Consider the following 72,089-nt stretch of genomic DNA (forward strand, 5'->3'; position numbering starts at 1 on the left):
TATTATGATTTAATTGTGAATTTATTGATATTAATGTTTATTATGCTTATATTTATGTTTTGATAATTATTTCGAATTTATGTACTTAATCGATATTTTCATTTCAGTTAATAGCACACGTGCGTGTATATTATAGATAAAAATATCGACCGAAGGAAGAGTAAGTCGATATAGTGGGGATGAAAATCAATATTTTTCTCAAGCCACGTGGTGCACTAAATTAATTATTATTTTATTATTTGAAAGAGATGATAATGATTATGGTTATGTTTATAGATAGGAAATATTATTTAGTTCATTATTATGATACAACTCAGGTCGTGTGACAAGTTTATATATTTTATTTTAATTGATAATTTCGGGTCTGAGGTCATTAGAGGAAATAACACGTGAGTGTACCCATCCCTCGGAAAACCGACGCGGAGGTATAGTCAGAGAGGACCGGAATCTTGTAAAGTTAGGACGTGTTGCTGTCCGTTTTTATTCAGTAAAATCGTTCTGGCCCAGTTGCCATAATAAAATAATCAAAATAGGTAAAGTTTATTTAATTTGGATAATTAGTATTTTGTTATATAAAATAAAAGTACAGTTTATGTGATATTTATGATTGAAAAACTCCAAAAGTAAATTGTTGTTAGCGCCGGTTAGTCAATTGTGTCATTTTTGTCTGCCTTGGCTATCACTGGACCTTTGCTAAAGTATATCGTGATATAGAATTTACAAATAATTGTAACTGAGTTATTTCGTAATAATAAGTTGAATTTGTTCGGCGTACGTCCCATGTACATAGACGCGTCAAACAAATTCCTTGGAGGATAAGACAAGGATAGCAAGTGTGGCTCCTTGTCTTACACCAGTATTTTACATATTATTTTAAAATTATATTAGAGTATTTAATATTATTTCTCTGGATAAAATTTATTCTATAATTTGATGGTATGCAACCCAGTGTTGCCAAATATATATTGAGTACCCGCGTCTTTCTCTCCCCAAAGTAGATAATATAACATAAAGAAAATAATTATTATTATTTTATTTCTTTACAGTTTATATAAGTTATATAGAGTTTGAAAATTTGTAATTTGTACTTGAATTCCCCAGTGGATAATTAAATAACATAATTTAAATTGATTTTTGTTATTATTATTTGTGTTATGTCGGATTTGCAACAAAAGCAGGTTTTGAGCCCTGACTATAATATGCCAACGGTGTTAAAGATGACAAATTATGAGCGAGAGACTCTACCCACTTTAAAATCGGATTTATTGTAATATTAAAATATTCGGTCCTAGTCTTGCGACTAATAGACCGGGGATCGATGAAATCTTTAAATAAAAGTTAATGTGTAGGAATTTAATTTATATAATAGTAGTATATTGGAAGAAAAATTACAAACAAGATAAATTTCTGACTTACTCGGTTTACAGATTTATTTTACGTCTAATAGATAAAGTAGTGGTACGGCCCTTCTCCCTTTTCTGTGAGTTTCTCCTTTGATGACCTGTTTAAATTTACACGCACACACAACTCAGACTTTGTTTTACTAATTTGCTTATCAACTTAATTTTTTGTAACCTTTAAATTTCCAACCGCAGAGTGGCAACCTGCCTACCCTGATTTATTACTATTTATTTTAATTATGGTTTTCTTTAAAATATCAGGTGGCTACCAGCCGACTCTGATTTTCTTCTATTTATTATGCAACCGTCCACTTTGGACAGAAATTAACGACTGACTTTTTTAGTTAACATTTCGGAGTCTCACAGAAAATGAAAAGGCGTTTCTTAACTATTTGTTCGGGGGAAAATCAGGTCCAATAGAAAAACATCTTGGCCTTGACTTTCTTCCCATTCGTTTTAAGGCCCAATGTTTCGGGGGTCGCACCATCCCCTCCGCATTAGTCTTAGGCGTGTTCTTTTGCCCTTCCTTTAAATTAGCTTTTACTTAACTTACTATTTGTTTAGCTATTTATTTAACTATCTATTATTTATTTATTTACTTATTCACTTATTTATTTACCTAATTATTTCATTAATTATTCATTCATTTGGATATTTATTCAATCATTTCGATCCTTATTTATTTATTTAGTTATTTAGCTATGTATTGATTTACTTATTTATTTAGTTATCTATTTATCTATTTATTAATTTATTTATTTATCTATTTATTTATTTAATTATTTTATTGGATTTTTTTTCAAGTATTGTTTGTCTCTTATTCTTATTTTTTCTTTTGGTTCCTTTTAGTTTTAAATTAAAGCTGTGTTTAAATAAAATGTTTAAATAAAAATATTAAGATAAAATGTTAAAATAAAAATATTTCCGTTACTTCCCAAAAGTGATCTGGAAAGTTTCACCTTTGGGTCGGAGCACTCCCAAGCAGCGGAAACATAAATTTTCCATTTTATTACCACTTTTATGAGTTTTCGTAGAAAAACTCTCAAAAGTGATGTTCGGCCTTATCGCGGGAGTTATGCAGCTGTCCCCTTTAGAGGACCCCTGCACAGCCCCCACAATCGGTTTCCTCATAACGAAATACTAAAAATAAATTCTCTTTAAATTATTTTTGTTTCTTCTTGAAATATTTTAACTTAACCTTTTTTTATTAAATTGTCTAACTTTAATTTTTATCTTTTGTAAAATGAGGATGGTCCGACATAACACCCCCGCCGTTAGACGGATGTATGAGTGAAAGACCACTTGAACGAATACGACAATCTTAATCATTAGATAATTATTTAGGCTTAATCTACCCAAGTAAGTCAGCAAAAAAAATTTGGTTAATATTAGTGTAGAAAAGGGTTATAAGATTGGCTTCTCTGACCATAGTTAGTTGACGAACACTCCTCCTTTCTTCTCCACTTGTTGACTGGCTGCAGGTAGCTCTGGGTATAGGTCGTTACCGGTTAGCGGTGCTGTGGAGTCATCACCCTTTTCAATGTCTGATAATCGCACCTGGATGTCCGGTGTTGGTTTTGCCAGATATAGCAACAGATGAGTGAACGAGTCCCAAAATGCAGCCACAAGTTTAATTGACCACCCATAAACAGAGTGTAGAGTGTAACCGTGTACTAACGTGTCTACTAGCAATTTGAAGACTCTGATTATGATGATGATGCCAATAAACCCTGCACTGACAGTTCCAAATTTCATAAATTTTCCCCAGGTTCTATCCCAGGCGTTTTCAGCTAATTTTTGCAGAGATTCTTCATCTAAAATGTTCATGATTGATGGCTGGTTCGTATAAGAGCCTCTAGTAAATTTTTGTGCTACGGTTTCAAGTACTGATGTCTGTTCTATGGTGAACATTATCCGATTCCTCATAGTATCCAAATCTTCTTCCGTATATACTCCACTGGTGGCAAGATGTATGGGGGTTTTGTATCCCCATGTTGTTTTGGTGCTTGGCTTCAAACTCGTTGGTGCCACTGCTTCCACTGGTGCAGGCATGAACTTGTACCAAGTATGTCCCAAATGGTAATACTGTAGTAAGGGTGAGTTGCACGGTATCTCTGCTGCATGAGACGTGAGTATGTGAGTTTTTGGGGTGAGGAAGTATGTTTGATTTCTCCTCCATACGGGTATGCGGTTGTAACATTTGTCGGCATGTCGGAGTTTGACCTCCACAGGCACACACTTTACTAGGTGAACGACTTCTCCAGCAAGGACTGCCATATAACCTGGTCCTCCCATGAACCGGTAGGCAAATTCATCTGGTTGTGCTGAGGCTATCGCCAGGCTATTTCGTAAGACTTCTTTTTCTAATTTACAGCGGTGAATCATTACGTCCTTATACAATTCCTGGAGCTGGGTCCTAATGAATCTTTCAACGTATATGAACTTTGTATTAATATATAGGAACATATCCATATTATCTGGATTTATTTTAACAATACTATTTTTCTCTAACATGCCAAGATCTTTTGCTTGGACTATGAGCAACTTAGGATGTTCAGTTCTATACATTGGAAGACCACATGAGGCCTCATCTCCAGTGACTGCCAAAGAAAAACTAGTATCCCTAACACTTACAGTATAAACAATTTCATTTTTATTTTTTAATTTGTTTGCCGCTCCTTTATAGAGGACGGTATAAGTATTATCATTACAATATTTTCTTGGAAGGGGGTTCCAAAAGGTATACCCACCATCAGGATCAACACAAGAACCTGCGTCTAATTTACAAGTATATCCTGAGGGCAGATGGACCTTGTTATTTTCTACCTTGACTCGAGCCATACTAGATTGTATGGTGATCCTTACGGCCCCAGTTACAATTACGTTACTCCAGGTACCGTAAGGGTCAGAATATTGAGTCCCTTCACAATAACCATTATGATCAATTCTTCCAGCTAAGGTTAAAGTTCTCGTCGTGGTCGTGTTAGGCACTAAACCATCGATTATCGTGTTACCTATTCGAAACGTGCCATGATCGTGCGCTATCTGACACGTCTCGCGATGGACCATTTGGACGTATTCCACATAGGCGTTATCTACTATAGAATTGTGAGACGAGTGTCCACAGTAATGAATTAATCTGGTCACTTCGACCTTACATTGGACTATTTCCGTATGTTCAAATTCGTTGATTTGTAATAAAAATACGTCCACTAGGGACACGTCCACATGTTCCGTATCGACATCACATTCTTCAATATCTATAAGAGAGATAGTGGTCATGTTCAGGGTTTTAGTACCGCAGTCATTACCAATTATCCCCGCTACTGGTCGCCATATAAATAAACAAAGTAAAAACGAAATAGCCTTCATTTTATTTTTCCTGTAAGCAACAAAAATTAATATTAGTTTACGTAATCGGGGTCTGGGTCTGGGTTTGTGACCCTTCTTGATTTTAACTTTTTCTGCAATGCAGAATCAGGGACATGTGATATTTTTAATCTATTGGAATGTACTATTTTGGGTTTGTTTTTTATTTGGATTCTAACATTACCATTCGACAAAACTTGTAATACTTCGTATGGTCCGTCATAGTGATCCCCGAATTTGTGAGGTTTGGTTCCCTTTAGGATGAACACTTTATCCCCTTCTTTAAAATTTACCGGGTTGATTTTCTTGTCGTAATATAATTTTGACTTTATTTTTGCGTCGACTAAATTTTCATACGCAAGTTCCCGAACGTGAATCAACCTTTTTACTAAATCCTTAATGTAATTTTCGTATGTCGGTAAACAGTCTAGTTCATGTAACGGTTCGTTGGTTGGTACGCGAGCGACCTTCCCGAAAACGAGTTCATAAGGTGTAAATCGGGTACCCTCATGGATACAAGTATTATAGGAGAACATAGCCAACTCAAGCCATTCATCCCATTCTTTTTCCTTGCTAACATATTGTTTTAGGTACTCACCCAGCACATGGTGAGATCGCTCTAATGACCCGTTAGACTGAGGCCTAAATGCGGTAGTTTGTAATTTCTTTATTTTAAACCGTTTCGCGATCCTTTGCATAAACGTACTAATAAAATTTCTACCCTGATCCGTTAATAACGCTTTCGGTGCACCAAAGGTACAAATATAACGCTTTATGAAGGCGTCGGCGACTGTAATTGCCGTCATATTTTTTAACGGTATCGCGATGCAATATTTGGACAACTGGTCCTGAATAGTCAATATGTACTCATTCCCAGTCAATGTTACCGGCAAGGGACCCACGATGTCCATTGCAATTTTTTCAAAAACCGTTCCGGGAGTATCTGTAATTAACATAGGTTGCCGGGTTTTCACCCGAACCAATTTCTTTAATTGACATTCTAAACATTTTTGAATCCGAAGTTGTATGTCATCTTTCAAATTTTCCCAATAATAATTATGCTTTATACGATTATACGTTTTTGAAACCCCTTTACGACCTCCTATAGGCGAATTATGTGCCTCGAAAAATATACCATCACGCTCATCTACCGGAACGTATCTAATAGTGCCGAGACAGATAATGACTTTAATATTTTCCGTATCAAAAACTTCTTCTATCATAGACATTATCTCTATCCAAGGAATATTATCTATATATTTCGAGAAAGCGAACGAAATAGTCTCTATTCCCTTTTCTTTTAGTATTAATTTTAATTTTACCAGTCCCTTTCCAATATTACTTTTTACTTTTAATATGGATTCCCCTTGTGTTCCCCGAATTATTAATCCAAAATGAAATTTCCGATTGACCTTTTGCTCAATCACCACCCCTGAGCTCATGGCTCTTATCGGCGGCAATCTATGTAATTCTTTGAGTTTTTGAGAGCCCTCATCGCATGAATGTCCGCTCTCATCAAGAAAGTATACTAAATTATCTTGTCTATACTGAAACAACTCTTTTGTTACTACAACATTTGGCTTATTCGACTTGACTTTAATGTCTTTTAATTTTCCGGTATTTCCCGGTACTGAAAAATTTGATTCATTATCCGACTGTATCTCATCCTCAGAACTAGAATTACTACCTTGAGAACTGTTTGGGTCCGATAGGTTCAGCCGGTTTTCACGAGACCCCTCTACTACCCCTATGTCTTCGAACCCACATCTATCGTTCTCCGAAATATCTATTACCCCCTTTTTGGGTCTACCCCGTTTCCGTTTAGGCCGTTCATTATTTTCTCGAACTTCTATACCTTTAACTGGGGGGCTTTTTCCAGCTTTATCGAAGCTGTCAATGACTCGCTGGAGTCTAGTATCTAGAGACTCCCCGTCATTTTCTTTTTGTTTCGCTTGGGCGCGCGTTGTCACGTTTACTATTTCCGGAGGGTTTCGCGATAACGCGTCCGCATTCAAATTAATTTTTCCTGGTTTATAAACCACTTCGTATTCATACTCAGCGAGTCTCAGACGCCATTTCAATACTCTGGCATTACCATCTTTTGCGGTACGAAACCAGACTAAAGGTTTATGGTCTGTAACTACAGTGAATTTACGCCCGTATACGTACGGCCGAAAATGCTTAACTGCCTGTACTATAGCTAAAGCTTCTTTTTCGTATGTATCGTAACGTAATTCAGCTCCCCGTAGGACTCTCGAATAATATGCAACCGGTTTGTCCTTTCCGATCTCGCCCTGCGATAACACTGCACCCACGGCGATACCCGACGCGTCAGTGGTTATCAAAAATGGTCTCGAAAAATCTGGGTACTGCAAGACAGGTGCAGTACACAGTGTCCTTTTCAAACTTTCGAAAGCTTCTTGAGCCTCCGGTGACCATATAAATTCGCTATCTTTTTCCAATAGCCTCGTTAGCGGTTTTGCTATTTTAGAAAAGTTTTTAATAAACCTGCGATAATATCCGGTCAATCCCAGGAATTCTCTTATGTTTTTTTGTTTTTTAGGTATAGGAAAGTTTTGCACGGCTTCGAGTTTTGAAGGATCCGGCTTTAGGCCCTCCTTACTAATGACATGACCCAGATAATTCACCTCCGGCCGCAAAAATTCACATTTATCGGGCTGTAATTGCAAATTCGCTTTCCTTAATCTATGCATTAATTCATCTATTTTCTTCTCATGTTCCTCTAAATTTTCCGCAAATACTATGATATCATCAAGGTACACAAACATCGAGACCCCCTGCAGGCCAGTCAAAACAGTATCCATTAACCTTTGAAAGGTCGCTGGTGCATTTTTCAAACCAAAAGGCATGCGAGAGAATTCCCAATGACCTTGTGGTGTGGAAAATGCCGTTTTATGACTATCTCTTGGGTCCATCTCGATTTGGTGATACCCTGATGCCAAATCGAAAACAGAGAAGTATTTCGACCCCCCCAACTGATCAAGAATATCTGTTATATTTGGTAACGGATATGCATCCGTTATCGTCTTTTCATTTAAAGAACGAAAATCTATTACTACGCGCCATCTTTTGTTCCCGTGCGAATCGGGTTTCTTGGGGACTATCCAAACCGGACTATTGTAAGGTGATTCGGAAGGCTTAATGATACCTGTTTCGAGTCCCTCTTTAATTTGTTTATCGACTTCGGTTTTAAGACTTTGCGGTAACCGATATTGTTTAGTTGTAATCGGATTATCAAAAAGGGTTGGAATTTTATGTCTGTATCCATTACTAGAACCTAGAGGTTCTCCTGGAACATAAAAGCGATCAGAGTGTTTCTTTACTAACCGTTCTACATGATCTTTCTCGTCTTTATTTAGATAATCAAGTCTCAACAAATTTTTAATTTTACTGTATCTTTCTTCGTTCTCGCGATTTTTAGTAATTGTAAATATTCGTTTTGTGATACCAGAATTTTTAGCTATTTTATCATTGGATACTTCTTGATCAATTGGTACAGGAGATCGTACCCTCTCTATCTCCTGGACAAATAAGGTGGGGATTTTCACGGCCACCGTATTATTTACTGTATTATAGACTTGCAGATACGCACGCCCGTGATTAACGCGAACCAGACAACTACCTGCATATACCCCCTTGCAGATCTTTAACTTCGGAATGTATCCCTCTTTTATTTCGGGGTTTTTTACATTTACAAAGAAGGTTGATTCACTGCGGGGCGGTATATACATGACACCGTTTTCGATCCTATTAGATTTTTTAAACGGAAATTTCTTATCCCCGATTTCCAAGACCCGATTTTTATAGTCGATTTTTGCGCCATAGGTTGTAAAGAAATGCGAACCTACTAAACCGGCGTGTGGGATTGCCATGTTATCCGGTATTATGTGACACACCGCTTCCTTTTCAAACAATTTAATAGTGGCGCTACCGAGTGTCGGAATTGGTATATCAGCAATGCCGTGTAACTCTACGATATCATCAAAGTTTATCTTTGTATTTTTACTTAAATATTTTAATTTTATTAGGTTCGGTGAAGCACCAGAGTCTAACATCATGATTATGTCTTTATTTTTATCAGTCTTTCCTATTATTGTATATGGTAAGTCATCAAAATCGGTGTTAATTTCGAGTTTCATTACTGGGAGTCGCTGTCTGATTCCATTTGTACAACGTTTACTGGGCGTTTTTGTCGATTGTCCTGTCCCACGCCCGTTGGGAAGGACGCATTTCGGTTTCCCGAAGTATAATCCCGTGCTTTTAGCCATTTGCATGCGTCTTCATTATGATTACTCATTTGACAAAAGTTACAGTACTTTGTATTTCTATTGAAATTCGGATTTTGATTTAAGCTTCCCGGTCGGATATTATTTAATTTGCATATCTTGGCAGAATGTCCCATGTTATTACATAATTGACATTTAAGATTCGCGTATTTATTTTTATTATCGTTATTGTTTTGATATCGACAACAGTCTCTAGCTACATGACCCGGTACGTCACAGATTTGACATTTAATTTTTTTTTGTTCTGAACAGTTTTTAGCAAAATGACCGCGATTCTTACAATTGTGACAAATTACATTTTGATTTCGCCCGCTACTTATGTGATTATTAGTATTAATAGGTTTGGGTGGGAGATTCTTAATTCGGTCATTTCTATCGTTATTAAGATTTTTTCCATTACTGTCTGCAACAAATTTTACTGGTTTTTCAGGAATTTTTTTTTTATTTTCTGAGTTTCTTTCAGTGTTTGGATCATATCTTATTTCTTTGCGGGCATTTAATTTTTTTTCGATTTGAATCGCACTCTTCAGTGCTTCTTCGACCGTCGCGCATTGCGGCATACGTTGATCGATTTCATTAATTAAATTTTGGGTAAAGCATTCGGCTACCGATGCATCAGTTTCATTCTTAAACGCTGTAATTTGCTGTTCTGTTGCATCCGGGTTATTATATTCGTACCATTCTGTAATCTCTTTAGCTTTTTTGCGTAGCCTATTCACGTAGTTTATGACCGATTCATTCTTCTTTTGATAGATTCGACCAAGTTCACCTTGGAGTTGAAATAGAGATTTAATCGGAACAAAAACCTTTTTAAGTCCTTTTATTAGATCTTGTACCGTCGTGTAATCAGATTTATTTAAAGATTCTTTGACAATCGTACTTAGTTTCGTCCCGTATAATACTTTAACAAAATTTCCTTCCGCGGCGTTAGGTAACATACCTTTTGCGTCTTTGCAGCAATTTACGAAATCAATTAAATCATGGGGGTTACCGTCAAATTTGGGGACACACATAAGTGCATCATTTAATGAAACCGACTGGTTAGCGGTTAAAGACATGATTTCTAAATTTACCTGCTCAATAATCGGATCGTTATTATTATTATTATTATTGATCGTATCGGAATTCCTAGTGGTATTCGCCGTATTATTTAGAGTTTCGTCGTCGACTGCGTCAGAATTATTTATTTCCGGATGTGATTCTTTATTATCATCGGACCTTTTTATTTTTTTCGTCCTCTGAACTTTCGTCTGAAGTTAGCAAACTTTTATCGTATGTACTCACGAATCCGGAATCAGAAGGTTCCTCGAATTTAAAATTACGTTTAGTATTTTTTCGCGGTGGTAGACCGTCTGAATGCGATGCGTTGCCCGTACTTCTCAATGAGTACCGACCAGTTTCTTTATCGGACATTTAAAAACATTTCTATTAATTAATCCCTTCATTTAAAGATTTTGATCCCGGCTGAGCCCCCACAATCTGTTATGTCGGATTTGCAACAAAAGCAGGTTTTGAGCCCTGACTATAATATGCCAACGGTGTTAAAGATGACAAATTATGAGCGAGAGACTCTACCCACTTTAAAATCGGATTTATTGTAATATTAAAATATTCGGTCCTAGTCTTGCGACTAATAGACCGGGGATCGATGAAATCTTTAAATGAAAGTTAATGTGTAGGAATTTAATTTATATAATAGTAGTATATTGGAAGAAAAATTACAAACAAGATAAATTTCTGACTTACTCGGTTTACAGATTTATTTTACGTCTAATAGATAAAGTAGTGGTACGGCCCTTCTCCCTTTTCTGTGAGTTTCTCCTTTGATGACCTGTTTAAATTTACACGCACACACAACTCAGACTTTGTTTTACTAATTTGCTTATCAACTTAATTTTTTGTAACCTTTAAATTTCCAACCGCAGAGTGGCAACCTGCCTACCCTGATTTATTACTATTTATTTTAATTATGGTTTTCTTTAAAATATCAGGTGGCTACCAGCCGACTCTGATTTTCTTCTATTTATTATGCAACCGTCCACTTTGGACAGAAATTAACGACTGACTTTTTTAGTTAACATTTCGGAGTCTCACAGAAAATGAAAAGGCGTTTCTTAACTATTTGTTCGGGGGAAAATCAGGTCCAATAGAAAAACATCTTGGCCTTGACTTTCTTCCCATTCGTTTTAAGGCCCAATGTTTCGGGGGTCGCACCATCCCCTCCGCATTAGTCTTAGGCGTGTTCTTTTGCCCTTCCTTTAAATTAGCTTTTACTTAACTTACTATTTGTTTAGCTATTTATTTAACTATCTATTATTTATTTATTTACTTATTCACTTATTTATTTACCTAATTATTTCATTAATTATTCATTCATTTGGATATTTATTCAATCATTTCGATCCTTATTTATTTATTTAGTTATTTACCTATGTATTGATTTACTTATTTATTTAGTTATCTATTTATCTATTTATTGATTTATTTATTTATCTATTTATTTATTTAATTATTTTATTGGATTTTTTTTCAAGTATTGTTTGTCTCTTATTCTTATTTTTTCTTTTGGTTCCTTTTAGTTTTAAATTAAAGCTGTGTTTAAATAAAATGTTTAAATAAAAATATTAAGATAAAATGTTAAAATAAAAATATTAAGATAAAATGTTAAAATAAAAATATTTCCGTTACTTCCCAAAAGTGATCTGGAAAGTTTCACCTTTGGGTCGGAGCACTCCCAAGCAGCGGAAACATAAATTTTCCATTTTATTACCACTTTTATGAGTTTTCGTAGAAAAACTCTCAAAAGTGATGTTCGGCCTTATCGCGGGAGTTATGCAGCTGTCCCCTTTAGAGGACCCCTGCACAGCCCCCACAATCGGTTTCCTCATAACGAAATACTAAAAATAAATTCTCTTTAAATTATTTTTGTTTCTTCTTGAAATATTTTAACTTAACCTTTTTTTATTAAATTGTCTAACTTTAATTTTTATCTTTTGTAAAATGAGGATGGTCCGACATAACATTTGGTTAAATTGAGCATATTATTGTTTAATAAAAATTTATTAGAAGGAATTAATAATGGTAAACAATATTTGGGTATTGTAATAATTCGTTGACTTTTTTTTTTTCATTATATTTGAATTGAATATTTTAGTAATAAAAATCCAGTGATAGTCAGTATTTGTTTGTTTATTTCCTGGATATATTTAATAATACTATTAATTATTATTTTTTTTTTCATTATATATTTATTTGGTTGTCATTCCGTTTGGTGCATACATTCTTGCTCGAGATTTTGTCCCATGCTCTCTCCCCTGATATGTTATTGTTTTTGTCCGTTTTGTGAAAACGGGCTGGCGCCCTTGTGCACTTACCCAGCCTGAGGAGCTGGTCCAGGCACACCTTTAATTTATTAATAATTATTTATTATTTTTGGTTGTAATTTAATTTTAGTTATAACAAACGATGCTGGGTTTGTTTCACGTCTCCGTCGTGAAAATAAAAACGTGGTAAAAAAAAAAATTTTTTTTCTCGTAATTCGCCAATATTTTCGAGTCTACTTGATCAAATGATCTGAAATTTTCAGAAAAGTTGATGGCTTACAAACTCTTTCGATTGCTGCCTTAAACATCCAAATCGATTCATTAGTTAAAAAGTTATAGACCATTCACACACACACACACATGGACATGTTTCTGAAAATAGTCAGAATAGCTTCCTAAGACGTTAAAACGTCGGCATCTGATGAAAACTCGATTTTCGAAAATCGGGGTGAAAACAACAACTTTTCAAAATTTTTGAAAATCATCGATTTTCTAAGCAGGAAGTTAAAAAGGCTCTTACTTTTTTGAAATACAGTGGACTCTCGATAACTCGAACTTCAAAGGGAGTGATAAAAACTTCGAGTTAACGAGTTTTCGACTTAACAAGATGTTCGCAATTTGCAAGTAGATTAGACCAAAAATTAAGAAAACAATTGATTTCTGTTATATAAAGCATAAAGTAATAAAGCAGGTTGTTAATTTTCGTTTAGCACTCATGATGTCTAGATACGAACTGATTAACAGTCAACAACTTTGAAAGAAAATAACTTAGAGAGAAAATTTACATTACAAATAAGAATATAAGAAGCATTGAACATTCCATAGGAATTTAGATTTGATTGCTATAAGCTTGGACAGTTCGAAGAAAAACGTCTTAAGATTTTACTAACTTCGACTTATAGAGTTTCACTTTTAAAATTCGAGTTATAGAGTATAAATATGCCTTATCGATACTGGAATGGAAACGATACTAAGTTTGAGCTACAGAGTCTAAATAATTCGAGATATCGCGTATTTAAGAGTTGAGTGGAAGGGAATACAAATTTTTTTCGAGTTACTGAGGATTTCGACTTAACAAGGTTCGAGTTATCGAGAGACTACTGTATTTGCTGGAATTGGAATTGTATTCACAGTATATATTTATTATTATAAGACTACATAGAATGTAATTAAATAATAAAAATTTTATATTTTATAAGGTGAAAAAAAATATGGTCAGCGATACTGCAATACCACATAATTACATGTTTGCTATAAGACTTAACAAAGTATAGTTGCTACGTGGTATTGCAGTATCATTACTGACGGACATTATCTTTTAATATAATTAATGAATAGTAAAATATATTATATTTTAATACATGAGTCATTCTCAGTTAAGACGTAAATCGCTTATTGATAAAACGCAGCACGATAAAAAATTTGAAAATTTAATTAAATTTTAGAATGTTTCGATCAAAAAAATCATTCCAAATGTTTCTACAAGAAAGTCAGTCAATTTATTGATTTTATCTTGTTTCATAAGGAACCAAGGGAGATACCCAATCCAGGGGAGAGACTTGATAAACAGAGTGCCATGTTCTGTAAAAAAAACATAATAATCGAGTTTTTTCAATGAACTATATTGTGAAGATATTTATACGTTAAAGTAAATAACAATATTCGACCTTTAAACTATAAAAAAAACAGTAAAAAAAAATTCTAGTTCGAAGTTTTCATATCTCCCCTGGATATCGTGTCTTTTCCCTGGCATGCACAAGACAGGGGAGATACACACAGGGGAGATACTTTTTAGCAACAAAAACAGAAGTAATGACAAATGTATTTATTGTACGAAATCAACCAAGAAAACTTAGAATCTATACACAACAAGAAGTGAATATACAGATGAATGAAAATTTTTAGATAAATATTTTTAAAATAAAACATACAAGGAGAGAGACTCCATTCACTCAATCTCAACTGTATCTACAGAGTGTCAGTAATGAAATTGTAACGGGGTAAAAATTAATGAATTCAAATAATTTAAATTTAAATTGTCCTTGAATTCCCCGTGGTTAGTTAATTATCAAAAATCGATTAACCCCGTGATCTAGTTTATCAACTGGTCCCCGGAAGCGCCAATTTTGAAGGCTCGTCCTCCCACCCTAATTAGAAGTTAATGAGAGTGGGAAAACTCACCGAAATTGCTGAGGGGTCGCGGACTTAGATAATTTTAGGGAGTGCACGGGGTGATTGAAGACAGAGGCGGACGGACCAGCCAACGAAGCTGACAAGGAACAGCACATCAATTATACAGGTAAATATATAAGCTCTGGAGAGGTTAGAGTGAAACCTTCCAGAAGCTATCGTCATATTAATAAATTTAAAATTCTTGTATCCGGCAGGAAGCCGATACAATTAAGGAGAGATAATTAATTTGTACTGAATTGTCAACAGATAAAAGAAAAATTTATTGGAGAATTGGAAGGAACCGGAACGAGGAGATCGGCAGAGAGAGACTGGGTGAAGTTAAGAACGCCACGAGATTGGAAAGAAAGGAGGTAAATAAATTGTCGGCGGTTAGCCACTATTTATTAATAATTAAATTTCATAATTATTAAGTAATTATTATACGTGGACAGCCGCCATTTCCGGGTCGTTCCTCATAAAAAAAAAAAAAAAAAAAATTCGGCAGAAGCCAGAATTCCTATGTTAATTTACAACGCGGTCCGTCGGAATAAAATTCTCGGCAGAGAAGCCAGAATTTTAATCAATATAATTATAAATTAAGGAAAATTTTCTCGGCAGGAAGCCACAAATTAGAATCGTTATTAAGTCGTTGCTATATGATAATGTAGTCGATATTAATTAACAAGAAAATTATAGTAGCTAGTAAGACTGAAAATTTCATTCCGTAATCAAGTGCTGTAAAAAAGTGATAAGAAATTTTAAGAATTAATGATTTAACTTTGAGTAAACCATTGATGTCAGTAAATTAATAAAATTGTTAAAAGAAATTAAAATTGAATGCGAAGAAAGAAAGACTCGAATCAGAGAGAGATAGACTGAGACGCGCGAAGTAGAGAAGGATAGCGTTAGTTACTCGAGTCAGAAAATCTATCACTTGATGGAAATTTTTACAGGGAAATTTTTGTGAATTAAAGTAAATGGGTATATAAAAGAGAAAATTAGAAATAGCTAAAATAAAATTTTAGGGAGAAATTTTCGAAGAAAAATTAAAGCGTGTGTATGAGAAAGTTCAGTGGACAATAATTGAGAATTTAAATTGTGTGTGTGTGTGTGTGTGTGTGTGTGTGTGTGTGTGTGTGTTTGTAAGAAATATAATAAATTCCAGGGGAATTTTAATTAATTAATTCAAAATAATTAGATCCAGGGGATCTGGCAAGTTGCCGAGTTTGTATTAATATAGATCCAGGGGATCAGGCCGGTGGCCATTATAAATAAAGTCCAGTTACCTGCGGTTCCTCTCGTACTGAACAGGATTACTATCGCAACGACGAGTCATCAGTATGGTAAAACTAACCTGTCTAACGACGGTCTAAACCCAACTCACGTTTTCTGTTAGCGGGTGAACAATCCGACGCTTGGCCAATTTTGCTTCGCAATGATAGGAAGAGCCGATCTCGAAGGATCAAAAAGCAGCGTCACTATGAACGCTTGGCCACCACAAGCCAGTTATCCCTGTGGTAACTTTTCTGACACCTCTTCCTGAAACTCTTCAAGCCAGAAGGATCGATAGGCCGTACTTCTGCAGTCTCTATGCATACTTAACGTCGAGATTAAGCCAGCATTTGCCTTTTTGCTCTACGCGAGGTTTGTCCTCGCTTAGCTGGCATTAGGACACTTTCGTTATTATTTGACAGATGTACTGCCCCAGTCAAACTTCCCGCCTGGCAGTGTACTCAAATCGGATCACGCGGGAGTATAAATTGATAATTATAACCGTTTGACGAGTTACAATCATCACTCTAACAAGTTTGGTTCTAGAACACAGAAATCACAGGGATTATTAGTCCACAATGACACTTGTTCCGTTTAATCAAGTAAGTAAAAAAACGATGAAAGTAGTGGTATTTCAAAGTTAATATTGCTATCGTCCACTTATGCTACACCTCTCATGTCTCTTCATAGTGCCAGACTAGAGTCAAGCTTAACAGAGTTTTCTTACCCCGCTAATTTTTTTAAGTTCGTTCCCTTGGTTGTGGTTTTACTAGGCGGTAGATAGGGACGAAGGAAGTCTCATAAATCCATTCATGCGCGTCACTAATTACATAACAAGGCATTTGGTTATAAATCTCTTTATTTGTCAACAGCACTCCTGTTTACGTTCAGTATAATAGAAGTGATAGAAAAGTATTATATAATACAAAGAAAGGAAGTTAAATTAAGCAAGAAAGAATCCTATTAAAGTGAGTCGACACGGGGATTCCTGCACAGCAGGCTATTCTTCGCTTGCAAATGTATTAACTAGCAATGATTCTCAACACTAAGGGTGAATTTAAGTATTTACAACTTAAAACTAAACGTGTAGTATACACAATGTCATTCTAGGCGGTTTATTGCGCCTAATAGTAGGCATTGCCATGGTAGTCATTTGATTGAAACGAGTGAAGTTTATGTGCGAGCCCTGTATAACTCTGGTAGTAAGACCCTGCAGCAAGCCCAACCTTAGGCCCATGCTACGAAGATATTCAGAAGATTGCATTGCCCAAATACCTTTCCAGGAAATCAGTATTGCACAGACCTCGATTTTTGACCTAAGAACAGAGAATCTACCTGCAACAGACAATCAAACCATTATTCTTTGCATATTTTTCACATTTATGTTTATGCCATTTGTAAAGACTTTGACTAGCTGAAATAATCTGGGCGTCTAATATCGACACTTTACCGTCCCGCTCGACGACCATTTCAGGTTTTCGGGTCCCACTTTGCGTTGGATATCTTCTCTCCAGTTTAACTCTGTATCCTATCTCGGAAAGCTCTTTACCATTTGCTTCGATCACAGCATTGTGTCGCAGTATTCTACCTCCATGGGTCATATGGCATCGTTGAATAATATGGGCAGTTATCTTGTCAGCTTGGCATCCCGCACGACATCTGGATGGCATGTTATCTCTCCTAAGGTCCCTTGCTGTTCTCATTCTTAAAGGCATGGCATTAATCCTCAAGCGAATATATTGCACCCAATCTCTAGCTGGTATTATAACATATGGGTCGTCAACCCACCGATATGATAGCGGCGATCTGCTCGTTTCTCTCAGTTGTCTGCCGTCAATTAACTTGTGTAACTCTGCGGCCCATTCATTGTCCTTCATCTAAGCCATTGAGCACCAGTTTCTCCTAGATTCCGCCCAACAACTAGTAGTGGTCTTGACTGCTGCCTTGAAGTTCGAAGCTGAAAACTTGTCTAGCTGAAAGCTTGTGTAAAGGAAAGTAAACCAAGACCACCCCCGCTTATTGGTGGGTGGAAGTATGCTATTATCACATCATTCGGCAACCTGCACCATAGTCAAACTGCTTTCCTTATCCGTGTGTCTATTATTATAAGTAAGCTATGGCTAGACTTACCTAAGACCAATCTATGCGTAAACCGTGGTATCAGGAACGTACGCCGTGCCTTCGTTCTCTGTTTGGGTTTTAACGGGGCTTTTGTTAATTTTTTTAGCAATCTAGTTGTACTAACAGGGCTGTTGGCCCTGTTGTCGAGAAGCTCATCCCCAACTGTTTCCAACACTCTTGTACCCCTAACTGGGGCATACTATTTTTATCCTAAAAGGTTGTTAATTTCAGTATCCAAATATACCAGTTTGATATTATTCCCATTGAGTTAAGAGTAAAAAGATGTTAAGAACGGCCGTATTTACTTCGGATTGTGGTTTAAGGAAGATTTGTATTCAGTCACTTGAAGTTAATACAGTATCCACTAGTAACCTATGCCTGGTAAAGTCAGTACGATAGAGTTACTATACGACATAAAACGATGTCAACTTGTGAACGGTTATATTTTTAAGTAAAGTTTAAGTATTGCCAACAGAATTTGAATCCTAAGGAGTTGTAGACGGTGGAGGTTTATTCCCGTCATAAGTAAGAGCACTCATTCATTAGCTCAAGTACACTTTGTATCCAATTATACAGTGGTACCAACTTCTGTAGTGGCAATTTACTAATCAATAAGGTAGATTGTATAACGGTGGGCCCTGGCTACTTCGTGTCCAGTAGCCACGAACCACAGTTGAATTATTTTCCCGAATAAATTAATTGATTAATAATAAATTATTAATATAAATATTAATTATAGTTATTTTGTTGCTGGTTCTTAAACGGGAAAAGATCTCAGGAGTAGGTCGACTCGTTTTGACCGGACACGCGGCTGAGAATCAAAACTTATTCTATAAGACACTGGTGATGAAAAGTAATTTTTGTTTAGAAACTCACTTCAATTATATATAACAAATTTTATTTAACCAAATCCCAAATATGTACAAAATTCCCCTTTATATAAATTTAAATTTTTTAGAAATAAATAAGTATCCAGTGATAATCAAATAAATTTATTTAATGCGCAGTTATTTAATGGACACGGGAAAATAAATCTAATAATTATTCACGTTAAATTTGCGTTAAAGAGAAAGATATAAATATGAATATAAATTTGTTATGAATCTTATCTGGATTTATTATGTCGGACATACTGATAGTATCGGGCGTCGCTGCATGGTGGACCTTCAGCGTAGATTCTGTTCAGGTTCCTGGGCTGCTGACGGGCTGGACACTTGGTAGATCACTCAGATAAAACTTCACAAAATTTTGGTTTCGTGAACCAGTTTATATTAACGATATTCACAAGAACAAATTTAGATTTTCAAAGGTTCGTAAATAGAACAATGAACTGGCTTCGGCGTGACTAATTAGTGGAGCACTTGAACTTGAGTGTCGATCGCTTAAACTCGAATGTCGCTCCTGATCGAGACGTCTTAGGTCCCAACCTCCAATGACCCCTACCTAATTATGCGCACATGACCGATTTACGGTCACCTGCTGCGCGAAATCATCCCTTGTGGTCTAGCGCCTAACTCAGCCAAACTTAGCAACCAGGCTGTAATGAGAGAGAGAGAGAAAGAGAGAAAAACCAAATTCAGACAGAGACAGCGAGAGAGCCGCACTCTCATGTCGTATACCAACGCTGCCCGGTTATAATTGCGAACGATAATTTTGTAATGGATAATAGATTTCGAAGAGCAACAATTCTTCACAGATACGATAATTAATAATACAAGAAAAATTTAATTAATTATTTATAATTAAAATCAGATGTAATAAACTATTATAAATATCATTGAACGTATTATTAAATTTTTAAAATAATTCTGTTATACTTGTAATATTTTTTTTTTTTAATATAACAATTTTTTTGTAATTAATTAATATTTTATCGAGTGACTGGAAGATAACTAAAACTAAATAAATATAATAAAACATTAGTAATATTGAATAATTGATAATTTTTTATTTTAACTTCCCACTAAGAAAATTGTAAACTTTCGAAAAATTCGGGAAGTTATTGTTTTCACCCCGATTATCGAAAATCGAGTTTTTATCAGATGTCGACGTTTTGAGGTCCTAGGAAGCTATTCTAACTACTTTCAGAATGTCCGAGTGTGTGTGTGTGTATGTAAACTCTTTGTAATTTTTTAACTAATGAATGGATTTGGATAGTTGAGGCGGCAATCAAAAGAGCTTGGTAGCCATCAATTTTCCTGAAGATTTCAGATCATTTGATCATGTAGACTTGCAAATATTTGCGAATTACAAAAAAAAAGAAAAATTTCTTTTTTTAGTTTTTTAGTGATTTCTTTGAAACGACTTAAACGATCGACTTCAAAATCTAGTCAGCTTTAGAATTTAATAAAACGCGTCGATTGCCACCTAAGCCATCTCAATCAGTTCATGCGTTCGAGAGATATCGTGGGAGAAAGAAATGGTGAAAAACGGTTTTTTCCAAATATTTTCGAAGAGACTGACCCGATCGATTCCAAATTTCAAACAGCTCCAGAATTCAATAAAACGTGCCGATTGCCACTTCAAACATCAAAATCGGTTAATTAGTTCAAAGGCTATTGACGTTAAAAAGTCATAACATTTAATGTAGTTCTTTCCGGATAAATCATAATATAATGTACTAAAATGTGTCTGAAATCTTACAAACCTTCCCGCTTTATGGTCTCTTTTGATCATCATATAATGTCATCTAACTTGTTATTTAGTTTAAATTATATTATCAACTAAACAATTGAAAAAACACAGTTTTTAATATTTTTCGCGGATATTTTATCCATCATTGCTCTGACATTTGTCAACCGTTATTGAAATCTTGATTTCGATCACTGACAGTGATTTCTGCCTCAATACGTTCATTTTATTGAAGATAATCGGGAATTAAAATTTAAAAACCGTTCTTTATTAATGACTTTCGATTCTAAAAATTTAAAACTTTAGCATAGAACGTAACTTGTTAGACAGACCCAATAGGACTAGATATCTACCTAAGGAGACGGCGTCATGCAGACGCTGTTGATAAGATCAGGTAACTAAGTCAGACTTGGCTTCCCATTGTGGAACCAAGCAATAACTCCAGATACTTTTTACCAAAATATCAGGCACGGGGCCGGTATTCTTGAATATCTCAGTATTAATTAATCTGAATAAGCAGGTATTGGATTAATACAATCAAGAGAATAAATTGCGAGAGTACCGAGACAGAACAAGGGAAAAGAACACGGGATGACCCGGACCAGTATCGACAACCCAGAATTACACTAACTGGACAGAACGAAGACGAGGACAGGATAAAAGTCGTAGCTGTAAATAAAATCGTCGCGGATATTTATTAAATTGATTCCAGGCCTGAGCCAGAATTATTAAATAAATAGTCATACAAAATCATACGTGGTGTCCGTAAATTAATCGTCACGTCTAGGCCGAACTAGGTTAATTAATTATTAATTAATTAACGTGGAAATAAGTTCTTCAGCCAGACGCAAAACAATCTAGTGTTCTTGATGCTTCTAGAAAAATCCAGGCAACATGGCCGGATTTACTGCGTCGTAGAATTTTCCAGGCCATTTAAGAGACCGTGTGGAAAATTATTCTTAATCTAGTCAATAATCTAATCATTAATATTAGAGTAATTTTAATCATAAATTTATTAATTAAATATAATTAAAAGAAATGTATAACGTTCTCTTCAATTTCACACGACCGACAGTAGATAGTGGTTAGTGTCAAATACCTTCTATGGCCCTCCGATGGTGAAAAACTGAAAAGAAAAATAATTACGAAAATAACGATCCCATCTGGAGATGCTCCAAATCTCCACTGGGCACACAGCTCTTATCAGGCTGGGTTAGAAATCCTTATTGGGCGCCAGTTCGTGCACTTCCACGAACAAATTAAAAAAAAATGGAATGAAAAATAAATAAAATGATCAGGGAGCAGTTTTCAGTTCAAGAAAAGGATTAGCAAGAAAGAGATAACAATAGTTTATATAAATAAAATCTAAATAAACACCGGGTTGATGAACATTTGCTTTCAATTATATTTCAAATTATAACATTCAGAAAATCAGTTGTATAGCATATCAAAGAAATGAACAATATCAATGATAATATCAGTAATAATTCACTTACAAAATAATACGTGTATGCGTATACAACTCATAAAAAAATAATAATAACGTGTAAATAATAAATATATTAAACGCAAAGAAATACTTTAGCGCAGGTAAATAGCGATATCACTCGCACGTGATATTTCAAAATAATAATAATAATATAATCTCAAAATATTTTTTAACTATTTTAAGTAAATAGTTTTCGTGAACATAAACCACTGGTGAATACCAGGAAATATCCGCAACATATTACTCACAAATAATAATTATTTCAATAATAATAATAATTACCAAAAATAATACTTCAAATAAAACTTGACACTCAGTAATAACTGTATCATAAATCAGCAAGTCGCGCAAAATTTCTGCCTCAACAACTTCGCCTGATATTAATTAATTATTAATTACTTGTAAAGAAAATCAAATAAAAATCACTGGCTAATCATAATACCAATTAAATAGGTAACGCACGTCATAACTAATACTCAGAAATAATACATAACATCATAAATAATTATTAAAATCCCATTGAATATTTATCTCATATACCTTGTACTACTAATGAAATAATAATTAATGCGTATTAATAATAATGAAAATAACCAAATATTTATCACAATCAATATTTGGTAATTATAAAATAATACTAAATAATTTTACGCATTGCATTTCTATTTACTGGGCACAATAATCACGCATTTTATCATATGCTTTTGACAAATATTACTACTCAAAATTCACTATCTCTCTTACTCTTATGAGCTGAACAAATGGCCACCAGCGCGGGAACAAAATTATACGCCAATGTATTAGCTCAAAATTACTTACAGTTTACGTGATTAATCAACTTCCTTGGTTGCACGTTAATACGGTAACTGTTAAAAATATTTTCTTTTATACTTTTACCATAATACTTAAAATGCCAAATGGTGCGAAAAACAATACCACAATATAAAATGGCGTCCAATTTACAACATTTCTTCACAACCAGAGCACACACGTTACTCTTACCGAGACTATCCCACGTCTGACCATGGCAGCACGTGAATCTCATGTCAGTCCGGCGTTATTTTGTCGTATATCTCACTTCGACTAGTGGAGATATATATCTGTTGCATGTTTTTTTCCACAGAATCACCAACATAATAAATGATTTGAGCTGTGTAATTTAGCCCGTTCCCGACATTAAATGGTCAATTGTCTCTTTCACAATTAATTATTAATATGATCTAAAGATAAATTAATCAATGATTAATTCACAAAACTCCTAAATTTATTTATAATAAATAAATTTTTTGACGCTATGTGACGGGTGGGCTGACGCCCATCCGTCTAATAGTAATTAACAAATAATAAATAGATAAATCCAAATTCAGAAAGCAATATATTTTATTTCATTTCATTAGGCGCTATACAGCTGCACATAAGTATCGCATTACATTAGTCGCATTGAGTCTTACTTTTATAATACAACGTGACGAGCAGGCGTTTTGCGTGGTCAGCAGATTGACTGAGGGAAGAAAAGAGTTCCGTTGGAGACTACGGAGGGATATTTTCTTAAGCAGCAAGAAAAGAGTTCTCAAAGGAAACGGCGGAGTGATATTTTCGAGGTAGAATATGGTAACCACAGAAAAGAGTCAGTTACCATAGTTAAGCTGATTCGAATAGTCGTCTGCTAGCGCATAAATATTGTATCTCCTTTATTTTACCGCTATAGTTACAGATCACTATAAGAATACAATTAACGTCGCTATTGTTGAATTAAAATATTGTATTTGTATCCGCATGATTATGGTATCCTAGATTTGTAAAAGAGACTCTCAGGGCCTTTTCTGAGTACTCCCATATTTGGGGACGCCCAATAAATAAATATCCATTTAATTCACATATAGTCATTCCTTCACTGAGCGACCCACACCCTTTATAACATCCTATTAAATTTCTAGAGACGCTGAGCTAGGCACGGTAAGTTCGGTTACGCAGTAAGAACATTAAGGTGTAAGCTCACACGTAATATGCTAACTGTTGCGTTGACGCACATGCGTCGACCAGCCGAATAATCATAAGCATATAAATGAAATGCATAATTATTTCCCTAGCACTCTGAAAATCAAATTATATGCTTAAATTAATCAGCAACTTTTCCTGATTCCGCAGTAATTTTTACCTAAGAAATATATTATATGAGAACACAATAATTAAAACAAAATCTTACATGTAAACAAAATAATTATAATAACAATATCAGATGAGACGTGTGAGCAGCGTGTGCTGCCCCTGTTGCTCACCGACCTGATGCGAGTCTGCCGCGATATTCCAATATCGTGACAAATAAAATCAATTAATTTATTCATAGTAAATGTGCCGGGAATTTAACGTGGAGATTGATAGTCAAGTTTGAGTATTGTGATAATGAAATGTTAATGCGTAAAATGGGCTGAAATAAATTTATTAATTCATTGTGAAAAGAAAAACATTAGTGGTTGCAAATAATTACATATATTAATTGATTAGTAATTTTAAAAATGGTATAAGAATTTTAATATTGGTTAATGTAAAATAAAGAAAAATGGTCATAAGAATGTGTGAGTGTAAAAGGGTACTAATGAAAAGTTAGTGTTAAAAATGTTAAGGTTTTATAATCACGGAGAGGGTTCAGGGAACCGCGTGAATTAATTAAATAAGGTTTTGTCGCGTAAAGGGTCCAGGGGACCGCGCGAGAGTAATATAAGGTTTTAACCACGTAGGGTCGTGTTGACCGCGTGGAGATATAGGTCAAGAAAGTCGTGTGTGTGTAAAATAGTCCAAGGGACTCAGAATAAGAGTGTGTGTGTATGTGTGATAAGTCAAAGATAGTTGACAAAATTGTATAAGGTCCTAAGGTTATAAGGTTTATTACGATATAAGGTATAAGTTTAAAAAGGTTTATATAATAAATAAAAGGTTAAAATTGTTATTTTAAATGAAATGCTAACTAATTATAAGTTATCCTTCCTCTTCCTTCTCTGACAAATAAAATTTATAACGACCCTGAACATTAAGATTCGGTCCTGGAAGACCGTTTAATACTTTCAGTGGCGCCCTTGAAAAAGGACGACCAAGGTAGCAGTACTCTTTTATAGTTTATTTTACTTTTTATTTTAATGATTAGAAAAAATATATTAATAATAATTAGAATTTTCTATTGAAGATCACTCACGCAAATAAACATGTGAAATTCGTATTCTTATATACTTCATTTTCACAATTATTATTTATGATTATTGTTAATTTATAAAATACAGAACACATAAAGGTTCTGTTTACAAAACATTTTCATTTTATTATTTCTTTAATAAAAGTCAAAGGTAAATAATAAGTCAACGAATACAAATTTTAATCCAAATTAATTTATTAGTCGTAATAAGCAAATCTACAAAGTCTTCATATATGATTATTATTGAGTATTTAGATTAAATAAATCAATCAAATAAATTAATTAAACTCATTGTAAAACTTTAGTTTTAATTTATTAAAAAAAAAAAAAGTAATTTTTGAAAACCAATTAAATATTCATTGTCTTGAAGTTAGTAATTAGGGTGAATGTAGCTAGCTGCTGTAAATTTTTTACTCTAATTTGAAATAGATCAATAAAATATATATCGGATAAATATAAAAATTTCCGGTGCATTTAAAAAAAAATTTTTTTTTTATAATTCATCATTTAAAAAAAAATTATTAGACGCTCATTAACTTCAGTATCATAAATATTTATCTTTATATTATTTTCTTTTAAATTTAGTTGTGTAATTTTAATTATGTATATTGTATTATGGCATTTAAAAATGTTTTATTGTAAGGGTCATTCCTTCTCTATGTAGAAATTTTCTACCAGAAGTTCCATATAATATGGATCAAAGAAGAGTAAAATGAAATTTTTCAATAAATGTCAGAAAAATCTTCATGTCAAGATTACAATTAATTATAACAGGGCTAAGCTGCTACTCTGGTCGTCCTTTTATAAAAGGGCGTTACTGGAAGTAATAACGGCCTCCCAGAGCCGGATCTTAGATCATCAGAGTCGGTGTAAAATTAATTTGTAAAAGAAGGATGAGGAAGGATAATTTATAATTGATTTAAATATTACTTGGACAATTTTATCTTTATTCATTTAACATCATAAGCCTTTTATCAATAAACCTTTATAAATCTTATAACCTGTATAAGTTTATACCTTATAACTTTATTAAAACCTTATGACTTTTATAAACCTTAGATTCCTAATGCCAACTACCTTTGGCTATATTACACACACACTCACACTGAGTCCCCTGGACTATTTTACACACACTCAACTTCTCCCAACTCCATGCGGTCGACTTGACCCTCTATGTGGCTGAAACCTTAATTTTAATACTCGCGCTGTCCCCAGGACCCTCTACGCGACTTTACAACCGATTCACGCGGTCACCTTGACCCTCTACGTGATAAACCCTTATAATTATTACCACTCTAAATTATGACAATTATTCACCTATATCGTATATTGTTCTGAAATTCCGCGACGGAGACGCGGAACAGTCTAATATAGCGTATGCGGTCGCCTACGCATGATAAACAAATAATACTCAACAATAATAAATGATACTGACTGATGATAAATACCGAGATCAAATTAAAATAAAATAATAAATTTAAACAATTGTTAAATTATGAATAATAATTAAATGTTGTCGTGCCCGGACCAGCTCCTCAGGCTGGGTTAGTGCACGCAGGCGCCAGACCGTTTATCCAAAACGGACAAAAATTATTCAGGGGGAATTTACGAGGGAAAATCCGAGCAAGTGACTTGTGGCGAAGCGGATAAACACTCGAGCGACACAATGGAAATTAGATAAATAATGAGAAAAAAATAGTAAATATATGATAAATGATTACATACAAGTAATAAATGAGAGCAGGAAAAAATAAAATGAAACAGTAGAAAAAGATCCAAAGGATAATAAATATTAAATTTTCCCCGACAGCTGTTGGTTTCCGAGTTTTTATTATTAAAGAATAGGAAATTAATAATATTTAACAATATTGAATTTTGTTAAATTATTAATAACAATAATACCTGGTGATTGCCAAAAATATGATCGCAGTATCACAATAAATTATATAAACTCAATAGACCAAAAATAATTATAATTTAACTTAATTAATAATCTTGATTTAATATTAAGTAAAAGAAACAATTATTTAATTTTAAAATTTTCCCAAATAAGAATAATAAATAATAACAATCTTTTTATCTCTTATTTTATCTCCCAACACTTGTGAGAGAGAGAAAGACACGGGATTCATCCTCACTCACACTCAAAATAATGAATTCCTCTGTATTGAAAATAATTTATAATTTTAAAAAAAAAATTTTCAATAATGATCTTGACCACTGGGGTAAACAAATAAATCAAAAGTAAAAAAAGTAAAGTTACTTAATTATTTTAAATAATAATAAATATAAATAATAATAAATATATATAATAATGCTTTAATCAATTTTTAATACTTTGGGAATTTTTCACCCAAGTGATGATGTCAGTACTTGAGGAATTTGCTCAGGTACTGTATTTGTACTATAGATATATATACATTTATATATATCTATATCTACCGGCTACGTATACCAACGTTGTATATGTGTCATATATATATGTTATATATATATATATATATATATATATATATGTTTAGTTCAAGTCTTAATTTGTTTGTTTTGGGATACGTTTCGATGTGGACTTTCTTTTATTTCTATTTCGGTAAAAATAGAGTTATCTTTATAGGTAGATGAATGTAAAAATGTGCTAATCAATACATAAGATTTCAACTTAATAGCGTCCTTATTTCCTCTTAAATTTTTGAGGTTGATTGGAAAAGTTATTAAAATTGAAAAGAAAAGAAGTCAATTATAATGGCCTTACCTTTTGTGCTGATGTATATATTTATATTTTTCCTTGAGATAGTTCCCGCGTTGTAGACCCTTGAATTGGCTGCTCGGTCTCGATGCAAGCAATCTCTGGATGAGGGTGGGGTGACGACTTATTGCTTAACTTATTTTATGAATAATACACAAAATTTATTGTCACTTATGTTTTTTTTCATTATTTTAAATTCCAATTCTAGTTTGGTAATAAAAACTCCTTTAATTTTCTTTGAAGAAAATAGAGCTGATACTCTTTAAAGGAATATCTTTATTACCTTAATCATTAAATAATTACACTCAAAATTTTTGGATTTGAATTTTTGGATATAATAATGCTCACAAATTCGAATTAACACTTAGCACTCACAACCAATAACACTTTTATCCTTTCGTAAATTTATTTCTTTTGTAACGGGGTAAATTCGTATTTACCGCGTTCAAGTAAATTCAAATAAAATCTATTATGCGCACTGTCGGTCATGTGACATTACCACTTCGGGTATTCCGGGTAGGTAGCGACTAGTCGTCCGGAAATGGAAATTTCACTTGCTCGACCGTCGACCCCACCTAGAGTTAAGTAGGAGAAAAAAGGACAACTATAGTCAAGAGTGAGCGAGCAATTATAAACGGGGACCGGAACGAGAATCGGGCATTAACCATCGGGACGTCCGAATAGCAGACGTGGGAGAAAACGACTAAGTCACGCCGTAACCAACATCATAACAGACGCCGTTCATTTAATTATAACAGGTAATTAATTAATTAATAGCTTGAGTTTATTGTGGAACCAAGCGATGAAAATCTCAATCACTTCTAACAAATACCAGGCAGTTAGCCGGTATTTTTAATAAACATTACTGATTGCGTCTGATTATAACAGGTTGAAGGAGAGTAAGGAGAGAGAGAGAGAGAGAGGAGAGTAAAGACAGAGAGAGAGAGACGAAACCAAAATTTAGACCAAAACAAGACGAGGAAAATTAATCGGACAAAACCCGGACAGAGACACGACGGAAAAGATCTGGAAAGTTTAACTGGAGAGGTATTTATAAAATTTATTCCAGGCGGGAAGCCGGAAAATTTTATTAAATACTTAGCATACGTTTAATATCGTCGCGTCTAAAGAAAATTCTCGCGAATTAAATTAATTTCAAAAAAATTTATAAATTAAATTCGGACATAATTAAAACATTTTAGTAATTAATTAACTCCAGGCAGGTAGCCGGAGCCATTGCGTTAAAAAAATATTTCCAGGCAGGTAGCCGGAATTGTTCTAGAAGTTTCCAGGTGGGTCAAGTGACGCGCGCACCGGAACTGTCGAATCTAGTCATAGTCGCTAGTCAATTATTAATTAATTATAAATAAAATTTAATAAAATTAATAAAGTAAATAAAATCAATTAAAATTGTCTCGGAAAGATAAGAGAGATCCGTGGTCAAAGTCGTTGGTAAATTAAATAGAAAAATTTACGTAAAAAAAAAAAAAAAAAAAAAAAAAAAATTATAATTAATTAAGTAAAAGGCGTAAATAAAATAAGGATAATTATTGTGGTGATAAAAGTACCTGAAGTAACGTGTTATTAAATTACGGAGTCAAGGTCGTGTTATTATGGAAATAAAATAAGTAATAAGAAATTGAAAAGAAATAGTAATCAATAAAATAGAAAAGGAAAATCAATTAATAAATTAATTAATAATTATATAATTCTCGAAATTAATTAAATTATTGATTGCGGGAAAATTAATTTAAATTAAGTGTGTGTAAAATAAGTCCAGGGGACCGAGTGAGTGTGTGAGTGAAATAAGTAAGAAATTAAGGGAAAATATTAGTAATTAAGTATCGCGAAGGTTAAGCGATTTTTAATCAGAGAGTGTGTGAGTGTGTAGTAATGCCAAAGGTAGTTGGTTGATTTTATTGAATGGTTAGTAATTAAGTATCGCGAAGGTTAAGCGATTTTTAACTGTTGTATGTGTGAGTGTGTGGAACCGCCAAAGGTAGTTGGCTGATTTTATTAAATAAAATTATTGCGGGTAAATAAATAAAAGGTTATAAGGTTTATTAAGGTTTCAAAAGGTTATAAGGTTTAATGTTATAAGGTTCATATAAGAAGTTATAAGGTTTATAAAAGGTATAAAATAGAAGGTTTATAAAAGGTCATAAGTGAAGTTAAATTATAAAGGTTAATTAGGTCATTATAAATAAAAGGTTTAACTTGCGAATTGAAATAGTAAATTATTTATAAGTTATCCTTCCTCATCCTTCTCTTACAATTAAATAAAATTACACCGACCCTGAAGATTTAAGATCCGGTTCTGGGAGGCCGTTATCACTTCCAGTGGCGCCCTTAAAAGGTAATTTAAGGACGACCGGAGTAACAGCTTAGCCCTGTTATACTTATGATACGGAAACTTTTTTTATTTTATATAGAATTTAAAAATTCCTTTATTTTCCTATGCAGGAAATAGAAGCAGTGCTCTTTAAAGGAGGTGGCTTTTGACGTTGAATATTTATTTAATATTTCTTTCTATTATATTTGTTTCCGCGATGCGTGATTTTTTTTGTGATTTATTTTATGGATTTATAAAAGCGATTTTTATCGGTTTTATTAAATATGAAAATTCAGGATACTGCTGTACCTAGTTTGCGACTCTTGACTGAAAACTTTGAATTCAGCTGATAACCGAAATGCAAGCCTGTGCTCGGTAGAGTGAACTTGTTCTTCAAAATTTTCTTGAACGCCGCAACCATGGGGGTCTGAGTTTAGGGGAAAGGGAAATTTTAGGTGAGTTGCATCTTGTGAGATGTCCGTTGACGGAACTTAATTTAATCAATGCTAATTGTGCGCATTAGAGCGATCTTAGCCGACAATAAGTGGGGACCGAAGAATACGAGAATGAAAGACACAAAGAAAGAAATCTGGTAGAATAGGTTTGTCACATTTCATTGAACCCATCCTTGTTTCTCTCAAGAGAAAATGAAATTTCTATTCCTATGGAGTGCTCAACATGAATGACTGTAAGAGAAGTTTGCGAAGTCGGACATAACATATATATATATACATATATATATATATATATATATATATATATATATATATATATATATATATATATATATATATATCTGGATATATTTAACAATATAGAAAGAGAATTATCCAACGATAATTATCAATGATTATTTATAATAAATACCATGTATCATTCAGCCAGTAAATATAAATAAATTAATTTCACTCGCCGCGGTGACCAACAACTACCGGGGGAGGTTATCATGACAATATATAGGGCGAAAGAAATTCAAAGTACTTACTCAAAAATAATAATCTCCAATGAATCAAAATAATCTACGTTGAAAGAAAAATATAAGTTAATTCACCCGGTGAATTATAGCGTCTACAATAGCTTTTTATTAATAATCCACCAATCTATCAACCAAATTTAAAAATTTTTACTCGAACAATGTCCGTACACACTAACTGCCCGTATCTTTCTAATTTAATTACCCTATCCTCCATCTGTTGGTCATCGCCCACGTGGCGCACCATTGCCCTTAATTACGATCATGAGTATTTCTACTAGCCCTGGGCCTAGTTATCAATTATAAATATAAATTATAAAGATAGTTTCTGGACACCTGAATGATACATGAATAATTATTTAAGTGTATGAACTATTTATTCATACGATTTACATATTTTTATTTTATCCAATAAATTAAATAATAATTATTTCAAAATCATAAAATTGATGTCTGGAATATAGCCAAGGTATTGATTTTCCCCTACCCGGCGGTCAATATTCTTCTAAACATCAACTGACATCCTTCGTCGGATGACAAGTTTAATTAAAATAATATGTTAAACAAATGTTGGGGCATAATGTTACGCTGGATCATGCATCCCAACTGTTTCAAAATCATAAACAAATACTTAAAATTAACAAAAATCAATGGTTTGTATTTTTAAATCATAAAATAAAAGTAATTCACACACGTGCTCTCTCATACGCTGCGCGCATGCGCTAGCACTGTGCACGGACTGCCGTCTCCATCGGTGAAATGGCGGAATGCCCGCGCAACGATTCAAATTTAAACGTGAAATTAAAATATTTAATTTACAACTAACTAAAATTCAATAATTTGAATCGTTACGTGACACACCTATCACAATTTCATAATTAAAATTTTCACTGCCTCACAGTTTTACCATTATAAAATTCCTATTTCTTAATTGAAATTTCTTTCCATATAATTTGCAATTTAAGATCACTAATAATTCTCCAACAACTCATTTCTTATAAACGTTATCCTTTCCATATCAACAAATGTTGTTAAGCCGGTTTTATGAGTTAATTTATGTGACCGCTCAACAATTTATCACGACCTCGATATCATAATACTCAAAACTCAACATTTATTTTCCACGTGTTACTTTACGACACTGATAACGTTTATAAATTTATTAATTGATTCATTCACGTAATTTACTTATAATTAATTTTATCTTAATATTACTGACTAGATAATTTTGACTAGAAAGCAATTGATTTTCCGGTGAATGCTTTACATGACCTGCCTGGAAACTTCTAGAAGAATTCTCCGGCTAACAACCTGCCTGGAAATATCAAAGCTAATTATTGTTGAGTCCGGTTTTCAAATTATTTTATCACACGTTAAAAATTTGGTATGTCTATTATACTGTTAAAATACAAATTCCATGCCATTTTAATTCTTTCATCACGATCTTATTCTTCAGGTGTTCAAGTAACTGTCGTAATTTCATCCCCATTTCGCAAAGAATCCAACTTGATATGAGTCACTGTTTGAATTTGAGTAAGTACTTCTGTAATTACAAATATGTAAAGTAAGATCTTATTTTTTCATTTATCTGATAAATATAACAAGATTTCATAGTCTTGATTAAAAGAACCAATTCGAACTGATTTTGAATGTTTCATTTCCATAAGAAGGGCAATTCAAAAATATTTAAAGTATACGAAACTTTAAAAATTATTAAAAAATTTTTTTTTTTTTTAATCGTTTTGAATTGTGTATTTTTTAATAAGGGAGTTTTGGAGTAATTTTTAAGTTTTTAAGTTTTATAGTAAAGAAAACAGAAAGAATCGTTTATTTTACTTTCATAACATTTTCAAAAATTTTTCATGTTTTCCAATAAGAAATAATTTTTTTTGATCGATGAGAATTAAAAAAAAACAGTACTTGATTCAATTTTAATCAGTAGCAATAACCAAAAATTTGAAAAAAGTCAAAATTTTTAATTATCCACTTTAAAACGATTTGTTACTGAGAACTGTAATTTAGAATAATATTTCAAAAAGATTAATAAGTATGGCGCTTTGAAAAATTTTTAAACTTTTCGTAAAAAAAAAAAAAAAATAATCAAAATTATTCAATAATTTATTGAGATACGTGTTCAATAAATGATAACGAAAATAAATTTGTTCATTATTTATACATGTAAAATTCCATGTCGAAGGGTAAGTCCCGAATCGAAGGTTTGCATTCCGATGATAAGTTTCGGTTACGTTATTGATCCGATGATGAAGATTGTAAACATTCCACAAGTTAGGTAGAGTTCTTACAATCTATTCGTCGTGAAAATACACGAGAAAAGGTTATAGTAGTTCCTTTATTTCATCAGGAATATTATCCAATAACCATTGATACCCGTTAACCACATTATTTGCTGGTAATAATGCTAATGCCATAAATTTACGAATGATGATTTGGACATGCCTCCAGGTACTTATCGTCGCCAAAAGTCACAATTTTTCAAATTTTTTTATAAAATCCTGTAACAGTAAAAAATATAAATTCAATATTTAAAAAAATTACTTGAAATTAAAAAAATTAAGAGATTGAGTTGAAAAGTAAGTTTTGTACGAACTCCAAGTAATAAAAGCTTATACATGATAGATTCTTGGTCAACAAAATTTTTTATCTAATTTCTTAATAATTGATTTTTAGTTACATGAAATTATATGTAAGTTATATATAATTATAACTGTGTTAGCTATATATAATTATAACTAAGTTAGTGATATTTAATTATATCTTATAACAGGGCTATGCTGTTACTCTGGTCGTCCTTAAATTACCTTTTTAAGGGCACCACTGGAAGTGATAACGGCCTCCCAGAACCGGATCTTAAATCTTCAGGGTCGGTGTAATTTTATTTAATTGTAAGAGAAGGATGAGGAAGGATAACTTATAAATAATTTACTTCTCCAATTCACAAGTTAAACCTTTTATTTTCCAATGACCTATTTAACCTTTAGAATTTAACTTCACTTATGACCTTTTATAAACCTTAAATTTTCTTTTCTTTTTATTACCTTATTACTTCTCATATAAACCTTATAACATTAAACCTTTTAAACCTTAAACCTGATGACCTTAATTGACCTTATAACATTAAACCTTATAACCTTAATTGACCTTATAACCTTTTATTTATTTACCCGAAATGATATCTTGAATAAAATCAGCCAACTACCTTTGGCGGTTCCACACACTCACACATACAATAGTTAAAAATCGCATAACCTTCGCGATACTTAATTACTAAATTTTTCACTAAAATTAGCCAACTACCTTTGGCATTTCCACACACTCACACGCACTCTGATTAAGAATCGCTTAACCTTCGCGACACTTAACTACTAATATTTTCCATTAAAATTCTTATTTATTTCACTCACACACTCACCCTGTCCCCTGGACTTTATTCTTCTCACACTTAATTTAAATTAATTTTTCCGTAATAAATAAATTAATTAATTTAGAGAATTATATAAGTATTTATTAATTTATTATTTGATTTTCCTTTTTATCTCTTCATTGATCATTATTTCCTTTTTCAATTTCTTATCACTTATTATTTCCATAATAACACGACCTTGACTCAGTAATTTAATGACGCGTTTCTTCAGGTACTTTTATCACCACGATAATTATTCTTATTTTATTTATACCTTTTTCTTAACTATTTCCTCTATTTAATTAATTATACATTTTTTTCTAATTAAATTTTCCGGCAACTTTAACCGTGGACTTTCTTATCTTTCCAAGACAATTTTTTTTGATTTTATTTATTTTATTATTTTTATTAATTTCTACTTATAATTAATTAATAATTGACTAGTAGCTATGACTAGATTTGACAGTTCCGGTGCGCGAGTCACTCGACCTACCTGGAAACTTCTAGAATAATTCCGGCTACCTGCCTGGAAATATTTTATTAACGCAATGGCTCCGGCTACCTGCCTGGAGTTAATTAATTACTTAAATTTTATAATTATATCTGAGTTTAATTTATTAATTTTCTTTACGAAATTATTTAATTCGCGAGAATTTTGTTTAGACGCGACGATATCAAACGTATACTAATCCCAAGCGGCACACGTCACTTTTTGGTATTAATTTAGATAACAATTTTCGTCAACTTTTAGTAAATTTCAGAAGTTCACATAAATTCAACAAAATGAAAAATTTCAGAAGATAACTTGAATATGTTACCGTAAAGTTATCGAGAAATCGTTAACAATCCGGAATCATTAAAATAGTTAGCAATAAATTACTAAAAATTATATTCTTAAAGATGATAATTTTACAATAACAAATAGTCGACATTTGTTGGATAACATTTCAAACATTATCGCAGGTCCTTTAAACGTCAACAAAAAATCAGATTTAAAAGTTACCAAATAGTAACTTTAAATGGAGTACCTAAAAGCTAACATATATTGAAATATGAAAGGTTAAAAATGTTAACTAATAATTTACTTTAAGTTCACATAATGATCGCATAAGCAGTGTCGATTTCAAAAGTAGAATAAATACATAATTGTCCATCTCTTATTGAATTAATGTTACTTTTCTCGACAATAACGTATTGATTTTGTTATTGTTATTGAATGGTACATTTGTATTTTAGATGGCGCAATAAAAGTTGTTGACTTTTTGTTGAATTTAAGTTAACAATTGATAACATGATTACTAATTGTCAACTTTAATTTAACATGAAGTCAACGTATTTTCGTGCCGCTTGAGTATGGTATACTACTCGTAAGCGCACAAAAAAACATTGTTAAGTTTTTGTTGAATTTAAATTAACAATTGGTTGACTTAAATTCGGGATAACAAATAGTCGTTTTAAATTTACCATTAAGTCAACAATTTGTATTGTAACACTTGAGTAAAAGATTAAGGCTAACTTATAACTAATTTTTAGTTAGCATTCCCATTTATGGTAACATCTAGTGACCTTTGGGTTGGCAAATAGAAGCTTTTGTTTTAACAACCGCGGTAGGTTGAGGCTCTTGCCATGTCAGCCATTTTATCTAGTGTGCTTCAGAAGTGCGTATCTGTGCCTGGATAAGCTACCCTTGTGAAATAATTTTTATATAAAACATTTTATTTAAAAAATAACGATACAGGCAAGTATAAATATGATGGTTTTTTAATCTATTTAATTTGTTCTGTTTTGGGGATGTTAGTATTACAACTGTTCAAATGATAACTAGAAAACGGAAAGATTTCATTAACCTCTCAAAGCGTCAGCAACGGCGACGTATTGATGAAAAAGTATTATCAATTATTGATGAAAACTTGCATTTGAAAAATGATTTTCATAAAAAAAAAAATGATTCAATTGTTGAAGTTAATGTGCCTAGTGAAAATAATACAGAAAATAGTACCACTATACTTTCTAATAGTAATGTTGATGTTAACAATTCAGATTTTCAATGGGACAATGATTTTGAGTATGCACACAATGATGATAACGATAGTGATTACGATGATGATGATCATCACGATAACATAGCTAGCAATTTCAGTTTTTCCCATATTGATCAGACCTCACTAGAAGTCACAAAATATGATGATAGACACTAATGAAATTGATAAAATCAAATCACTTACTTCATTTATACAAAATTGGCATATCAAACATAGAGTTACTAGAGAAGCTTCAGATGAATTATTACATGGTTTACAAGGGATTATGGGTTTTAATATTCCATTAACTATTAGGTCTATCATAAAAATACCGCGATGTATCAAAAATATTGTTGATCACAATGCTGGTAAATTTTTATATTATAGTATTGAGCAAGCAATAACAGATCGTCTTTTTCACATAGATATATCGAAAATTCCACCAACTTTAGATTTGTATATAAATGTAGATGGTTTGCCAATTTCCAAAAGTTCCAAAAGTGAATTTTGGCCCATTTTGGGTAAAGTTCTTAATATTTCTTGCTTTGCTGAACCATTTGTTATTGCTATTTATCATGGAATTGGCAAACCTTCATCTCTTGATCAATATCTTCAAAAATTTTGCAAAGAATATTTATCATTAAATAAAGAGGGATTTACTTATAAAAACCATAAAGTTAAAATAAGCATTAAAGGTTTCTTAGCTGATACTCCTGCTAAAAATTTTCTTCGTTCCTTTTGTGGTCACACCAGTCGTTGTGGTGAATGTATCCAAACAGGCAAAACCGTCAACCATTGTCGTATCTTTTTAGAAACTAACTCACCGCTACGAACTGATAATCATTTTAGGATTAATGTACCTGAACAGTATAAAAGTAAAAAGTCACCATTAGAAGATATCGGAATCAGTATGACAAAAGATTTTCCGTTAGATTATATGCATTTGGTATGTTTGGGCGTGATGAAAAAGTTGCTTTTAATATGGGTACAGTTATTAAAAGGTTCAGATCAAAATGAAGATAAAGAGTTTGCTACGTTCAATAAATTTTTTATGAGTTTGTCTTCTTCCATTCCTTCCGATTTTCTTCGTAAACCGCGTTGCTTGAAGGAAGTTAACAGGTGGAAAGCTACTGAATTCCGTCTATTTCTTTTGTATCTTGGTCCAGTTGTACTCCGTTCAATATTACCTCAAGCTTTATTAATTCATTTTAATGTACTAAACTGTGCAATAAGAATTTTATGTGACCCTAAAGAGTACCGGAAAAACTATGTTTATGCAAATGAACTGTTAGTTTACTTTGTCGAAACTATGAAAACTTTGTATGGTGAAGTATCATTAATTTATAATGTCCATAACCTTATCCATATTACTAAATATGTTTTAGATCATGGCCATCTCGATGAATTTAGTGTTTTTTGTTTTGAAAATTTTTTACAGTCTTTAAAAAATATGATTAGAACCGGTAATTTGCCTTTACAGCAAGTAATGAATCGAATCATCGAAAAATCTAAAAATTTTAAGCCTAAAAATGAACTCTTTCCATTTCAATTTAAATTAGTAGCAAAAATATCTAAAACATCAAATCTTCCAGAAGGCTGTAATAATGAATATAAATCAATTGAATTTATCAATTTTAAATTAACTAACACAACTCCTAATAACTGTTGTTATTTACAAGACGATACTGTTGTTTTCATAACAGCTATTTGTCATTATAAAGAAAATGCCGTTATTGTTGGACACGCACTTACGAATCCTCTTGGTTTGGAGGATTATCCATATGATTCTCGCAATCTTGGAATTTATAAAGTTGATGAAATTTCAGATTTACGAATTTGGCATGTTAGACATATTATCCGTAAAGGATTTGTTGTTGTAAATTATGATTCTTGCTATGTTTTTCCGATTTTACATAGTGATTTTTAAATACTACTTTTATTTTTATTTCTAACAATAATCTAGATAATGAAAAGAATCCGATTATTTTTTATTATATTTGTTTGGTAATAAGAGCCAATGATCTGAAATTGATTTTAGTGTACGTTCCAGATAGCCAGAGGCGATAAATAATAAAATATATAATATAATAATGGCTGAATTTTTTCTGTTTTTTTTTTTTATTTTATTTTTTTAGGTGATTTGAAATTATTCTTTTCAATAGATTTATACTTTCGTTAAATCCAACGTTTTACCTTAAGTTTGCCTACTTCTTTCTTTTTATTACTTTACTAAAAGTTTCACCCAAATTTCATAGATAGAAATTTTTTTTTCGAAAATATAGAATTTTTAAGTTTTTTGCCGTTCAATTTGTTTGAAGCTCTTTACTGGACTTTGATTTATGCTTATTTTTTCATCTAAGGTTCATGAATATACATCACATTATTGCAATTTAGAAGAATGTCCAATAAAAAAATTGTTAAAACCTTGAAAAAGGGTAAAAAATCAGGTATATAAAATACAATAATATTATTCAAACATTTTCTTTTATGTCCTATACTTGTCCGATGAATCCTAATATGTATTATGTTGTTCTCATTAGGTTCTATAATTCCGATTCCACAACCACCCCAAAATTTCGTAGGTGCAACAAGCCTCCAAGATTCAAATGCACTGTTGGAAAATCCGGCAGGTGTATTATCTGGCGTTGAACAATCACAAGTAGTAACCAAAGTATCTAAACAGTTGTTGGCACAGCTCCAATCAGCAAATTTGATTGTACAAGGTATAAAAAATTGCAGTATTAAATTTTTTTATTATACTCGAAGAAATGTATGAAATTTACCACCATACTCTTATAAACTATTGCATTAAGTAACATAAAGATGGCATGTGACACAATACTTATAGTGTTATTTACTATACGGTATAGTAAAAACCGCGGTAAGTATGGTACTACTCGTAATACTTATGGTACTCAATGCGATAATGTATAAGAAAATGGTAATAACACAATAGTTTTTTTCCGTGTATAAGTTCTAAATTATGAATAAAAAAATTGCAGCTGTCGATGCCTCTACTTATGATGATATCGATGAAACTCCAGAGGAACAGGTTGAAGATGCTTCAACAGATGCCATAAATCATGAGGGTAGTTACCTATTACCTACTGAGGACAGTAATCAGCAAATTTTAGATTCAGAAAACCAAGGACAAAATTTGTCCCAAGCTAAGGAACCGTCAAACATGGATTCCACTGCTGATGGCGTCGATCAATCACCCGTAGTTGAAGAGTTGGAGAATAACTTCGTTCTTCAACATGGAGGGATTTCTCTTCTAGCAAATGAACTTTTAGATTACGGACATCCACATTCAGATCAATGTTGTAGTAAGTATTAGTACTTGATATTTTATATTCTGGTATGTAGGTATATTAGTAGTAACTAGAAGTAGCTTCTATAAATTGTTATCACTAATTCAACCCTTGGAACGTACTAAAAATTCACAAAAAAGTAAAATTAATGTATACATCTTACTATTGGAGAAGAGCAGAGTAGATCATTTTCGTAATGTTCGAAAAGACAAACAGTATATTGTACTCAGTATAGTAATTGATGTCTTTATATTTCCAGGTGTTTGTAAAATTACTTTGTCCTTGATTTTACGTATGGTCACGGAGATTAATGAACGATTAAACAATATACCGCTCTTATTAAATAGTAATCAACCACACAGTGTTCTACAAAACGACAACAATCATATTTTACCGAAATTCCCAATTAAGAAGAGAAAACAGCTTGAAGAATTCGATAAACAACTAGATGAATCAGACGACGTGAAAAGTGCTTTTGTAAGTTATCATATACCATAGATTTACGGTGGACTTAACCGTAGATGTTTGATGGACTTTTCCGTAGATTTACGGGAAATCCGCCGTAAATTATGGTAAAACCACCGTAATTTATGCCAAATCTATCGTAATTTGGGTCTGTTAGAAAAATAATACTAGTTTTACTGATCGGATTCAGTTTCACTGAATTAGATTCAAATTTATTATTTATTATGCAAATGATTTCAGAGACAAGAAATAAGCAAAATAGGAGGTAAAAATCCACAAAAAGGTACAAAAGTCATCCTAGACCATTTGTTGACTAATAAGATCGCGGCTAAATCGTCGTGGACTGGTATTCATGGAGGAGTCAAGATTAAAGATACGGCTTTTGTAAAAATTTTAACTGGTTAGTAAATTTATTTAATTTAGAATCGTAAGTGCAAAATATAATTGCTATTTCATAATTGCTATCATCTAATTTAATAAATATTTTAATAGATTTTTTGGTATCAAAGTATGGATCTAGTCATGCAGAAACTAAGGATAAAGTGGAAGATAGAATTAAAGACTGGTTTCAGCGAGGTAGTGATCGTTTGAAGGCGGAAGAAAAAAAAAATCAAGCATAAATCGTATGGTGAATTTTTCACCGGATAAAAAATACTAACAATATATTACTTAAGTATGTAACTGAAGATCGGAACGTTTTTCGCACAACGAAAATGAAAAAAATGTATGTAATTTAACTATACCAGGAGTAGTTTCGAAGATCAGGAGTGACCTACAATTTTCAGCTGACGTCCTAACACTGATTCGAAACATTTTAGAAATTCAGATTCGGTATATTATTTACTTTCCATTTTGGCTTTAGTATTTTTGTCCTGCGGAAAATGTTTCGATCTTTAAGTACATACTTAAGTAACTACAATATAATCTTGGTATATAAACATTTATAGCTAAGAATTATTTAAGTACATTTGCTCTAAGAGTTAAAAAAAATTAAACATTGATAAACTTCTAACAATCAACAATTACACTTGACTCGGGTCAAGTAGTAAGTTGAAACAGGAGATTTAACAGTACTATAAGTATTATCATAAATATTGCATTCATTGCTTTAATTAAAAGTTTTACGTGTTTTGAAAAATGTGCCAAGTTTCCTTTTTGCTTTAATATTAAACAATCTAACTGTGATCTTATGCTGTGCGAAAATAATACTATCACATATCATTAATATTAAAATAAGTTAAAAAAAGCTAGACTGTTATATATATTACTTAAAAGAAATATAAATATTTATAATTTGTAGGTGAAGTCATAGTTCTAAATCATAAATATAAGATATTTTTTTAATTTAACAAGAAAATAACTATGGTACAAAATTTTTAATTACTACAATTTACAAGAAAAAATTTTATTAACATACTAGTAGGTATAAATAAGAGTTTCAAAAGTACTGTTACTATTATCTTAAATAAGGTAAAAGACTCAAGTACCTGATCACTCATTTATTTGTATATCTATATTTACTAAACTTTACTAATTATAGATATACAAGTACATGGAATGATCGGGTACTAGGTCTTTTATTTTCTTGCATCAATTACTTTGATTAAAAGTATTGCGTGTTTTAAAAAATGTGATGCTAAGTTTTTTTTTTTTTTTATTATAAAAATATTTACTACAATCTCATGCTGTGATTATTTTCGAAGCGAAAATAATCCTATCACATATTATTATTATTGAAATAAGTTGACAAAAAAAGCTACACTGTCTTATATATTAATTTGAAGAACCATAAATATCGTAAATTTAAAGCTTAAGTAATAGTTTGATATTATAAATACAAGGTATTTTTTTATTTGATTAAGAAAATTACTATGGTGCTAAAGTTTTCTTTACTGCAATTTATGAGGAAAAAGTTTATTAAAATAATAATAGTTGTAAGTAATGTGTTCAAAAGTACTGTTAATATTATCTTAAATATTACACTAATGACTTTGATTATAAGTTTTGCGTGTTTAAAAAAATGTTATGTCAAGTTTTTTTTTTAATATTGAAAAATGTAACTATTATCTCCTGCTGTGATAATTTTTTGGGCAAAAACAATATTATCACATATAATTAATATTAAGATTAAAAGTTAAAAAATAATAATACTGTGATAACAGTCATATATTACTTTAATAAAAAAATTCATATATTTTATAAAATATTCATTTTCTTTTATAAATTATTATTACTAATTGGATACATGTATAAAATTTTTGACACTGATATAAACAGATTGTGCTGCTAAATTTTGTCTACACGTAAATATTTATACGGTACTTATTGTTTATTTCTTTTGTCGTAAATTTTGTAAATGTATTTAATTATAATTATATATACCTATATACCCCTAAATAGTAACATTAACTTGCCATCCATAAAATAACTTTTCCATAACTCAATGCTATCTTTCAGTTTACATTATGGTATTGCAATGTGCAACAAATTGTCGAATTAATATTGAAATAATAGTCATTATTAAGTCAACCATAAAATTAACCAAAATTTACTCATTTTGACAACAAAAAATAAAAAATTTGGTTTTCAAAAAGTTATCTTTTGGTCATCTTAAATATTACATTTTATTATCAGTTTGTAGTTAACATTTTTCTAACTTATATATGTTATCAATTTGTTACTTTATGAGATAACTTCTTGTAAGGACATTAGGGATACATTGCGGTAGAAAATTAGTCGTCTTTTTGGAAGTGATGATGGTTAACATTTAACTTTTAAAAGTTAACTTTTTTGATGACTATATGTTACCGGTGTGCCGCTTGGGAAGTATTTACTAAAATTTTCCGGCTTCCCGCCTGGAATTAATTTTATAAATATCTCTCCAATTAAACTCTCCAGATCTTTTTCGTCGTCGTGTCTTTGTCCGGGTTCCGTCTGATTATTTGTCCATGTTCTCGTTTTGGTCTAATCTGGTTCCGTCTCTCTCTTTCTTTACTCTCCTCTCTCTCTCTCTCTCCTTACTCTCCTTCAACCTGTTATAATCAGACGCAATCAGTAATGTTTTACAAGAAAATACTGGCTACCTGCCTGGTATTTGTTATAAATAATTGAATTTTTCATCACTTGGTTCTACAATAAACTCAAGCTTTAAATTAATTAATTACCTGTTATAATTCAATTAACGGCGTCTGTTATGGCGTTGGTTACGGCGTGACTTATTCGTTTTTCTCCCACGTGTCAATGGTTCGGATGTCCCGACGGTTAATGCCCGATTTTCGTTCCAGTCCCCGTTTATAATTGCTCGCTCACTCTTGACTATAGTTGTCCTTTTTTTCTCTCATACTTAAGTCTAAGTGGGGTCAACGGTCGAGCAAGTGAAATTTCCATTTCCGGACGACTAGTCGCTACCTACCCGGAATACCCGGAGTGGTAATGTCACATGACCGTCAGTGCGCATGATAGATTTTATTTTGAATTTATTTGAACGCGGTAAATACGAATTTACCCCGTTACAATCTAGGATTTTAAATTTAATCCCATTTATCAGGCTGGATCAGACATGAACAGGCATAGACCGGTACGATCAGGCCTGAGCGTATTTAACGCTTCAGAAATGAGCAGGCATGAACAGACACGAGCCGCATAAATATGTATGGACAGGTATGATCAAGCCTGAGCATGTTTAACGCTCAGACATGAACAGGTATTGGCAGGCATGAACCGGCATGATCAAGCCTGAGCGTATTTATCGCTTGAATATTTTCACTCACCTGATAAAAATGAAAGAAACGACCAATATGAACTAATTGAGAAAATACTTGTCGCAAGGCACATTTCAAACCGGATTCAAAGTCCGTCATAATTATTTGTGGATTCATATGAAGAGCCACTTGATTTTTAAATTACTCCAATCCTATCTGGTATGCAGCGGCTGTGTTATGTCCGACTTCGCAAACTTCTCCTACAGTCACTCATGTTGAACTCTCCATAGGAATACAATTCCATTTTCTCTTGAGAGAAACAAGGATGGGTTCAATGAAGTGTGACAAACCTATTCTACCATATTTCTTTCCTTCTGTCTTTCATTCTCATATTCTTCGGTCCCCACTTAGTGTCAGCCAAAATCACTCTAATGCGCACAATTAACATTGACTAAATTAAGTTCCGTCAACGGGACATCTTACAAGATGCAACTCACCTAAAAATTTCCCTTTCCCTTAAACTCGGACCCCCATGGTTGCGGTGTTCAAGAAAATTTTGAAACACAAAATCTCTCTACCGAGCACCGGTTTGCATTGCGGTTTGTAGCTAAGTTACCCCTCAGCAAAGAGTCAATTACTAGGCACAGCGGTATCCTCAAATCTCTCATATAAAAAAAAAAAGAAATAAAACATTAAAATCGCATCGCGGAAAAAAAAATCATAACAGTGAAAATATATCAAGGTATACATTTATACAGTAATATATATATATATATATACATAAAAAAATCACGCATCACGGAAACAAGTATAACAAAAATAAATATTAAATAAATGTTCAAAGTTAAAAACCAATTCCCTTTAAAGAGTGCTGTTTCTATTTCCTGTGAAGGTAAATAAAGGAATTTTTTTTTGTTCAATATAAAATAAAAATTTTTGTATCGAAAGAGGTAAAAATATAAAAAAAATAATAAATAATAATAAAAGTGTTATTGGTTGTGAGTGATAAGCGTTAATTCAAATTTGTGAAAATTATTATACCAGAAAATTCAAATCTAAAATTTTGAGTGTAATCAATTAATGTATAAGGTAATAAAGATATCCCTTTAAAGAGTATTAGCTCTATTTTATTTAAAGAAAAATTAAAGGAGTTTTTATTACCCAATCAAAATTGGAGTTTAAACTAAAATAAAAAAAAAGAAAAAAAAACATAAGTGATAATAAATTTCATGTATCATTCGTAAAATAAGTAATAAGTCATCACCCCAACCTCAGCCGGAGATCGCAAGCACCGAGATCTAGCAGCCAATTCAAGGGTCTACAATACGGGAACTAGCGCACGGAAAAATATAAATTTATACCTCAACACTAAAGGTAAGGTAATAATAATTGACTTCATTTCTTTTCTACTCTAATAACTTTTCCAATCAGCCTCAAAAATTTTAAGAGGAACTAAGGACGCTATAAAGTTTAAATTGTATCTATCGACCTAACGCATTTTATACTCATCTACTATAAAGATAACTCTGTTTTTATCAAAATAGAAATAAAAGAAAGTCCACATCGAAACGTATCCCAAAATAAATAAACTAAGGCTTGAACTAAACATTTGAGCCGAAAATTGCATTGGTTAGTCCGAACGCCTAATCCACGCAACCAAAATAATCTAATAAATAATAGTCGGGCATAACAGCTGTTTTCTTAGGCATAAATATCCAATATATTGGTAAAGCCTTATTAGATAAAAATCGGTTAATTAAAAATGTGACATTAAATTTAAGTAAATTCGCAATAAAATCTATGAACGTAGGAATTGACGAAGAAAAAAATTTAGAGTAAATGAGATTAAATAAAATCTATTCTTTGAAGAATATATTACTTATAAAATCCATAGAATTGATGAATAATGTGATTAATATACTCACTTTCATTTATATATATAAATGCAATCGTTTTTTTCTTTTTCATACCCTCTATAATACTTTAGAAAACTGTCAAATTTCGAATGTTTATTTTTAATTTCACTAAGTTTATATGAATTAAGTTTTTCGAATATAAATTTATTTATAATTTATGATTTATAATTTATAATTTATTAATTTTACCTGTCAATCAAACTTAAAATGAATTTGATGTAAACGATCCCGGGAAAAAACTCTCTTGTCAGATAATATATGATCATATAATTAGATATGATCATATAAGATTAGATATGATCATATATGATATACATATAGGTTTGATAAAAATTATTTAAACTTAAAAAATAATGTTTTAATTTTATTGTTCATTAACATTCATTGAAATTTATTTATTTACAGTTATTGTTCGATTATCATTAATTTTTCTATCGATGAAAAAGTATTGGGTATTTTTCTGGGATTCGAACCTGGATCCTTCTGCGTATTAGTTGATGCTTGTACCACTCTGCCAAACCATGGACTGAATAGTTGGGACTATTCAATAGGATTATATATTGATCGTAGAAATCTCAACAATCATTACGTTTATATTGATATATTTCATCGTATTTGAGAAGTTTGTTTTCTAATGCGGTATAAAAAATTTTTTTTCATTTTCAACAAATTAAAAAAATAAAATTTAAACTTAAACTTATCTTAAAAGTTAAGCTTAAGTTTTATCGTATATGTTCATACCTAACCATTTCTGATTTTATATGCGTTAAACTTCATGTAAAGAATTTTCATGTCTCTATATACCTGACTATATATGATTTTAGAGAAGTTAAACAACTTGTAAGAAATTTTATGTGTTATCATATATGTTCATTCTTGACCATATCTGATCTTACACGAGTTGAACATCATTTAAAAAATTTTATGGTCTTTCATAGATGATCATGCATGACCATATTTGTAATCTTATATGGATTGTATATCGGTTAAAATTTTTTTATATTTTTCATATTTGTTGATATGTGTCCATACATGATCATATATAATCTTATATAGCCTGTATATCGGTTAAAAACTTTTAATATATCTTCATATATGTTTATACACTACCGCAAAAAATTAAAAAAATAAAGAAATTTTACTAATTTTTTTAGTGATTTTTAGAAGGCTATAACTTTGTGTAAAATAATCGTATCGAGATTTTTAAAAAAGCATTTTATAGCTTGAAATCTCTAGTTTCGGTGAATTTCCATTCGAATTTTTTAAGAAATCTGGCTATTGTGCAAACATGAGAAATACGGCGAGACAAAAAATTTCTAAATTTTTTGTTTTTTTTCCGAAGAGCTCACGGACCGTGGAAAACTTATTTTACCGAAACCAATGAATAGGTCTTTTAGCAAATTTATTCAGCTTCAATTTAGCATTTTTTTAACCTAGTATGATGATTTGTTGCAGAGATATCAGCCTAAAAAAAGAAATTATCTTTTTGGCTTTGATCATCGATATTTCAGGTACAAATACTTGCACAGTAAATTTAAGAGTGGCGTTGAAAACTTGAATAAATACCCGACAAGACCCTTTCATCATTTTTCTAAAAAAAATTTTTTTTCATTTTTAACATCCAATAGAAGTAAGTACAAAAAAAGGACTTTTTTTCGTTTTTTAGTAAATCAACCGCTACTCTGGAAATATTGATGGAAAGACTAATGTTGCGAGGGACTTTTTTAGCTTAATGTACCCCTAATAACCCTGTCAATTTTCAAATTGTACTATCGAACCATTTTTTTGGGAATGATTGATCAAATTTTTGCTTTACAATTGAAGGAACAAGTTTTATTCTTTTAGTTGTGTAATCATAATCAAACTGGAAAAATATTTTTTTGTCGGGTTTTTCAAATTTTTGCGTTGGTTACTCAGCAAATGCAAGCAAAAATAAAAAAAAAATTTTTCATAAAAATCCAAGAAAAAAAAATTGAAACTTTTTTATTGTGTTCAAAAATTTTTTTTCTTTCGTTATTTCTTCGCATTTAGAAGTTTTGTGTCTCGCAGTATTTTTCATTTTTGTGTAATAGCCTGAGCTCTTAAAAAATTTTGATAAAAATACACCGAAACTAGAGTGATCATGATATAAAATGCTCTTTTCAAACTCTTGATACGATTATTCTTCACAGTTATAGCCTTCCAAAAATCACAAACAAACTTATAAAAATTTTCTGTTCCTTTAATTTTCTACGTAAGCCTGTATGTTCATATATGTCCGTATATGATCACTTATGGTCTTATGTGGACTAAACATCGAGTAAAAATACTTCACTTTGCATCATATATGATCATACATGACCATGTATGATCTTATATGATTTGGGTATAAGTTAGAAGAAATTTCTTTGCATTTATACATGGTCGTATATAAACATGTATGACTTTTATATGAACATATATGAATCATATTTTAACCTATATACGATTCATGTATGAACTTATATGGTCATATCTAACTATATATAGCCAGATATGAACGTTTTTTTCTCGGGTGTATCTTCATATATGTTCATGTATGCCCATATATGATCATATATGAATCATATCTAATTATATATAGCCAGATAAGAACTTTTTTTCCGGGAAAAAGAACTACAGGTATGTAGAGGTTAGAAATAACAAATACTTTATTCAGAATTCCCTAGTGGAGGAGCACGATGTCAAAAACGAGGCGTCGTCAAAACCACTAAAGCGACATCGTGTTTTTGAAAAAACGTGACACGATTGAAAAGTAAATAAATGGTTGAAAAATGAGGGAATCTTGATAACAATGCCGAGCTATGATATCTGAGTCGATAAAAAAAAAATTAATAACAACAAGTTGTTATTTAGAAAAAATAAAACGTAATTAATTGTAATAAATCGAAATAGATACTTCGCAAGCGTTTTATAAACAAAAATGTATATTGTGTGTCATATCGATAACATAGAAAAGTAAAATAATTTTTGTATCAATAATGGTGTGGCGAGGAGACAAATAAAATAGTTATTTTACCAATAATCGTAGGTTCGTAAGAAAAGAAAGAGATGTCGCTTTAACATGAATTATAACATAAATAATAAAAGTGAGGCTTGAGTAAAGCGTAAAACTCTAAATAAGAAACGACATCGTTTTTTTTTCAGCTCTATGAGAAACGACGTAATGTTATCGAATAATTAATTCTGAAAATAATAAATAGATATATAATGCATTATCTTCATTGCAAGAGTAAATTGATGACTACTAAAAAATGCTGAATTCTTAATGTTAAAATTGATTTCGTTTAAATAATAAAAAATACATAAACGATATTAAATATCAGAGCGACATCGTTATCTTAGAAACGGTTCCCAAAACGAGATCAGATTACCAATGATAACTCTAATGACCAAAATGAATTCAACGCTTATCATTAAATAAACTGGATTAAAAAATTAATTTTTACTTTCATTTCTTATTGATTTCATAACAGCGAGCTCACGGAGTAATCATTTTTTTTATATGAACTGTCTACAAACGACATCACTTCATTGTAAACGAATGCAGAATTGGCGTTTTGTTATTAAATCATTATATATTGTAGCGACTGGTATCTTAAATTAATATCACTTATACACTACAATGATAACACACTTATATTAGAAATAATAACACCACAATTAACAGCAGTGAAAGAAAGCAAAGAGATATATAGTTTATTGACATACAGATGTTTGCTGTTAAGATGTCAATATAAGACTGACTGACTTAGTCACGCATCTATAAAAACAAGAGAAGAAGGTATTTGTTTTGAATGATGTCCGAGTGTGTGTATGCCCGAGTGTGTGTGTGTGTGTGTGTGTGTGTGTGTGTGTGTGTGTGTGTGTGTGTGTGTGTGTATGTATGTATCTATGGAAACTCTTTGTAACTTTTTAACTAATGAATCGATTTAGATGGTTGAGGTGGCAATCGAAAGAGCTTGTTGGCCGTCAACTTTTCTAAAAATTTCAGATCATTTGATCGAATAGACTCGAAAATATTGGCGAATTACGAAAAAAAATTTGGGCGTCAGTTGAACCTGCGGGCCAGCCCCAAAACTTCCCGCTGTTTCCGACCTCAAAGCGCTCGAAAACATTAGTGTAGATATATTTTCGAGCTCTTCGAGCTCGAAAATGCAATCACATGCAGTGGTTTTTTTACGATCTTTTCAAGCTCTAACAAGTTACCTGTTATGCTGAAGTTTGAAAATTTAAGAATCGAAAATTATCAATGAAGCGGTTTTTAAAATTTAGTTCCTGATTATGTTCAGTAAAATAAGTGTATTGAGGCAGAAATCAATGTCAGGGATCAAAATCAAGATTTAAATATGTTTTGACTCATGTAAGAAACAATAAAATATGAAATATCCGATAAAAATATTAAAAACTACGTTTTATCGATTTTTTTGTTGATAATATGATTTAAACTAAAAACCAAGTTCAATGACATTATATGATCAAAAGAAACCATAAAAAAGATGAGTTGGTATGATATCAGGCGCATTTTAGTACGTTATATTATGATTTATCCGGAAAAAATAACATAAAATGTTATTTTTTTGACTTTTCAACGCCGATATCTTTTACCGAAAATATTCAGAAAAAACCGTTTTTCACCATTTCTTTCTCCCGCGATAACTCTCGAATGAATTATCCGATTTTGATGTTCGAGGTGGCAATCAACGCGTTTTATTGAGTACTAGAGCTGATTTGATTTTGAAGTCGATCGTTTAAGTCGTTTTTGAGAAATCAATAAAAAACTGAAAAAAAAATTTTTTTTTTCGTAATTCGCAAATATTTTCAAGTATATTCGATCAAATAATCTGAAATTTTTAGAAAAGTTGATGGCCAACATGCTCTTTCGATTGCCACCTCAACCATTCAAATCGATTCATTAGTTCAAAAGTTACAAAGAGTTTACATACATACACACACACACACACACACACACACACTCGGACATCATTCTGAAAATAGTCAGAATAGCTTCCTAGGACCTCAAAACGTCGACATCTGATGAAAACTCGATTTTCGAAAATCGGGGTGAAAACAATAACTTCCCGAAATTTTTGAAAATCGTCGATTTTCTTAGCGGGAAGTTAAAAAAAAAATTTTTTTTAGTTTTTATTGATTTCTCAGAAACGACTCATACGATCGACTTCGAAATCTAATCAGCTCTAGTACTCAATAAAACGCGTCGATTGCCACCTCAAACATCAAAATCGAATAATTCGTTCGTGAGTTATCGCGGGAGAAAGAAATGGTGAAAAATGGTTTTTTCTAAATATTTTTGAAACGACTGACGCGATCGATTTCAAATTTTAATCAGCTCTAGAATTCAATAAAACGCGCCGATTGCCGCCTTAGACATCTCAATCGGTTAATTGGTTCGAGAGACATCGCGGGAGAAAGAATGGTGGATAATGGTTTTTCCAAATATTTTCGAAATGACTGATCCGATTAATTCCAAATTTTTTTTTAGTATTTTGAAAGTATTTCAAAAGCGACTTGATGAATCAATTCAAAAATCTGATTAGTTATAGAACTCAATAAAACATGTCGATTGTCGCCTTGAACGTCTTAATCGGTTTATTCGTTCGAGAGATATCGTTTGAGAAAAAATCGTAAAAAACGTTTTCTTTCGAAAACAAAGGCATACAAAAGTATTTTCGAGCTCGAAGAGAAAATGTATCTACAACAATTTTCTGAGCTCAAGGAGCTCGAAATAGGCTGTAAGTTTTGGGGCTGGCCCGCAGAGTCAACCGACAGACCGATTTTTTTTTTTACTTTAATCAACGCAGCAAGCTTACAGACTAAAACTCTATATTGCGCGATGTCTTAAAACGACTTCGCTTTTCGTAAAACAATCACACGAAAGATATAATGTTTATAATTCAATAATTTTCAACAAAATAATTAAAATATGAGTTAATTAATTTTAAATTGAATTATTCAGGTATCAATTGCCAAGTTGACAACAACTCGTTTATTTCTGCGGTATAAAATCGAAGTGACGTCGTTATTTCAGAAACGATTTCAAAAACGATATTGGACTAGAATTAACTACTTTTTTTGAACCATACAGAATTCATTAAACGTAAATTGTTGATTCCACGCTTATAGTTAAGTAAATTGTATTAAATGACATACTTTTTTACTTTTATTATTAGTTTTTTCAAAGCAAGCTCACAAACATAAAAAGTCTTGAAATGAAATCGCTTTTTGTAAGACGATTACAAAAATCAACGTTTCATTATTAAGTTAATAATTTAAAAAAAAAATTATTGAAATCTTAAATGTTGATAATTTCATTGAAGTATTTTGGTACTGTTCAACAAATAGACAGCATGTAGTAAATACATATTATATCACCAACTGTACGAATCAGATGATGCTTAAAAGATTTTACGGCGGCCTCCCAGAGCCCACCGAAGTGAGGGGCACGAGGAGAAATAAAATGCCAAGTTATCCTTTTGGACGTAAGAAAACTTAGGACGGAGTTCTTATGCTCCTCCGAATTAAACAATGTTTGTAGTTCATTAAGCTCACGGTTTGCCCCAACAAAATTCGTGGCATTATCCGAGTATATCTCGAGAGATTTTCCACGCCTTGAAAACAGTCTTCGGAGGCTGCCAATAAAGGCCTCGGTGGTGAGATCACGCGGCACGCGGTTTCGCTCGAAAGCAGGTAATGCAACGATAGATAATTCTTTGCGTAATGTTGCGACCGTCTAAGGGCCAATACGGTTGAGGCACCGAGTATAGGGTGGCTTGAGTGCCAGCATGCTTCAGCCGCACGTGTTCTTCGGTTATGGTAAGACGCGTTATATAATGACGAGCTGGTGGTTGCAGAAGGACTCGAGGTTGTTGGAAACGGAACCAAAGAAGTGGCTCGCTTGCGTTGTTCCGAAAGAAGGTTCGTCGCAATTGCATAAGTTTCATAATATAGATTTTCGAATTCGGTACGATATGCGGTTGATTCTTCAGACTCCTCAAGAAGTGCCTCTAATCCAAGTTGATATTCTTCAAATAATTTCCGAACAGTCTCAATTTCTTTATACCGCTTCTCAATGATTGGAAAATCTTTCGAAGGATCAAATTTCTTTAGAAAGTTTTCATATGTCGTTAACGATCGCTTGGCATTACCGCGCTTAGTTTTTAACGCTTTCATTTGTTCGGCAGTCATTTTAACAATGAGGATAACAAGTTAAATAAAAATAAAAATAAAATAAAAAATATTTAATGCAGAGAGCAGCGCGATAAAAACGAAAGCCATAATAAATGGAATTAATTATGGAATGGACAGCCACAATAAATAACGCACTGAATAACTAGCACTGTTATTTTTCACAAACTACTCGAACAATACTACGCAATCATAGTTTATTTGATGATAACGATTGTGAACTGATGCCAGAATTAGTTAATTTTAATATCCGGCTCAAAGGACCATGAAATGTCTCGCGACTAGTTTGCCGCGAGAATAAATTTTAACAATTAAGTTTGTTAAATAATAATTTTAAACAATTAAATTACAGCTAATCTTAACAAGTAATTTTGTTAAGAAATAAATATTTAACAAGCAATTTTGCTAAATAAATATTGGTGTGAATTTATTAGACCGAGCGCAATGCTGATCTCTTCAAAGTATCGAGTACAACTGGATTTTTACATTTACAAAAATATCTTAGCGTTAAACTTAAAGAACTAAGATTGAGAGAAAAAGAGGTGTGCTAGAAGGAAAGTGGAAAACTAAGGGTTGTGATTGGAGCGCGGAGGGCATTAGAAGGGCCAGAGAAAATGGGGAAGGGTAGTATCGTCGTGGGAGTATGGCGGAGTAGAAGGGGGGCGAAACGAAAGTGTAAGAGGACGAGCCGAGAGAGTGAGATACAGGAAAAATGGTGACCGGACTATTTTGGAGAGTAGACGAGTGCAATTAGGAACAGATGTCCGGACTGATTTATGATAGGGCTTAAATAATTTCAGGATAAGGAGCAAAGGAGTCGTAAACAAGAGACTCGAAGTATATTACATTTTTAAAAATTTAAACTTAATCCCTAAACAATAGAGCCGATGTTTGGCCGTTTACTTGAGTAAAAAATATTTAGACATAAAAATAAGTTTTCAACTAAATCCTAAACAGATGTTTAAAATAAGGTAAAATAAATGAAGCTAAAAAAAAAGCAGATAAAAAAAAGAAAGATGGGTAATTCCCAAATTCCAGGGACAAATATTTTAAACTAAAAATACAAAAATATTATAAGGTGTAAATTAAATTCGTTAAATATACGTAAAAATAATAAACTAATGTAAGATTATTATTCCGCGACGGAACATCATTTTTGAGTAAATTGTTCTGGCCCAGTTGCCGTAATAAAGTTATTAAATAGTTAAAGTTCATTTAATTTGGATAATTAGTATTTTGTTATACTAAAGTAAAAATATAGTTCATGTGATGTTTATTATCCCAAAATCCCAGAAATAAATTGTTATCAACGCCGGTAAGTCAATTGTATCGTCATTTGTTGCATCGGCTATCGCTGGGCCTTCAGTAGAGTAGATCGCGATAAATAATTGATAAATAATTGAACCTGAGTTATTGTTATAATAAGTTGAATATATTCGGCGTCCGTCACGGCATTTGGGTGCATATGTACTAAGACACGTCTAGTAAATTCCTTAGAAAATTAGACAAGGATAGCATATGTAGCTCCTTGTCTTACAACAGTACTTAAAATATTATTTCTCTGGGTAAAATTTATTTTATAGTTCAATGGTATGCAACCCAGTGTTGCCAAATATGTATTGAGTACCCGCGTCTTTCTCTCCCCAGAGTAAATAATATAAAATAAAGAAAAAGATTAGTATTATTTTATTTGTTTACAATCTATATTAATTATATTGGGTACAAATTTGTAATTTGTAATTTGGTTTCCCCAGTGGATAATTTAATAATATTATTTGAATTAAATTGATTATTATTGTAACCATTTGTTGAGTTTATTTAAATATATTTTGAATTAAATAATTTCGTAAAAGAAACCCAGCGATAGCCAATATTTATTTGTTTGTTTCCTGGATATATTTAGCAGTAATTATTCCTTATTATTATTTTTATTCATTATATATTTGTTTGGTTGTCATTCCGCTTGGTGCATACATTCTCGCTCGAGATTTTGTCCCGTGATCTCTCCCCTGATTGGTTATAATTTTCGTCCATTTTGTAGAAACGGGCTGGCACCCTCGTGCACTAACCCAGCCTCAGGAGCTGGTCCAGGCACACCTTTAATTTATTTATAGTTATTTATTATTTTTAGTTATAATTATTATTGTTATTTATAATTTTTTTTATACACTTGGGTGACCACATACGACTCCGGGTTTGTTTCACGTCTCCGTCGTGAAAATAAAAACGGTTTACGTTATACATTTTATGATAAGTCTGTTAGTTTCGCCGGAAAAGTAAAAAGATCTCGAAATTTACTCTAACTTAACTTCGAGCTCGGATAACGTTTGAACGGATGGATTTATCAAAAAATGATAAAAGACTTTTTCTGTAGAGCGTTTATTTTTTGACAAAAATATGCCCTAAACTTGTCTGCTCAATAAGCCATCGCCGAGGTATAAAATTCCAAACTCAAAATTTTTTTTTCTCCATGTTATTTAAATGGAAAATAGAAAATGATGGATCGCCACCTTTAAATATTAATATTAAGGTCTCATATTTTAACAGGGTCTTTGTCTATAAATACTCTGTCGATTTTTCAATGTTCTTTGAGAAAAAAAAAAGTCGATTTTGAAAAAATGAAAATTTTTTTTTAAATTGTTTTCGTCATTAATAATGTATGTCTTTCTCTTGACAACTATTTTAGTTTTATGATAGTGAAAAGAAAATTTTTCAGATGTAATAAATCGTTCGCACTCGATTAGCCTAACCCGTCAGCACTCCGTTATGAGCATTTTGCTCACAGGATACTATTCAATTTTATAGGATGTTGATGTCACGCAAGCGAGACACCAAAAATCACGGAAATGCTGACGGGTTAATTACTAATTGTTATTTAAAAAAAAAAAAAGAATTCTATATTTCTTATTTATCATCATTTTGAACTCAAAAAATGTGTTTATGATTTTTTAGATTACTGATTATTTTGCATTATTCAAAAAATTTTATCAATTAAAAAATAAAATATTATTTTCGAATATTTTTAGTGGCCAAATTTTGTCCAACTATAGAAAATTAGCCGAAAAATGGATGAATATATTAAATTCTTTTTAATTTGACGATTAAAATATGAAAGAATCATTTTTTCAGAATTTTCGGCTGGTCCATTTTGCTTTAGGTGTTATGGGTAGGGCTAAACGTGTGAAAATATATTAAATTTTTTTTTAATTTGACGATAAAAATTTGAAAGAATCATTTTTTTAGAATGTTCGGCTGGTCCAATTTGCCCCAGGTATCATACGTAGGGCTAAAAATGCGCAAATATATCATATTAATAGTAATTATATGAAAAAAAGAAAAAAAAAATGTGTAAGCATCAGCAATCCTCATAGCCCAAGCTCGTGGTTGCGGGCACTTGGGACTCAGGGCTCTGACGTCAGTGTGACGCCAATCACCCCCAAAGAAAGACTACCCCCACCAACTACAAGCAGTGGGACTAGAGGACAACGAGGAGATATACAGTTCCGGCGCAACCCCCGATACCCTCGTCACATAGTGACCCATCTTGCACACCCCTTACTCGTATCATAATTATATTATTGTATCATTCGTTATATATAACTCCTCTGCTACTTTGTGCAGTATATTGTAGTAGAATATTAAACAAATAAAGTATCTAGTTAAATGAGCTAAATATACTTCACGTTTACAAATGTTTTTATCAAATTTTGGGGGCATCCCGTTTTGCCTACCCTACCCACTTTTGCCCCCCCCCCCCCCCCCACTATACTAAGGTGCTTTTTTTGTTGCGACTATTTTTTTTTCACACCTATCCCGAAATTTTGTTGAAAATACATCCAAAAAAATTTCCTGGAAGTTTGAGCCGTTAATATTAATATTAAGGATATTAAGTACTTTACCACAGCGTGTAAATATTTCCCATTTAAAATACACGGGAAGTGATTTTTTTCTTTTCAATTTTTATAGCTCAGCGGTATTTTATGGTATAATTTTGTCAAAAAACGAAATTTTCTCAGAATTAAATGCTGTACAAAAGTGCCCTGACGGTTTTAAATCAGCCTGGAATCAGCCTGGAAGCACCCTGGGAGTGGAAACACGGTGGAATCACGGTGGATCCAGGGTGGTTACAGGGTGTTTCCACGATGGTAACACGGTGTACCCACCCTGATTCCACGGTGTATTCACCGAGATTCCACAGTGTATCCACGGTGATTACGCGGTGTACGTGAAATCACGGTGGGTACACCGTGTAACCATCGTGGAATCACGGTGGGTACACCGTGTAATCATCGTGGAATCACGGTGAATACACCGTGTAATCACCGTGGAATCACGGTGATAAAATGACAAAAAACCCACCGTGTAACCGCCGTGGATCCACCGTGATTCCATCGTGTTTCCGGGGTGTTTCTAGGGTGAATCAAAACCGCGAGGTTGTCCATTGTCACGAAATCGTAACTCGTACTGGTAGGGTAGTACGGACCGCTAAACCGATTTTTTTTATAGGATTCTTGTTTCTTCTCTCATTATCTAATAAGCTACAAGACCGACAGAAAGAATGTAAATCATAATTTTATTGAAAATTCAATTTTCTACAAAAAAGGTCCTTACACAGAAAAAATAATTTCTCCGCATAAAAAAAAATTTGATTTGTGAAATGAAAACAATCATTTTCTTGTTCCAAAACTTATCTTATTGGCTCAAGAAAATTTTTTCTCACCCCAAGAAAATTTTCATTTTCAATTCATAATACAAAAAATTTCTTAGCGCAAGTAATAATTTTCTTGAGTCAAGTAAACATTTTTTGCGCCAACAAATTATTTTATTTTGTGTAGCACCAAATCACTAACATCCTGATATCTGGGTAATTTATTTAAAAATAAAAAAAACTTCAGAAAAATATAATTAAAAATTTTTTTTCTCTAAAATTGCAACTTAATTAATAAGTAATTACTAATTAATATTAGGATTAAAATAAAAAATCAATATTTTCTAAGATTTGATTCGACATTTTATGAAAATTCAATGCTACGTAAACTTCAATGATTAATATCTCAGAAAATATCAATCTTAGTTATTTGGTGCTACATAGAAGAAAAGAATTTCTTGGCACAAAAAATTTTTATTTGGCCTAAGAAAATTTTTCCTTGCTCTATGAAATCTTTTGTATTATGAATTGAAAATTAAAATTTTTTTGGGGTGAGAAAAAATTTTCTCCAGCCAATAAGATATTTTTTGGGACAAGAAAATGATTGTCTTCATTTCACAAATCAAAATTTTTCTTATGCGGAGAAATTCTTTTTTTTTTTGTGTAAGGACCTTTTTTGTAAAAAATGGAATTTTCTATAAAATTATCATTTACATTTTTTCTGTAGGTCTTGTTGCTTATGAGATAATGAGAGAAGAAACAAGAATCCTATAAAAAAATTTGGTTTAGCGGTCCGTACTACCATCCCGTGAAAAATGAATCATACATGGCCATATATGAATGCTCCATGCATGGCCATGTATGAAAATTGGGCAGACATGGCCATATATGAGCATGTATGACCATATATGACTATTATTGGCCATATATGACTATACATGGCCATGTATGGCTTGATACGGCCATATATGACTATGTATAGAAATTTTAACGAAATTAAAAAAAAATTTTAATTTTTTTTTTTTAAATTATTTTGGCGACGCAGAGATTATCAGATATGCGAATAATTGAATTCCTAATTGAAATGGAAATTTTTTATTCAGAGAAAAAACGATAGACTTATTAAAAACCGCACCCGCTTTAGTAGGATTCGAACCCGGGACCTTTCGTACGAGAGACCAACGCTTTTAAAGACTAGGCTATGTGACCGACACTTACAACAAAGTTTAGTTGTGCTACGTAAGATTCAAAGAATATAATCACTTTCGAAAAATCAAAACAATAATCATCAATATGCTGTTAGTGATGTCTAAAAATTTCCTATTTTTTTAACACCGCAATATCTTGTATATAAGTAATTGTAATAGTCGAAAAATTAATCACACATGGCCATGCATGATCATACATGGAGCAAATATGGCCATATATGAACATATATGAACTATGGAAGGCCATTATGGCCATACATAGTTTTGTATGACTGTATATGGCCATGCATGACTGTATTGAGAAAGTTTGTATGACCACACATGAACCATATACGGCTATGCATGGTAAAGTATAATTCATTTATCACAGGACGAGCGTTCGAGGCGTGCATTCCGGTGAAAAATAAATCATACATGGCCGTATATAACTCATATATGAAGCATATATGGCCATATATGGAGCATATATGGTCATACATAGAGCATATATGACCATACATGGACATACCAACTTTTTTAATACATTCATGCATGGCCATATATGAACCATACAAGGCCAGGTATGGCCATACATGGTTTTGTATGGTTCATATATGGCCATGCATGAATGTATTAAAAAAGTTGGTATGTCCATGTATGGTCATATATGCTTCATGCATGACCATGTATGCTCCATGTATGAGCCATATACGGCCATGCATGGCCATGTATGATTCATTTTTCACGGGCTACCAGTATAAGTTACGATTTCGCGACAATGGGCACTTTTGTACAGCATTTGATTCTAAGAAAATTCCGTTTTTTGACAAAATTATACCCTAAAATACCGCTGAGCTTCCCGTGTATTTTAAATGGGAAATATTCACACGCTGTGGTAAAGTACTTAATATTCTTCATATTAATATTAAGGGCTCAAACTTCCAGGAAATTTTTTTGGGTGTACTTCCAACAAAATTTTGGGATGAGAGCGAAAAAAAAATGTTTTTGAGTTAGTCAGGTTTTATATAGAACAAGCCGAATCAGAACGAATAATATATACTTATACATATGTATATCCGAATTTATCTCGGTCATGCCTGATCGAACCTGATTATATGTATATAAGGCATTCCACGCCAAATCGTACGGTTTTAAGAATTTTAATTTTTAATTTCCGTTATTTTATGATATTTTTTAGTACTCATCAAAAAACTCATCCTCCTAAATTTTGAGATGTTTTTGATCATTGGTTCAAAGGATATGAAATTTTCAAAAAATCCGCTCCTTTCATGGTTTTTTGCTCATAACTTTTTTAAAAATATCTTAAATAAAAAAACTTAAACAATAAAATAGTTTTCGCGTTATTTTTGAGTTTTAAAACTTTAAAGTCGTTTTCTGAAAATCATGAATATTTTGATTTTCCTGAAAATTTGTGTCAACAAACTACTATCTATTTCACAACTTTTCAAGTGGTTCCGGTCGTGAGATCTTCGTGGATACTATTTTTTTTTGATTATTGAAATTTACAAAAATTGTTTTTCGGTATAAATTATTGTCCGTACCGATTTTTGCCACTGTACACTTGTTTTTCTTACATATTAAAAATTTATTTCGATATTTTTTTATTCTTAGTAGGGATTCAAAAGCAGTAAGCAAAAGTTAAAGCTATTTATGAGCAGTTGTAATAAATGTTTTGATTTATTGAGAAGCAACTATTTCGAAGCAAAAGAAACATTAGATTTGCTATGTAATTCAGCAAGACCATTACAGGAGCTCATAAATATCATATAATTGCTCAAAAAAGCGACGAAACTGTAATACAAACGTTTTTAATTATTTCCGTGTTCTTTTAAAAATTTTACATTAACGATTATTTTATGAACTACTCCTTAGTCAATTTAGCTCTGTCGCTTTTTCAAATAATTATATGATATTTTCCAAGGGGGGCACCCTTGAAGAATGGCCTTATGATCTCATACTAATTAATTTTCAATATTTTATTTATGTGAATGTCAGTTTGGTACATTACCTATATAATGTTATGTCAAATCAACTATCTTCAGTTCTCTATCGAAAATAATCGTTGTCCTTTTTCACCCTCACTCCTAGAAAATAAGTTTAATTTTATGTCATGACTATACACTGAAATATATCACAAGATAAGTATATATATACTAACTTTTCATATCGATTAGTTGAAAAATTTACCTTCCATTTCGGCTGCAAAATAACCTTTTTTAACCTCGTCGGACGATTTTCCGCAGAAATATCAGCCTTTAAACAAAAAATGATCCTTTTGGCTTTGATCATCGATATTTCAGGTACCAATGATCGCACAGTGGAATTAAGGGTTGCGTTAAAATTTTGAATAAGTTTCCTACAAGACTCTGCTATAATTTTTTGAGAAAAAAAAATTATTTTATTTTTCAATATCGATTAGAAGTAAGCACAAAAAAATGACGTTTTTTGGGTTTTTAGTAAATCAACCGCTACTCTGTTAATATCGATGAAAATACTAATGTTGCCAGGAATATTTTTAGCTTAATGTATTACTAATAACCTTGCAAATTTTCAAATTGATCTAACGAACCATTTTTCGGGGGTGAACTATGCAGTTTTACTCAACAATTAAAGGAACAAGTCTTGTTCTTTTAATTGTGCAATCGTCATCAAAATGAAAAAATACTTTTTTAACTTCCCGTTAAGAAAATTGCAAATTTCCAAAAATTTAGGAAGTAATTGGTTTCGGTCCGATTTTCGAAAATCGAATTTCTGAAAGATCTTGATGTTTTGAGGTTCAGAAAGCTATCCTGACTAATTTCATGATGATGTCCGAGTGTATGCATGTATGTATGCACGTACGTACGTACGTATGTAAGTATCTATTACTTTTGAATGGGTGAACCGATTTTGATCGTCAAGGTGTCATTCAACGCGGTTTGTTAATATCTAAAAGCTGAGCAAAAATTGAGCTTGATCGGTAGGCCTCGTTCAGAGATATTCTAAAAATAAACTTTTTTCAAAAATGTTCTTTTCGTATATTTTTTTATGTTCTTAATGAATTAATTTCAAAATCAACTGAAGCTTCATAAACCGCATCGAATGCCACCTCAACCATCCGAATTCGTTCATTCTTGCAAGAGAAACCGTTGTCGGAATAATTTTTTTTCCCTTTTCCTTACATATACTGAGTAACCAACGCAAAAATAAAAGAAAAGTAAAAAAAAAAACGAATTTATCCATTTCGATGACGATTACACAATTAAAAGAACAATACTTGTTCCGTTAACTGTTTAGTAAAACTTTGATCGATCACCCACAAAAAACGGTTTGATCGATCAATTTGAAAATTCGCAGGGTTTTTGGGAGTATACTAAAAATTTCTTTGGCAACATTAGTCTTTTCATCGATATTTACATAGTAGCGGTTGATTTACTAAGAAACCAAAAAAAGTGATTTTTTTGTGCTTACTTCTAATCGATATTGAAAATTAAAATAAATTTTTTTTCTCAAAAAATGATGGCAGATTCTTGTAGGAAGTTTATTTAAAATTTTAACGCAACCCTTAATTCCACTGTGCGATCATTGGTACCTGAAATATCGATGATCAAAGCCAAAAGGATCATTTTTTGTTTGAAGGCTGATATCTCTGCGGCAAATCGTCCGACGAGTTTAAAAAAGGCCATTTGGCAGCCGAAATGGAAGGTAAATTTTTCAACTAATCGATATGAAAAGTTAGTATATATATACTTATCTTGTGATATATTTCAGTGTATAGTCATGACATAAAATTAAACTTATTTTCTAAGAGTGAGGGTGAAAAAGGACAACGATTATTTTCGATAGAGAACTGAAGATAGTTGATTTGACATAACATTATATAGGTTATGTACCAAACTAACCTTCACATAAATAAAGTATTGAAAATTTAATTAGTATGAGATCATAATCGTAATCGCTGTTGGAATAGCAAGACCAGTTACGATTATAGGACGTACAGATACGATTGAAACATCATAAATAATAAGAGATATACTTTTAAAATATAAAATAGCTGTGAAATTTACAGGTTATTTTGTTTACAATAAAATACACGCGACAAAATTGTATTATAATGGGAAATGTATAAGTTATGTGGTATAAAAAACATATTTCTAATATTTTTTGATTCCATTGAAATTTTCAAGGCTATCAAATTATTGGATGAAATAGTCAAAACATAAAGCTTAAGGTTATAAATTAAAAATTATTAGAAGAGCTTTCAGGTGCTTTTTACGGAAATTGTCTATGAATGTTAATTTTACGTTATATAAGCTTTAACAGTGGTTAAAAACTGATTTTACGAAAAAACATAAAAATTTCAAACAGCCATAATTTCAAAACTATTTGAACGATTCAGCCCATCTTTAAACTTGATCAAGGTAATCGCCTGTAGAATAAGTGTAAAAAATTTCATTAAGATCCGATAATAACTGTGGGCGCTATCGAAATGACAAGACCAGTGATAAACATCGGGATTAGATGTACATTTGATACATCATAAATAATAAAAGAAATACTTTTAAAATATAAAATTGACAGGTTATTTTGTGCACAATAAAATACAACTGACAAAACTGGATTATAACGGGACAAGAATAAGTTATGTGGAATGAAATCCATATTTTGAACATTTTTTGATTCCATTAAAATTTTCAAAGCTATAAAATTATTGGAAGAAATGGTCTAAATTTAAAGTTTAAGGACATTAATTAAAGCTTATTAGTCAAACTTTAAAATACTTTTTTCAGATTATCTACGAGTTTTAGTTTTAAAGTTATATGGACTTTAAAAGTGATCAAAAACTGATTTTTTCAAAAAATCGTTAAAATTCCAAACAGCCATAACTTCTAAACTAATCGACCGATTCAGCCCATCTTCGAACTTAACCGTGGTAATTACACATAAAATAAGTGTAGAAAGTTTCATTAAGATCGGATAAGAATTGTAGACGCAATCTTGCCCTCAAAAGTCCGTTCTATTACACATATATATATATATATATATATATATATATATATATATATATATATATATATATATATATATATATATGTATTAGACTGGGCCAAAAAAATCGACTATTTTTTTTTCTTTTGATACTGAAAAAATATTATTCCTGATGACAAAAAAAAGTAGTGTGCAAGTTACAACTATCCGTTATTTGACAGAAATTTCATTCTTTACCCAAAACTCGTAAATTATCGACCTGAAAAATTTGAGCAATCTATTGTTACATACTGGAAAATTTCCAATATTAGTTAAAATATTTTTAAATATCTAATTTTCTATTAATGTCCAGATTTTGCCTCGTCAGAGTATCTATAGACCCCTAGTGGGCCGTGGTCGTCGATTATTTTATAAATTATTATTTTATTTAATTTTCACAATCTAAAGTGTAGTATCACGCGACCCGGTCTCCATATTGTTTATTAGGATGTGGGATTTGGATAATTCTGGACAGCCGGTGGCAGCGCCCAGAACTGGATAAATTATTAGGTCGCCGGTGTCATCATTCCGAATAGCAGGACAGGTAGTGAGGACCGCCGGTATCAGCGTTCCCCAATGTACGGGTGAAACCTTGGGGTGCCAATGGCACCCCAAAATAAGGAGTTAATTGATTTAAAATTAATTGTGGTTTATTAATTACTTATGGAGAGTATTGGTTAGAGCTCCATGAGCTCTCTCGTAAGATTAACTATTTAGTCATAATAAAAAATATAATAGAACCAACAAAGTTGACAAAATGTTGATGCTGCATCTCAGGTTTCCTGTGAGAGAATCGTCGTGGCCCGGTTCTCATCCATAGTCATCTGTTTTGACTACTCGCGAGCCACGGCGGCTCTCTTATCGTAACCGATTTCCGTTACATTGCGTAAAATTAATTTAATTAAAATCAATTACAAAGAAAAAATGACAAAAAGTAAAAAACGAAGTAGGTCGCGAGGGAGAGATAAATACGACCCAAATAAGAGGTTACGTAGGTTAGAAAAAATGATGGAATTATTTTTAGATTCTCAAAATGCAACATCAGTTAAAGAAGGTAAATACTTTATAATTATCATTATGACTTTTCTTTTTCGGCGTTAAGTACTCGTTATGAATGAGACATTGACGTATGATCAGGGCTAGTAAATTTTGCACGAAGGAGGCAATAACTACTAGTGCCATTGACATCCATCTTGATTTTTACAGATCATGATCATTCCAATAAAGAAAATGTCGCTGACAATACAAAAGATTCTGCTACGCTCAGTGCAAATCTTATTGACCACGTTGAGAAGTCAGGTAAATCAGATTCTCAACAGACTGGGGAAACTTCATCGGGTTCCATGAAACCTGCCACGTCAGTGACTGATCCTGGAAAAGAGGTGGAGTCTATAACCGAAGTGGTAAGACTTGATGAAGACTTGGAGTTCTTACTAGGTGAAGACCCGACTAACCCCAAAAATAAGGTAGTCAATGTGCATCCGAGTCTAATCCAAAGATGGTCAGCATGGATTACAGAAGGGCTGCCCGAGGACACGAAGAATGAGTTGATAGAAAAATATCCGCTCAACGGCAACGTACGCTTTGAGGCTCCTGAGCTCAATGAGGAAATCGTGTCTACGCTGAACGAGGCCGGTACAAAAAGAGATCAGCTATTCGTAGCAGAACAGAACCTAGTAGGTTCAGCCTCATCAGCCTTGGGAGAAGCCATGACCATGATCTTAAACGATGAGGAGGACGTAGTTGATCAACTCCAATTGTTGGAGAAATTATCAGATGGAGACCAATTGCTATCAGAATTAGACTTTCAAGTGTCATCTGTCAGGAAATCCTTCATCGCGCTAGCTCTCACCAAGCAGATGAAGGAGCTTTTGCAAAAAACGAAGCCAGGTACTTTACTCTACGGAGAAAAACTATCAGAAAAGATAAAAACAGCAAAATCGGTGGAAAAAATTGGCAGGGAACTGCAAACCATCATCATCAGTAACATCAGTTAAAGCAAAGAAGTCAGTTCAAAAACCATCCTCTGGAAGGTCTTTAAACTGGTGGGGCCAGTATGCAAGACAGGGAACTCAGCATCAAGGCCAGAAATTCTCTCAAACGAATTACCCCAGATCAGGACAATTCAACAGCAAGAAGACGTCCAGCAGTCCATCGAATCAGCCGAGATCCAGCCGGTTTTCGCAAGGCAACAAGAAGAAATAAACAATGAGGTGGGTCCGATAGCCGGGCGGCTTATTAAGTTTTTTCACGAATGGAAAAAGATTACTAATGACGGTTTTGTTTTAAAATGTATAAACGGCTTCGAAATCCCGTTTTCCAAAATCCCACCGTCAGGATTAAGTTTTTCTAAAGAAGTAATATTATCTAGGGATGATGAAAGGTTTATAGAGGTAGAGATAGAGAAATTGATGTCTTCTGGAGCCATAGTCAGATGCAATCCAGTAGAAAATCAATTTTATCTCCCTTCTTTTTAGTACCAAAACCAAACCGATCAAAAAGGTTTATTTTAAATCTTAAGCTTCTAAATCAATTTATTATAACTCACCATTTTAAAATGGAAGATTTGCGATCTGTGTTAAGATTAATTAGTAAAAAGGATTTTTTATGTAATCTTGATATCAAGGACACATATTTTCTAGTCCCAGTAAGCAAGAAAAGCAGAAAATTCTTACGCTTTAAATTCAGGGCCCAGCTGTTCAAATTTACGTGCTTACCTTTTAGACTTTGTACAGCTCCCTTTGTGTTCACAAAGATAATGAAACCAGTGTTATTTTATCTCAGAGACAGAGGTCTACTATCGACAGCATACCTTGATGATTTATTATGTGTTGGAAACTCTGAGTTGAAGCGCCAAACAAATGTGCACATAACTCGTGAGGTTCTAAATAGACTAGGTTTCATTATCAATGAAGATAAAAGCTTACAAAGTCCTCAACAATCCTGCAAATATTTAGGATTCGTTATAAATACAGTCGATATGACACTATCGTTATCGGGAGGAAAAAGAATTAAAATAATAAAGACAATAACAAAGTTCTCGAGAAAAAAGACATGCCAAATTCGAGAACTAGCAGGATTGATCGGCTTACTGGTAGTAGCTTCCCCGGCGATACCGTACGGCATGCTGTATATCAAGATCTTAGAAAGAGAAAAATTGAAGGCCCTAATAATAAATGATCAGGACTTTGATCAGAAAATGCTAGTGAGTTCGTGCGTAAATAATGACCTACATTGGTGGCTGAATAATATCCCGAATGCCAAGAACCCCGTTATATTATTTAATTTCAAAGTAGAAATTATTTCTGCCGCGTCTCTTACCGGATGGGGTGCACATTATAACCAGGTTAGTGTACATAAGTTCTGGTCAATTCAGGAACGAAAACTCCCTATTAATCATTTTGAGCTCATCGCCGTGTTTTTAGCTCTTAAATGTTTTGCAAGAGAAGAATATGTAGGTTGCGAGATCTTGCTTAGAGCCGACAACACCACGGCAATCTCTTATATTAACCAAATGGGAGGAGTACAGTACCCAATGCTGAATAGATTAGCGAGAAATATTTGGAATTGGTGTGAAGTAAGGAGAATCTGACTCTTCGCATCTTACATTCCTTTTAAGAAGAATACTGATGCAGACCGAGAGTCCAGAAGGACCAATATAGACACAGAGTGGGAACTTGAGGTGTCTTATTTTGATAAAATTGAAGGCAGATGGGGGTTACCGGATATTGATTTCTTCGGTAAAACAGATAATTTGTTCATCACTTTCAAAAAACCACATTACGAGGCCACTTCCCAATCGATCAGTCGATGGATCAAGCTGTCATTAATATCCGCAGGCATAGAAAAACGCTTTACGGCCCATAGTACCAGACACGCTGCTACATCAGCAGCAGAAATTAAAGGAATAGATGTCAATATTATTAAAAGCAGAGCAGGTTGGTCAGAACAGTCAAAATCGTTTGCTAAATTTTATAAAAGGCCTATTTAGATTTACCAAGGTAATTTTGTAACGTCACTATTTCTAGATAAGGAGAAAGAAAAAAAAATAAATAAGTAAATAAATAATAATAATAACAGCAATAATAAAAATTATAGCAAGGTGCGTAATTTAATACAAAAATAAACAAAAAAGAAATTTCGAAGGGTTATTAGTTAAAAACTCAAAACATCTACATTGTAATCTCGAAGAACGAGAATTGAAATATAATTATAAATCAAACGAACTTACCTGTAAATGAAGTTCGATTGTAATTATATGAAAATCTCATTCGAGCTGATTACAACCCACCCTGGTTTCCTTTCAAGGAACACTTCCCACCCTCAGGTCTCATGTAAGTATACTTGATTTAAATAAGTAAATAAATTTTTTGTTTATCTAAAATTCTTAGCTTTGAACTATATGAAGATTCACCGGTGGAGGGTGGGTCGAGAACCCGCGAAAATTTTTAGTTACTCTGAATATTGTGGTTGAAATATAGGGGAAAGTAGCAGTACTACATTGTAATCATCTCGAACAAGACTTTCATATAATTACAATCAAACTTCACTTACAGGTAAGTTCGTTTGATTTATAATTTGATGTAATAATATAATAATATAAAATAATAGAATATAAAATAGTACAATATTTTTTTGAATATTTAAAATATATTGACAAAGTTATTTTTCTCTTAATATTTGTTATGTACAAATAAACATTGACGCCTCGAGTAAATCCTCGTGACGTGCAGCTGCTCAAACATCTATTTTGTTCTAAGATAACGTTTGTTTGTATATAAGTGACTCATTTGTTAATAACAAAAGTAGAGAAAGCTTGAGAACGGAGAATGGATCATTCGAGAATATTGCTTATCTCGATCCACCCCTCTATATCGAACGATGCGCGGGCCTGATGCCCAAGCGCCTCGTATTGATAAGAGACTTACTCTAGTTTTTCTCGATCTAGAGAAATCAGTCTGAAATATAGAATCATCGAGAGCAGTTAGGCTCAATATTAAATACTCAACTACTTTCTCACATTTTTGAAGTTATTGTTAGGAGTACTTTAACAACTTTATGAATTGATTCAATTGTATATTTGCACATCATTCAAAATTATTCTTTTACAATTGAATAAATCGGATTGAGATATAAAATAATAAATTATCAAACAACCAGTTATTTCAACCACCAAATGGTGGCTGTGCAACCCATACTTAATAATTATTTATAATTATATGTAAGTTTTCATTACGTCCAATTCAAATCGACGGCACAATACGCCAGTGCCAAAACATCAACCAGGACGTAACAACTCTACAAAAGAGGTCTTTTAACATTTTTTGCTAAATTTACTCCTTCGAAAGTCATTTGGGTTATTTAAGTCGTTTTGACTCAATTTCAACCTTGAGTGGGACGTCAACGTTCGACACAATTCGAAGAACTTGTTTTTGCTCGATCTGAATTTTATACCATGTCAACTAATGAGAATTCGAAAATTCTCAATGCAGTTATTTGTAGGAAATTAAATGACCTACAAAAACAGTTTCTTATTATTTTTTGATAAATCCATCTGTACAAAAGTTCTTGGAGCTTGAAGTCAAGTTAATATAAACTTCGAGATCTTTTCACTTTTCCGGTGAAACTATCGGACTAATCATAAAATGTCATAGAATCTTTTTTGTAGACAATTTTATTTTCTACAAATTGTCTGTGATAAATTTTTTTCAAATTCTGCATCATCTTCTAGTTATTTCCATTTTAATGCCAAGCTCCTAAGAAAAGTGTTTTGATCGATCGAGCTCTTAAAATCGATCAAAACACTTTTTTTGGGAGCTTGACATTAAAATGGTAATAACTACATGTAGAAAAGAATGCATAACTTAGGAAAAAAATGTATAAGAGATAATTTGTAGGAAATGAAATTGTCTACAAAAAAGATTCTATGACATTTTATGATTAGTCCGACAGTTTCACCGGAAAAGTAAAAAGATTTAGAAGTTTACTCTAACTTGACTTCAAGCTCCAATAAGTTTTGAATAGATAGATTTATCAAAAAATAATAAGAAACTTTTTTTGTAAAGCATTCCATTTCCTACAAAAAAAAAAACTGTATTGAAAATTTTCGAATTCTCATTTATTGACATGGTATAAAATTCAGAACGAGCAAAAACAAGTTCTTCGAATTGTGTCAAACTTTGACGTCAAATATCTCGTGAATGGTTGCATTTATGCAAAAATCATTGAAGACCTTTTTTGTAGATCAGTTAATTTGCTACAGAATGTTTGAGAAGAGATTTTTCGCATCTTGATTTTATCGGAAGTTATGTATTTTGTACCATGTTACTAAATGAAAAATCGAAAATTATCAATCGCCACCTTTTAATATCAACATTAAGAGCTCAAATTTTAACTGTCACCATATTTTAAGATACCCTTTTGATTTTTCAATGTTCATCAAAAAAATAAAAATAGTCCTCTAAATTGAAACAGTCTAATATATATATTAGAGTGCTTCATTTCCGGCGAAAGTATTTTTTTTTGTTACTCATCAAGCAAAATATTGTTTTTTATGGTGAAAACAAAATTCCTGCCAAGTTTGATCACTTAATTCAGATCCTCAGTACTTTCCATTTGATTTACAAGATTTTTCGTTTAGAATACACGTAAATGAAATTTTTTTTTTTTTAATTTTCTAATACTCAACTGCGTTTGATGATATTGACGCGGTTTTGGTCGCAAATTGTAGGGTATTTGGTGTTCTTCAAAAGTGCAAAAAGTAATTTAGCTGTAATTTCAGCTGTTTCATTTGTGTCCGCGAGGAAGTCATTTTTCGTATCAAATTGACGTTTATTGGCGTGCAGACCGTAAACCAATGAATGCACACCAAAAATTTAAATGAGAATTTCATAGGGAATTTTAATCCCTTCAAAAGAAGCCTTATGAATCAAGTCGCTGAAGTCCATAGTTTTCGAGTTATAGGAGTTTTAATAATTTAAAAAATAAAATAGAAATTGTCATTTTTTTTTTTTTTATATTATATTTTTTAAATTATTAAAACTCCTATAACTCGGAAACTATGGACTTTAGTGACATGAGTCATAAGGCTGTTTTTAATGAGAATAAAATTTCCTATAAAATTCTGACTCACATTTTTTGTTTGCATTCATTGGTTTACGTTCTTCAAGTCAATAAACGTCAATTTGAAACGAAAAATGACTTCCTCAGCGGACATCAATGAAACAGCTGGAATTACAGCTAAGATACTATAGGCATTTTTGAAGAACACCAAATGCCCTACAATTTGCGACCAAAACCGCCTCAATATCTTGAAACGCCACTCAGTATTGGAAAGTTAAAAAAAAAAATAATTTAATTTACGTGTATTTTAAGTAGGAAATCTTGGAAATCAAATGGAAAGTACTTCGGATTGTAATTAAGAGCTCAAACTTGGCAGGAAGTTTTGTTTTAGCATTGAAAAACAATATTTTGATGAGCAACAAGAAAAATACTTTCGCCGGAAACGAAGCACCCATATATATATATATATATATATATATATATATATATATATATATATATATTAGGGTGCTTCGTTTCAGAGCAATATTTTTTTTTTCAAGGTGCTGACTCAAAATCTCGTAGAATATGTAGAAAAAAAAATTTGGTCATAATTTGAGCCCTTAACTACCATTTTTAGAGGTCGCCAATTCATTTGCCAGTTTTCCAATTGAAATAACATACAAAATTCATTTTTTTACACTTCTCTCCACCGCAACCTGTGAAGAATTTTTTTTTCTACTTAGACCATAATTTATTCTTATGTAGCATAAAATTCTCTAAAAAAAAGTCTGTCACGAAAAAATC

At 32.2% G+C, this 72,089-nt stretch overlaps 1 protein-coding gene across 1 annotated transcript; it reads left to right on the forward strand.

Moving 5' to 3' along the window:
* Window positions 1-38,705: 38,705 nt before the first annotated feature.
* On the forward strand, window positions 38,706-42,161 carry LOC106693284 (uncharacterized). The gene is made up of 6 exons (XM_053737906.1): window positions 38,706-39,208; window positions 39,302-39,484; window positions 39,764-40,087; window positions 40,332-40,549; window positions 40,778-40,937; window positions 41,030-42,161. The coding sequence occupies exons 1-6, from the start codon at window positions 39,160-39,162 to the stop codon at window positions 41,155-41,157; spliced, it is 1,062 nt and encodes a 353-aa protein (XP_053593881.1). The 5' UTR covers window positions 38,706-39,159; the 3' UTR covers window positions 41,158-42,161.
* Window positions 42,162-72,089: the final 29,928 nt, after the last annotated feature.

The sequence above is a fragment of the Microplitis demolitor genome, chromosome 4 (assembly GCF_026212275.2).
Source record: "Microplitis demolitor isolate Queensland-Clemson2020A chromosome 4, iyMicDemo2.1a, whole genome shotgun sequence".
Classification (NCBI taxonomy): Eukaryota; Metazoa; Arthropoda; class Insecta; order Hymenoptera; family Braconidae; genus Microplitis; species Microplitis demolitor.

What these genes read in the sequence shown, in the direction of transcription:
- LOC106693284 (XM_053737906.1), top strand. Translation starts at nt 39,160, where the DNA reads ATGTCCAATAAAAAAATTGTTAAAACCTTGAAAAAGGGTAAAAAATCA. An exon ending in GAAAAAGGGTAAAAAATCAG is followed by an intron (nt 39,209 to 39,301) that starts GTATATAAAATA and finishes TGTTCTCATTAG; the next exon opens with GTTCTATAATTCCGATTCCA. An exon ending in TTTTGTAAAAATTTTAACTG is followed by an intron (nt 40,938 to 41,029) that starts GTTAGTAAATTT and finishes ATATTTTAATAG; the next exon opens with ATTTTTTGGTATCAAAGTAT.